This window comes from Haplochromis burtoni, unplaced genomic scaffold, assembly GCF_018398535.1.
Source record: "Haplochromis burtoni strain Fernald_Lab_line unplaced genomic scaffold, NCSU_Asbu1 Contig_64, whole genome shotgun sequence".
NCBI lineage: Eukaryota > Metazoa > Chordata > Actinopteri > Cichliformes > Cichlidae > Haplochromis > Haplochromis burtoni.
This window is the reverse complement of record NW_024582425.1, coordinates 827416-899504: the sequence shown is the minus strand read 5'-3', so window position 1 is coordinate 899504 and position 72089 is coordinate 827416. Positions and strand designations below refer to the sequence as shown.

General features: G+C 40.2%; 1 protein-coding gene across 1 annotated transcript; it reads left to right on the top strand.

The window, feature by feature from the left end:
- The first annotated feature begins 33774 nt into the window (after window positions 1-33774).
- Window positions 33775-58613, top strand: nr2f5 (nuclear receptor subfamily 2, group F, member 5). Its single transcript, XM_005923680.3, has 4 exons — window positions 33775-34997; window positions 50053-50333; window positions 52242-52488; window positions 56085-58613. Exons 1-4 carry the CDS (start codon window positions 34631-34633, stop codon window positions 56402-56404), a joined length of 1215 nt encoding a protein of 404 aa, XP_005923742.1. The 5' UTR covers window positions 33775-34630; the 3' UTR covers window positions 56405-58613.
- The last annotated feature ends 13476 nt before the right edge of the window (window positions 58614-72089 follow it).

The following is a 72089-nucleotide window of genomic DNA, read 5'->3' as shown; positions in this document are numbered from 1 at the left end:
TCATCTGAGTAGAAAATGCTTTCCAACTATTGGTGCGGCTGCAGTGTGAGACAGAAGGCCTTAAGTGGTGCTCGCCAGGGGGGAAATCGGGGGCTCTGGATGCTGCTGAGTGCTAAGACACTCCATCCACCTCCTCCAAGGGTGTGCAGGGGGTGAGGGAGGGTGAGAAAGGATGATGCAGAGGAGGGGAATCCCCAGAGCTTGGCACAAAGAGAGCCTGCACTGTGATCAGTGAAGTCTTAACACCATATCATCAGAGGCAGACAAAGAACATGATGAATATATTGCAAAACTTTGTTTGTTTTTCAAACCATGGCTTCTTGCCACTGTTTCACAGATGAAACAGTCTAAACATTTCTAAGGTAAGAAATGGATCTGTATGAGTTTTATATATGTATATATATATCTATATATACATATAGATATTGGTATATCAATCTTTATGCTTTTTGCCAGTAGTGGTGTGTTTTTAAAGGAAGCATTCTGTATCTAATTTTATGTGAGCTTTATAGCTTGTCCCCACATGTGAAATCATATGACAAATCCCTAGAGATTTGGATTAAAAAGGAAACAATGCATTTCCCAGAATTCTGTAAGCGGTACAATATTCGGCACAAAGGGATTAAACCTTTATCTCTAAACTTTTGCATCAGTCACAGTCAGATGTCGCTGCCAAAGAGCCCTGCAGATGGGATGATGAGCGTGCTGCTCGGTGAGATGTAGGTATTATAAGTGGCTTGCTCCAGGATGACCAAGTAGGTCAAGAGAATCAAGGCGGGAGTGAAGGGGCTCACAAAGCTGTGAGGGGAAGGTCAAGCGTGAAATCCCTCCCTCCTTGCCGCTGTGACCCCCCAGGGAGGATCTGTGGACAAGCAGTGAGGTTTGTGCGTTTGTAGCTGTACTGATGTGGCAGTAGTGCCAGTCAAGCAGAGTCCTGCAAAATCCATGTTACATAAGTTAAACTACCTGAAGGACCTATTTAGTGGTACAAAACAACCTTGACAAGGTTGTTTTTAATAAAGTCCTTTCCTTCTTTCACAGTTTAAAGTGCTTTGCTGTATCAGCGGCAGCTATTTTCAGGACATAGAACAAAGGAGTATCTCATGAGAAGGCTGTCCAGCTGACCTTTAATGCAGAAATGCCTTTAAGTGTAGCAGGTGCATCTATTGGAGCACAGATACTCCAGGTAGGCAGTCCTGGAATGTAGTCTAAAGTAAAGTGAAAAATTCAGCTTTATACAAGTATGTGGGTGTTGGCCCCGTGGTTATGTGTGAAGTTGAAGAAAGTGTTTGAAGAAGCAAATGTTGAATTTACTTACTGTCTGTTAATAAAGGTGATATATTGATATACTTATATTTCAACTAATAAAAAGACAGTCACAGCCCTACATTTATCACAGCTTTAAATCAATTTAATTAGAATCACCCGTTTCAACTCAAGTGCCAATGACTCGGATATTCTTTGTGATTGACAGGTGGTATCTGTTTTATTTAAACCTGTGACATGTTTAGTCTGGCCTCATCTTAGTTATTGGACTGTGATCTAAAGGCCAAAGCCTCAGAAAAATTCAAATGAGCCTGACAGGGTATTTAAAAAGATTTTCAATTATTTATTTTAATAAATAATTCCACTGTTATAGAGCTAAAATACATGTGGCAGAGATTTCAAGCAACGTGTCAGTTCAACATGACCAGCAATTTCAACCTTAGAGTAAATAAAATGTTCAAGAACCCCAACAGTCTCATCACAGCATCTTTGCAGCTACTGGTGCATCCATATGCAATCAGAACGAGTTTTACAAATTTGATTTTCATTTAATAAATTACTGATAAGATCATGTTCCTTTTGGTTGTATTCAGTTTTCTTTATCTGGCAAGACAACTGCTTCTTGTTCAAATATATGTAGCTTCTTTTTCATATATCTGTATATATAAGATACTCATGCATGCAGGCTTCATCTAGGGGCTCATCTTCCTCCAGCCAGATTGTGTTAGCATGCACTGCCGCCTCCATTTTTGTCCATATTTCATAAATGTTTTACAGGTGAAACTGTGAGTTTACTGGCATTAATTAAGAATTTATTTATCCTTCAAAGAGTCACTAAAGTTGCAAACACTGGGCTCATTGTGTTGTAATTAACACTGTTAAGGCTTTGCAATGTCATATTGTCTGCAGTAACACCGGTACATTAAAGTGCCTTATCAGGATGTCAGTTATATAGGGGTACCATGTCTTGATGATCCCTAATACCACGACAAAAGCAACAAACCCAGGCATGTCCGACAGCGAGAGCTGTATCAGGTCCGGATGGTAAAAAAAAATGGGAGCAGCTTCAACAACTTCCAAACCAGCACAATGCTACTGCTGCACATTCACCTAATGTATATAATATATAATGTTTTTCCTCTCTCCCCCCTTTTGCACAAGTCGAGGAGGGTGTCAGGTTACATTTCACTGCGTGTTATACTTGTATAACTATGCATGTGACGAATAAAGAATCTTGAATCTTGAATGTTTTCAAATTATGCAAGAAAACTGTCTCCGCTAAACGTGGAGACAACATACTTGTTTCATGCATGCAGTGGGAGATATGAGCAGCTGGTGATGGTCTGAAAGCAAACAAATGACTCACCCGAGGAGGAAGCTTTTGGTGGAGCCTGTGATATTTGTGCTCGACAAGCAGAGCCCTAGAAAAAAAATCCCAATTTCAGTATTATTATTTTATTATTATTAATTATAGTTTTATTATTTATGTGACAATATTGTGCAGGGTCCTGAAGAATTGCATGGTTAAGTCACTTTTATGTTAGACTGAAGGCTTAAGCAGTTATTTTGTACTTTTACTTGAAATTTACAAGGAAAACACTACAAAGATTTGGCTTCTGCTGTGTCACTATGATTGCACCACAATGCTACTGCACTTTGTGGCAAGTGAGGCCACAATCTGAAATAGTTAGTCTGTCAACAATGACAGAAGCTCATTGGAAAAGAAGGATAGAAAGTCCCTTTCATTTTGTTTTCACTAATAAAAGCTGTTGCTGCAATATCAAATACAGCAAATTTCCTTGAAATTGTTATATTGTTATATAATTTGGAGGCTATATTATCCAACCCTACAGGCCCCTTGGAGTGGCTGACGAGCTGGACAAGTACACACTGAAAGCATGATTGATTAATGGATTACATACATTCATAACTATACTAGAAACAATAAATACTAAATAATTTTCCCACAGTGTTTCATGGTTGATACCTGATCTGTAAAGAATGAGTAAATTAGGTTATCTTATTACAAAGTGGTGCCTTTGATGTACATGTTGAGTATGTGTGTGTAGGTGTGTCATTGTGTGAGGAAGATTCCTTCTTGTGTGCCCTGCAGTCGGATTGCTTATCCTGTCACACCCTGTTGCCTTCATGTCACTCCTGCACAGTGCCTGCTTTTCTCACTCTCTCTCCACCTCAACGACCAGCAGAAGAGAGACCCCCCCACCCCCCAGTCTTCAGACTTCTATTTGTCTGAAGACTGAAAAATACAATAACTTCTTAATGAGTTGTTTAGATTAAGTGTGCACAACTTTTACATTTCACTTAACATTGGAATGATAAAATATGATTACATGCTGCAGTTTCCATTAATGAAGCAGAGTTGTTGCTTTGTGATGTAACTGTTGAACTTTAAATGGATCCATAAAACAGAAAGGCTTTTAGATTCTTATGAGACGAGGCTCTGTGGTAAACATTATTAAATTAAATGAGTATAAACTGAAGAACTGCTGCTAGCTTTGATAATTAAATATGTGTTTATGTGAACTAAATATGAATTTCCATGACAGTGTAGACAAGCCTCTAGGTGGAACGACCAACTTTTCTGGGCTCCTGGTGTCAGCATGTTGTCTGGATAACAGGTAATGGCTGTTATTTTTCTTCTTTTTATGTTCCAGGGGCTGGTTGTTAATTACAGATGCATTTTACAAAGTGTAATTAATATTAGATTACTCCACGAAAATCACTCCACAAGTGGAATAGAAACAGAAGGTAGAAAACTCCCACTATCACAACCCTGTCCTTTGCCATAGCTGTTTACAGAGGGCAGCTCGGTCATTGGTCGGTTTCCAGGTCCTCCAGCTTCCTCCCACAGTCCAAAGACATGCATTTAGTGGGGTTAGGTTAGCTGGCGATTCTTAATTGCCCATAGGTGTGAACATGAGTGTGAATGGTTGTCTGTGTCTATGTGGTAGCCCTGCGAAGATCGGTGACCTGTCCAGGGTTTACCCTGCGTCTCACTGTATGATAGCTGAGATAGGCTCCAGCCCCTCTGCAACCCTGTTAATGATGAGTGGAAGAGGATGGAAGCTTACAGAGGTTTTGACCATTACAAACCAAACCACCTTACTCTGAGAAATCTCTGTTGAGATAAAGTACAAATTCATTAAGGACATTAAGGCATAAAGACAGCCTCACCGATTTTGCAGTTTCAGATTCAAAGACTATAGGTGTCATTTGTCTAAAGAATATAATGCAAACATTTACACATGTAGAGCTCACCAGTCTCTTCAAATCTCTACAATACTCAGGAAAGGAAATAATTACTCAGGATTAAAATGGAAACATGACTTAAAGCCCTGAGACCAGGCTTCCCAGGAAGTATACACCGGGACTGGGAAGGAAGGAGGGGAAGTTTCCCTCTTGAGACCTCTAAAGTAACTGCGTCAAAAAAACAAAACAACTTTCTCTACCATTAATTTACTTGGAAAAGCTCCTTTCACTGGCTTTAAGTAATTGAGAATTTAAAAACTTAATTGGTAAACTAACCAATATGCTTTTGTTTCTATGGCAGCAATACATCATCATCACAATGACAGCAGAAAGCCTGATTTCCCTTGTGAGGAAAGATGTGCAATGCATCAGGCTTAGATAATGAATGGCAAGTAACTTAACTGAGGCTGAGTGACTATTGGCAAGTGATGACTTAAAGGTTTCCTTTAACATGCTGTCACCGAGAATAATGCAGCTGCCACAGAAGAATGTCCAGCTGAACGCTGGTGTTTTCGTTTGCCTGAATTTTAGGTTGGAAGACTGTTATTATGTTGAGTACTTTTCATGACCCCTTAGGCACCGAATCCTTTCCAAAACAGGTAAAGGTGGTGAGGTTTGTTTCATCTGTCAGCAGCCCTCAGCACCATGTGTGAGGTGAGAGGGAATGAAGTGCGCTCCCAAGTGCTCCCTAGCACATCAGCATTACAGTTGTTATAATCTCTGGTGCATGTTTCATGCAGACGTGAATGTGATTGTGTGTGAAGAATGATTGATAAATTTTACATACGTTAGGTCCCTGGGGACCCCAAGAATAACTTATTGCAAGAAGCAAATATAACTATAAATATAACATTACAGTTAATTTCCATGTCTTGTAAAATTAAAAATCTTCACTTTTCTTTACTAAAACTACAACTTTAATCCCAAGTACAATACATATGATTTCTTAAAAGGTTATTTACCATCCTTTGATTTTTGTATCACTTACTTTCAGCAAAACGGTGTGTGCTGTATTTATATGAAAAAATCAATCTGGGTCATTTTGACCCCAGTATAAAAGTAAATGAAATAAAGACAAGCAGACCACCAGCCAAAGACATAACTTCTCCAGCAGGTCCCAGGCCTGCCCCAGGGCCTCCATTACATGCTAGAAACACCTCAGCTTATCAAACAGGTACATCCTGCTCAGGTGCTCCAACTATGGCTCCTTTCGATGTGGAGCTATAGTGACTTTACTCCAAGACCCTCACACATGATTAAGCTCTTTACCCTCTCCCTAAGGCTTAGCATAGGAATGTAGCTCAGCTGGTAAATCGACAGCTTCACTTTCACACTCAGCTCTCTCTTCACTACAGGCCAGCACAGAGTTTGACTGCACCAATCTGTCTGTCAGCTTCCTGCTCCACTCTCACCTCACTCATGAACAAACCTACAGACACTTAAACTTCATCACTTGAGGCAGCAACGTGTTCCTGACCCAGAAAAAGCACTCCACCCTTTTTGGGTTAAGAACTGTGGTCTCAGACTTGAAGGTGCTAATTCTCTTCCCAGCTGCTTCACACTCAACTGCAGACAGTCCCAGCACATGCTGGAGATCGTGACCTGATGAAGCTAACAATACCACATCATCTGCAACAAGCTGAGATGAGATCCTGATATCACTGAACCCTCCACTAATTGGCTCTGACTAGAAATTCTGCAGCAAATCTGACTTATTGCTGGCAATGTGAACCACCGCTAACTGTGGTTGTACATGGACCAAAAACAACAAATTTGAACACACACTAGAGGCAGTTATAGCACTCAGTTTGCTGCATGCTATGTCCAGGGCATGCTTGCATATGACAGGAGAAGCAAACAGCTGTTTGTCTATCTTTCAGGACAAAAGACATCACCTTTTTCAAATACATTTTCAGGTGAACATTCCACACATCAGCAGGTAGAGTTTTCCTCACTCTTAGGAGGATCATTGCTGTGCAGGTTCGGGTTTGCACCATAGCAGCATCAGCTCTCTTTTTCATGTGGCACAAAACAGTACTCTCAGATAGATCAAGTTGATTGTAAGCCCAACAAGGGACAATTGTTGAAAATTAGCAATAGCTATAAACCTATGTGCGCTACATCAGTTTCATGTTTTGTACTTGAACTATTTTAAACTGCACTGTCCCTTTTAAATAAATAAATTCAAATTACATCTCCACCATTCTTATAATGTCCAGTTTACAAAGCTTCCCAAAAGATGCACGCAGTGAGGGCATCTCAGCTTTTCTTCTGAGTGCCAGCACAAGGTTATCTATGGACATAACAATTTTACAGTGAAAAGTTTGGACAAAATTGCTGTGAAATTTATCTTCATATATCAAATACTTTTTAAGATATATATATATTTTTTGAAAAATGGTTCATCTACCCACTTTTAAGGTAACTTTTTTGCTACATTGAAATCCTAGAAAGTATTTAAACACGAATTTCTCAAACATTTGAATCCTGAAATTTTCACTGATCTTCAACATCAAAATGAATCAGGATCTTTAATTTGGGAGAGATACATCAAAACATGTCTGAATACTGGCTTGGTAAAATATGAAAAAAAAACCCTGTCCTTTGAATTCAAATATTTTAGCTCGTGCTAAAGAAAAACTTTACAAAAGAAAATTGGCAACAATGTCTGAATGTTATATAGTTACAGTTCACAAAAGTAGAAAACCAAAACAAAAAACCCCAGAATACGTTTTTACATGAAATTCTCAAGAAAATTAAGAAAATGCTATGAAAAAATAATAATAATATGGCAAATCAATTAAGGGGAATAAAAAAAGGATCATCTAATGTGAGTAGTTTTGCATAACCGGACTGCTGTGTCCACATGGTGCAACTGATAGTCTGATTCAAGATGCTAACCTTAAACCCCTAATCCTAACACCTAACCCTCTAACACAACCAGAGCCAAGCAGGGATCAGGCAGTGAGTATGCTAACTGTCTGAATGACTGCTGCAAGATTTTGAATATTTTAAACTCCAGTCTTTCATCATTTTTCAAAAAGATGCATTTTGAAATATATTTGACGTGTGAAGTTAAAATTTCACAGGACTCAGTCTATATTTTCAAGCCTTTTACCATAAACTTTTTATTCAAGTCAGAGAAAATGTTCTAAAAAATGGCTGATTTGAGATGGAGCGAACCTTTGGACAAAGTAACTAAAAGTGTTAAATAAATCTAGTCAAAATCATTTCCCCTCTGAAATATGGTTACTGTAATACTGCTCCATGCATGCAAACAGTGAATGCATAAGAGTGAAAGTTTGTATGTGTGTATTACTGAGTAGGAGGCGGGCCTGTTGGCGGATTGGGTCAGCAGGTAGAAAGGCAGTGGGCTGAGCCGGGAGCCACAGCCCCTCCCACGGGTCAGTGCAAAAGAGGATGAAACCTGTCATTAGGGAGGTGTGGGGAAGAAAGCTCTCAGCAGGGAGGGCATTGTCCTGGGGGCGGGCTGGTGGGATGGCTCTTTAGTGCCTCAAATAACACGGCCCCTGGCAGCCATTGTTACTGAGTGAAAGGGCCCAATGGGGGGGTCACAGGGGTGAGGGGGCAATTCTCAACACTGGTCAGTGGGAGAAAGGACTCCGTGGGTGAGGTGGCGGAGAGGGGTGGGGAGTGAGTGGGGGTCGGGGGCTTTTATACAGTTGTTTTCCTCTTCTTTGTTGACAGCTCATCCAGAACAAGGTTCCTGTGGTTGTCTCTAGCTGCAGGAGATTCATCAAGTGTGTGCACTACAGAGTCAAATATCAGTGTATAAAACAATAACTTGCATGTGCAGTTTCCTCTTTTCTTATTTATCAGATTTTTAGATTTCACATGTATTTCTGTTTATTTCTGCATGCACGTGCTTGTGCTTCCTCTTCCTGCAGTGAGGGTGCATCAGCGTGCCTGCTGAATAGCAAAGGTTGACATCTATGCTAGAGCTCAGTGCAGAGTCAGGACCTTTCACTCTTTCAGAGTGTTTTAAGGGGATGGGTCACACAGATAATGGTGAACCCGAGAAAAAGACCAAAGCTTTCCTCTTTACTGGAGGTCGTGGACAGCCTGTCACTCCTCTGCACACCAGACAACAAATAGGACACAATATATCTAGATGACAGCTTAAGTTGTGAATTCATTTGCCGGCAATTCTCTTTCACGTTTGGAAAGAGTTATAAAGATTATATTAGCGTGGAATCATCAGAGAGACAAATAAATTAGCCAATAAGATAAGCAGATGTTTGTGGAGGTGAGAAAAAAACTCAAACTGTTTATTTTTGGCTGATTTATTTCTAACTGTTAAACTAAGGAATCCAATATAGACAATTTACAGAAGCCGGCAGTCTTAGCTGACATTGCTTTTGAAAAGACAGGAAACTATATACATGCATTAGTTTTTATAGTGGCAACAAACCTGAAAATATTTCTTTTAAGATTTTTTTTCTGAACAAGGTGAACTTTTTGCACTTTAACCCATGGGGCCACTTCTTTGCTAATGATGTATACTTTACCTTATATGTCAAAGCTGTTTCCACAGCCAGAGTACCTAATAAACCGATAAACTGGACCAATTACCAACTTCATTAGTGGGCTTTCATCCAATCACAAAGCACTGATGACTTTAGAGGGCCAATAAATCTGCTAGGTTGTGACCTTAACATTAAGGGACCTAAACAGAACGAGAGGGGACAGATGGGGGTCAACAACATCTCACACTTGTCACACCCTGGTGTGAAAGTGTGTTTACATCTCACTTTTGTATGAGCTTTGCTCACTTTTTTTTTTTTTAAAAAGAGAGGCTAATTGGTCAAAAGGAAGAAAAGTTAATGGAAAGACTCAGTTTTATTTTTATATTAATTCATTTAGATTAATTTGTTCTTGGAATAAAAGAGATTTAAAGATTTACTCTGCAGGAAGCAACATAAATAACAGGATATGTTTGTTAATTAATAAGATTAATATATAAATACATTTGTTAAGCTGTTTGGATTTCTGGAGTAAAACAAAAATATTTAATTAGACTGTTTTTTAATTTTTTTTTTTTTAAATCTTGCTCCTGTAATTATTTTACCAAGACCTTGAATGTTTTGAGAAAAGAAACAATGCTCTGTTAATGGTAATAATTGCTGTTTAAGTAGTGGCGAAATTTACCTTTTAAATTGAGTTTGTTCACGGTGTTTCATTTACCAGCTTTAAGAAAATTTGCTTCAGTCGTACATTAGGGAAGTGAAGAAGTTAGCAGCAGGCCCCACTAAAACTGTTACAACCTGTTTTTTCAGGGGAAATGGAGGAGAGGTGGAGGAGGAGGAGAGAGGCAAAGCTAATCACTTTCCCTGCTGACTTCACATGATGGAGGGAGGTAAAGATCACAGCTCTACGAGCACATTGCAGCCGTCCTCCTCTCCTCCCTCCGCTCCTCCCGGCCTTTTGAAGGAAGGTCTGGGGTGCCTGCTTCGCTCCCTCTGCCCACTGGGCTATTGAAGGGAGTGATGGATGGCTTCATAAGGAGGCTAGATCCATCTTTCATTCACAAGCCTTCTCCTTCTTAGAAAGACTCTTTCATTTTCCGTTCATCACTCCGTCTCCTTGCAGTTACTCTGTGTGGTCAGTGATAACAGTCCTCACTTTTTTTTCATCAGGTCCAGTTTCTTTTTCTTTTTTTCTTTCTTTAATCCATCCATCCTTCCTATGTATGAAGGAATGTTTCCCTGTCCATCATATTCCTTCTGTCGTCCTGGTGCTGGGGACAGATGTAGAGGCCTTCTTTTCCCAGCATTCCCTGGGGAGAGTAGGGACAGGTCTTAACACCCTTCTGGTGAAGGGAGGGGGGAAAGGCAAGACGCCAGGGCAGTTTGTTGTTCAAAGGGTCATGTAGTGGGAGTCAAGTGATGCATAAGTAATGCTTTGTTTGGACTGAACATGGGGAAGGAATTTTCTTAATTTAGTTTTAATTTGGTTATTTTTCTTTGAAATGCCTTTTGAAACAAAGACTGGGGAGGTGAAAACGCTCTGAAGGTTCACCAAACTCTGAACGGTGTCAAAAACATCATTTTTCAATACAATTACTCAACCAGCACAAAACTGTGAAATTCTGCAAAACTCCCACACTTGTAAGTCATAAAGAGGAAAACAAATATCTATGTGGTGTTATTTCTACATCATTTCAGGGCAATATCCATCCATCCTCTTATCCATTTTTTAAAAATTATCAACTACAATTCAATTCAATTTAATTTAAACACACACAGTCACAATAATTGTCAGGTAGAACCTACAGTAACAGATAGAGGTCGCGGGGGAAACCCCCCCCCCCCCGAACAATCATATGACCCTTTATGAGCAAGCACTTTGGCGACAGTGGGAAGGAAAAACTCCTTTTTAATAGGAAGAGGTCTCCGGTAGAACCAGACTCAGGGAGGGGCGTCCATCTGCTGATCAAAGTATCTGTTTAGGAGCAATCTGACAGTGTTGACCACTGAGCTGCCCAGTCTGACTACATCACGGATACAGCCCTGGTAGGACGTACAACCCACTCTGTGATGCTACAATTGCAAATCTGGCCTGATAATAATAATTTTTCTAAAAAGAAAAAGGTTTGCCAAAGTTAGGAGGTTTCATCTTATGCTCAGCTTGATTTCATGTCACTCCATTCATTAGTTGTTTGGGCCACTGTGTTTGTGGTGCAAATTCTTAGTATGGCTTGCCCAGTTTATAATTTAAAACTACAAAGAGGAACTTTTCGTACATTCTTTTAATGATATTTCATCTTATCTTGACAAGAAGGGGAAAATTAAATAACCCCAGGTGACATGCCTCAATCCCATGCACATTTTGGACAGAAGTTGCCAGGGCTATGATTTTTTTTTAGACATTTACCTCCCCAGTGCTGAGCACTAAGCAGCATGCTACTTATCGGCTCTTTGCTCCACAAACCAGCAGTGTGGTCAGTCTGTGAGGATCCATTCAGACCTTTCAGGCTTCCTCAGTCCAGGCGTGAAAATCGGCTACATTTAATCAGCCACGGTGGAGAATTTAAAGAAAGGGATCAAGAGAGCTTTGTCTTAATGGATTGGCTACAGTTTAGGGGTCTGGGAGACTGAGTTATACCTAGTTAAAAAAGCACATCACTTTCTAACAATATAATTCATACCACATGATGTGTCCCTGCAAGATTCTCGCATTCAGAATGATATAGAAAAAAAAAGTATGGTTTTAATATTTTTCTTTGTTATTTGACATTCAAGGGCCAAGTGAATTTGTGCAGTTTAACTCCAAAGATGATTTTTGATTGATTGTTCATTCAATTATTCCATCAATGTTCAAAAAACAAAAAATTAAAGAATAAACCAGCTTTTGTGTGCTGGAAGTACATCAGCTGAGTCGCTCATATAGTGGGTCAGTTCTTTCGGTCTGTCTGTACATTAGAATTTCAAGCTTACGGCCATGGCAATTCTTACCAATACAGTAAGGCCATACAAGACGGAGGCGACATTCAGAAAAGGGCCAGTGCAGTCAAACAAAGCAGTAAATCAAGTGGCTTGACACATGCTCACCAGACAGTTTGCCATTTGTCACAGTGCCTGAATGGAACTAAAAGCAAAGTTGTGGACGCATCGGGGTGATCGGCATTGCTCAGATACTGCACAAGAGCCCTTTTCAGACAGCTGCAACACTGATTACATTGTGTGAAGGCCAATCAAAGGGGAAAATGACGAGAGCAGTCACGCCGGACACACACAATGCACAAATGGCAGCGGTCAGATGGTGGAGGAGAGAGGTGGTGCTCCAGAGATTTTAAAGGCGGATTTTGGGATACAAGGCCAGCAATATTGAAAAGTCTCTCACAGCCAACATGCAGTATAAACAACTTCATAATATCTGAGTTAGACTAATTCAACAAGTGGAAGTAAATGTTTTAACCATTCTTCTTGTTCATGTGTGATCAGTCCAGCTCAGTAATGAGTTCATCACTAAAGGTAACAAAATAACATCAAACCCATTGGAGCAGCGTCCGTTCTTTCTTTGTTCTGTGATTTGTGTTTACTTGTTTTTGTCAGTTGTATGTATGTCAGTAACAATTATGTCTCCATTTTAAGTGGAAAGTTCAGTAAAATTACAAGAAAGAAAGTACCTTTGCAATATTTCATACAAGCATTGCAATAAAGACATTAATTTATTATAACTACTTGCTTAATTATTCGACAGCAACATGTTTTAATCTCATCTGCTATCAAGTGCTTCTTTAAACACTCGGGCACCTTGTAGCACACTCACATTGACCATTTCATCATATTTTACCATATCAACTTCACCTTGTTGGTGATCGTTAATCCGAACATTAACTAAACGTTAAATGCGATGTAATAAAAGACAGCAAACTAGAACCAACTGAGTTTATGGACAGACTGCCAGAGCTGCAAACAAGCGATGCCACAGTGGCAGATTACTGGTTACTGTGTCAGCATTATGAGGCCGCCGGATACAGTTACAGCTCGGTGCATATTGCATTTTGTTTCACGGAAGGAATCTTTGTGCAAATCAATCGGCTGTGTTCATATTGATTTGTGTGGAACACTTGTGAACGTTACAGTGTCCGGTGCAAATGGAAGAGAGCTTTGATAGTACATTCCTCTACGGAACTATGTAGTTGTACTAATGCAGCTGCACTTTATTTAAGTATTTCTTTGTTATTCCACTTTCTTTTTTTTCTCCACTATATTTTGGATGCAAGTTTGACCACGCAGCTTTAGTGCTCAACTATTTTAAAGTTTTTTTTTTATTTTATTTAAATCTACCAGTAAATAATTATTTTTATGGATAAAGCTACTAAGTAGCATACAAGTCATTGAAAATGTCTTAAGTATATTCTGATGCTAAAACATTTGTACTGTAGGATTAGGACTTAAATATTCTAAATATTTACTTCACCACTTTGGAAAACAGTTATTGAGTACACAAAATTCATGCTTTCTATTCCTTTTTACAAAATGTAAATACTTCTAATCAAATATTCTGATTACCCATAAATCACACTGCCTTGTGCTCCTTGTGCAATTTTTAAAACTCTCAAAATCAGATGTAGCCAAAGTCGATGGGTTAGCTGAAAACCATGTGATTTCTGTCACTGTGAGTGAGCAGCAGGGCTGTAAAACTTTTTAACTAATCCAGTTGTGTCACCTTTGCTCAACACACCTGGAGGCAGTGATACTGTTTCTTTATAGAGATGTAAGTGTGAATCATATTTAAAGCCAGAGGGAGCCTGTACAACAAGACACACAACATACCGTTTCCTTATCTGACTTACTCTAACATTGCCAATTTAACCATTGAGTACTTACACGTGTATATTTGTATATAGCCAATGCTAATTTCCTACACTTGCCCACTTATTGCCATTAATTGACTGAACTGTTAATAGGAATGTTGTGTAATACCAAGTAAAATGAGTATATAAAACAACTGAAATAAATCAAAACGAATCAAAACTACATTTATAGCATGACTTTATGTAACTAGTTAATGTTAGGATTGTATGTCTGGACTAAACTGTTTTACAGAGAATCTGCTTTAAACTGGCAGGTAGAGAATTCCAGCAAGCTGTGTCTTTAATTGAGACCACAGTTTGTGCAAAGGAAGGCTCTACAGTTTCCTTCTGATATATTATCCCAGAGAGCAGTCACACAAAAGCGGTTATAAGCTTGTTAAGTAAACCCAGGGTTTCCCACTCTAACTATGAATGCATTTACGTAAAACAGGCTGTTGGCAGCGTTTGATCAAATGCAAACATTTGTGAGTCTTACAGCAGAAAAGTATAACTTGGAGAAAATATGAAATGGTCAAACATATAATCTGATCTGCGTCCAGCGCAGCAGTGTGTGAGCGGAGTGTGTTAGAGTCAAGGTGGCAATTAAATCAATTAATTGACTTAACAGCACAATGACTACACCTGTAAGACGTTTTTAGCCTTATTTTGTTTCAATAGTAAAAAACACATAGATGAAAACAAACAAACAGCATTCAATGCAAAATTTTCAAAAGGATTCAAGGAAACAATTCAAAAGGCCCTCTTTTGAATTGTTTCCTTGAATCCTTTTTGAAAATTTCAACAAGTATGAAGGGTTAGGATCCCTGTTTAAGGATGACACTGCCTTTTTACGGCTAGTTGCTTAAAAAAAATATATCAAAGACAGTATCTATAAACCATTGATCTTATCTGCACACTCAAGTCCACGGGATCTTCCAGGAACGGTGACGTGATGTTTCAAGGAATTGACTGATGAATAGGCAGCAGTTTTGTACTTGTTGATCTCTTATCTTGCTGCAGAGCAGGTTATGTTACCTTGCTAAGCCCCAAATCCTACCCCATAGTACAGACCGCATAAATGTTATTTGCAGATATGCAAAACACACACTCAGAGATACAGGAGCCAAATAACAGAAACATATGGCTGTGCCACTCTCTCTTTCAGTCTCTTGTTCTCAGCTGAGAACAATGATAAAAAAAAGTATGATGAAGACGATGATAGTAATAACAACAACTGTCTGTTTGCTTTGAGCTCCTTTACAAAACCCTCAAAGCTTTAACAGCTTTAATAGCTCAGTGGTGTCTTTGCAATGTGAAACATGAAGGGGTTTAAAAGTCAAAGTTTCTCTCACTGACCTGTTCTTTCTGTTTGTTTCATGACACACACACACACACACACACACACACACACACACACACACACACACACGTATTTGCTACCTACGTATCAAGAATCATTTTGATCATGTGCCTCACGGGAACCAGAGAGAGTGTTTAGCCTCAAGGCATCCCAAATGGGAATCCGTGTGTGTGCGCGTTTACTGTTTGTGTGTGTGTGCCCGTTCATGCGTGGGAGGGCTGCTAGAACAGGAGATTTTTTGTGCTGGGGAAGAGAGAGGCTTGGGCACTTCATCTTCTCTTCTGTGCACTGCCAAAAAGGGCAGAGGTCAAAAGTCAGGGCGATTGGAGAATTCCGCGCTGCATGCCGACAGATCGGGTTTCAGGGGTGGGGGAGGGTCACGGATCAGCCTGGAGGGATAGGTGCTTGTGTGCGAGCATTTGTGAGCGCGTTTGCATGTGTTCATATATGCATGTATCTGTTGTGAGGGTGCACATGTACATATTTATGACAGGGCTTGTTCAGGCAGCACTTTTTAAAAAGACATCTCACCAGAGCTTTAATGCTCAGAGAATCCGGAAGTTGCTCTTGATGTTCGTTGCTTTGCAGGAGTCACTGGAGGAGACTCACCCATCATAAGACAACACCTAAACTCAGAAGTCAGTTTTAAAACATCTATTGAAAATATGCTTTAGATCCATTTTGGTGTATTTGTTCATTTGTTTGTCACCCAGGAAAAAATCTGAAACCTGTTCTGATTGGTGGAAGCAGAACTGCTATTAGTTAAATTTAAATAATCATTTAGTAATATTTGTTTAAAGTAATAGGTCCTTATTGTTATCATAAGGCACTTTCACTGCTCAGACAGAACTGATTTGTGACTGTTTTGGGTAAATCCATTTTTAATTGACTTGAATCAAAGATTTAAGGCCTAAACACTAGAAATATTGTAGTCACATCCTGCTGTTGATTTTGGTCTTATGGTTCTGCTTCATAGAACATAAAAATAAAATTGTGTTAAATAATAGTTTATGTTAAAGTTAATATAAAAAAAGCTTTAAAGAAATCATTGATTGTTGTGATTCTCAAGTGGCATTATGACTAACACGAGTTAGTCTGAGTCAGACTAGAACTGTCGACTCAACCTCCATCAATCCTTAGGGACGTGTCTTGGGTTTAAACATTTAGCAGAAGGTGGAGTCATTTAAATGGTTTGATATGTAAAGGGAGTACAGACCTCAGCAACTAGCAGCTCCAACTGTGGCCTTTGTATGTGATCATTAACGAACATGTGCTCTGGGTATTCGCTGGCTCCTGGGGAGCCCGGACTGATCATCACAGCTGTGTTTCTATTGTGCTTACCCGCCATGCTGAAAAATAACACAACACCGCAGCTCTGGCTATGTGCTGGAATTTATTGTATTTACTTTCCAAGGCGTAAAAGAAGCAAAGGTTGAAAACAACCCTGCAGTGGCCCAGCACTCAGGAAACATTAAGACGGATAATGGGAGCAATTTTATGAAACTGAATGACGGAGTGATTTATGCTGGTGTGTGCTGGGGAAAGATTATCTTACATGAAATACTGACAAGGAGGTGTAAAGAAAAGTGGGGTGTAAGCTCTCTCTGTAGTTCTTGTAATGTTTCAGTAGCTAGGTTTAAAAGCCTGAGTGGAATAAACATCCTGTGTGAACACCTCACTCAGAATAAAATCGCCCAAAATGGTGAAACTGTCTGGAGTAAACTAAAGAGAAATTGCACCATATAAACAATTCAGTGGTTATTGCATACTTCCTGCACATGCCCTTTGCTATGTGTGCATGTGTGCTGTGTTACCAAAAGTACACAAGGATGTAAATGTATGTCCTTTCAAAAAATTGTGACTTCAGAATTGAATTGCTGTGTTGAATGAATAATAGATATCTGTCCTCGAGGAACTGATCAGACGTGCTAGAAAAAGGATAGTATTCACCATCCATGCAAACAGCCAGGAATTTTCAACTAGAATGAAAAAAAAAAGTGTTTAAACCACTTACTGCACTGCATGTGTCCCATCCCAGCACATTCTTGTAGAGAACTGGTTCCCAGTAGTCGTTCCTCAGAATTGTTAGTCCTCCTGCCTATCGATCCCACTTATTGTTTCCACTTGCACTCGTGCTTCAGTCACCTGATTTCAGTTGATGTGCCAGAGGAGGAAATGGAGGCACAGTCTACAGCGTGATATGGACATTTTATTTAGATTTTGTTGCACAAAAGGATGAGAGCGTGATGTAACTTTGGCTCTTTACAAGCATCCACACAGACAGCATGCTAATGCTAAGGTAGCCAACAATCCAGAGTGATTTAAAGCTGAGTGAACAGTTAACAGGTAACAAGGTGATGAGCAGTCAGGCTCCAGCCTCCGTTTCTTCCTGTTCGTGTTTCTAAAGAAGAATCATTGTTTTAAAGTTTCTTTGTGGTGGTTTTATCTTTGCCTTGTGTTGCCGGCTTTGTGTTCGTGCCTTTATTTTGTAAAATGGTAATTATGTGACATTTTTCTGAGAAACATGAAAGTAATGTAACAAGTAGTGTAACAAATTACTTTCTCCTGGAAGTAGCTAATTAGCAGCATTACTTTTAGGAAAAGTGTTTTGTGTTATATGTGTAATAATTACTTTTTGAGTAATGATCCAAACGTTGATCAGAACTAAGAGGCGAAATACCTGCAATATGCATGAACATTTGACCAGACAGCATGCAGTCAGTTTGCACAGATGTGATGTCTTTGACATGCTGCTTAGCGATGATGGTGACTGTCAAAGAGGAGCCAATGAGAACCCGATGAGAACTGATAAGGAATCAACTCAATAAGTGATACTGATAATGGAATCAGAACTGCTTAATTCATATCAATTTCCATCCCTAGTTCTGGGACGTTGACACCTACGCATAACACTTGCAGCAGCTGCTCAGCCATAGAAATCCATGCCATGAAGCTCCTGGCAGTTTCTGTGCTGATGGTAGCACCAAAGGAAGTTTGGAAGTAATCAGTCACTGAGTCAGCCGAGCATTGGCAACTTTCACCTCAGTACTCAGTGATCTCGTTCTGTAATTTTGCCACTTCATGGCTGAGTTGCTGTGCTTCCTAAACGTGTTCACTTTATAATAATACCAATTTGTTTACATATATGAAGGATTAAAGCAGTGCTGCAGGTTTTTTACAAAACAGACAGATTTCTTAAATTGAATGAGACTTTTATGCTTTTGAGTTTCATGAATGTGGTTTGCTTTTCACTTTCAGTGTGCATTCGCAACTGTCTGTCTAACTTTTTAGAAACCGTCAAAATATGTCAAGCAAGGTTAAAATCACAAACTGTGTAGCTAATGACATAAACACCAGCAAAATGAGAAAAAAAAGGAAAATTAAAAAAAATATACGGTGCCAGTTTTGTTGTTTCCAAGGAAACTCAAATAACTATTTGCCGAAAACTAGGCATATTTAGGCAGGGTTTGCAGTGTGCCCTTAAAATATTTGAGGTGAGCAAGGTGAGCAAGTGAGCAAATGAAAAGTATCTAACAGCCATCTTAGTAAAAGGCAACAACCTGACCAAGACCTTAGAGCTGGATTAGAAATTTTGATTCAAACCATCATTAATATATACAGAGGAGGTCAGAAGACAGTTACAGCAGCAAGTGTCTATAGTGATCTGTAAAGCAGAGTGGAGGCTCTGTCATGATTTCAGTCAGCGGTCTTGGGGATCTTATCACAACTGATACAAATATGAATGAACAAAAGTATCCCAAAATGAAACCACTGCCAGCATCTGGCTTACACTAGCTATATTTTACAGCATGACATGGATCCCAAACACACTGTCAGTGCAGTAAAAGCATACCTGGATTGGACCCAAGACCTCAAGGAGTGCAGATCATCTCGACAGAAAACAGAACAAAAAGCAAAAAGCATCCAAAGGACTTTGAATGTCATTCATGAAGCCTGGAGAACTATTCCTGAAAATTACCTAAGAAATTACAAGTGAGCTTGTCTAAGAGAGTTAAAGCTATGTTAAAGAATAAAGGTCGTCATACCAAATGTTGACATTAATGCTCATTAAAATTGTACAAACTCTGTTTTTGTCTTATATTCTGTATTTCCATGTCTGTTTTTACACACCTCAAAAAACTACTGCACCTATTTCCAAATTTCCTTGCAAAAATATAAAGAAATTAAAAAAAGAAAGATAAGAAAATGAGGTCTTGCTCAAGACTCAAGACTTGAAAGTATTTAAAAAAAAACCTGGATACTGGTATCTAAGTTGGGAAGCAAAAGATGTGGAGCTCCATCTTCTATCAGTCATTCATTGTTATGATGCAATATAAATTTTAAGACCATATTGCAGCACACTTATTTTACTTTATATTCGATTTTGCTTCACTACATTTGCAGAGCTGTGCCTTTGGCTGTTGTTGTGGTGGACACAGGAAGTTTTTTTTCCACCAGTGAATTCTGAACAAAAGGGCCTCTCTCTGTGGTTTCCACGCAAGACACCGGGGCCAAAGGATCAGCTCAGTCACAAAAAACAGATATTGTACGACAGTACTGTATGCAAATTCGTTTAACCCCTCGCTGGTTTGGACACCGGTTTATAGAGATTGACAGACCACGTGACTTTCGTGCGTTGCATTGTGGGTATGAGTGGCAACAAAATCAAAACACTGCATCAAGCGCTAGCATTTCCAGCACAGGTAATCATTAATTCAGCGGTTTTAATCCCTACTTGCATTTTATTTGCCCCAAAACAGTTATGTGCAAAACGACAGAGAACACGGCAGGTCCGCACAAAGACAGACGTGACGAAAAGGCAAAAAAAATAAATAAGTACGAGTAAAAAATCAAAGGAGTGAAAGGGTGAGACCCATACGAGCATACAGAGTGGAGTAAGGACGTTAGCGTGCTGCCCAACTTTTATCACGCACACATTTATTATTATATGATCCTAAGTGTGAGTGCATACACTCACAAAATGTTTAGTAACTTCAGATCCCTGCAACAAGCCCAGGTCCAGTTTACTTTGGTGATTTGGACTATTCCACTTCACAGCTGTTGTTAATTTTTTCCTTTATCTCCTGTACAGGCAAACACATCTATTTGTTGTTTCAGGTTATAGTATTACACAACATTTTCAGATCTAATAGAAATAAAATAAGTGTTTCATAATTCACTCAATTTATTGTCTTTATTTATAACTGGCATTATTGTTTCATTCTATTATAGAGTCTTACAAGATAGAGGCAAATTTGTATTCTATTGTGCTTTATTAGCTGCTTTGGTGAAAAACAAATCAACAATGCAAAAAAACAAAACAAAAAAACATTTCAGAACAACATACTGGAAAACAATTATTCATCACTTGCTTGCTTCAATACAACACTTGGGCACGTATATGTGTGACTTTTCGTGGCTGTTTTGATCTCGCTCTTTCTCTTAACGGATCAAATCTGGCTGTGGTAGCAGCTTTAAACTCGGTCTGACCCAGGTTGATAGAGGGCGCCAGTCTGGATCGCATTCCAGCATTTTGTAGGCTGGTTTTCCTACAAAACACAACAAACATTAGCCCGCAAAGCCACAGTGAACAAAGCAGCATAGCGCAACGAATTCAATTCAAATCAATATAAGACTTATTTGTAACCTACATCAACAATTATGTTATGATAAATTACGTAATAACTACAACAGAAGACTTACCTTTGTGGAAATGCTTGGAGCAGACTAACATGTGAGCTGGAGTGTTCTGGGACGTTATATTTGGTCTTCGAATGGCTGCAATCCAGGCCATCCGTCGGCTCTTTGTTACTTCGGAAACATGGCTTGAACAATTTCTCTTCCACGACGTAATCCGATAAAACCGATCTCTTTACCCGTCGGCTTCCCGTGGCTGTCATGCGACCGGCTATTGCAGTTAATAATACAACAGCTTCTTGCCATTTTTGTGTTTCTTTTTATCGTTGTGTGACTGTTTTCATGTGAAAGCCTGCGTGTGCTAGAAAACATTATTTAAAATTTCTGTTAAACTTTCCAAAGAGTTTATATTTGTTTGAATGTAACAGCCAAGGAATACTAATGGTGATTGTGTGATTATTTTTGCTGAGATTAACCATAAAAAATTATCATTAAATTACTGAACAATGATTAATAATGAATCTTCTTTTATTACTTACCACAACCCAGTCAGGTGATTTTAAATAATTAAAATTTTTATTTTAACAGATGAGAAATTAAAAGTTTGGAAAATAATATATTATAACATTATTTTATTATTATTATTATTATTCTTTCATTTAATATATAATAACGAGTGAGTAGATTTAGCTGAACAAGGACTTGTTAGCTGCTTATTCCTATTTCCAGTTCCAGGCCTGGATTTTAGCTTATAGCTAACACTGATCTTCATTGTCCAAGTCCACATGCATTTACTTAAAGTCATGATTTCTCTTTATCAGTCTCTCACATAGTTGTGGAGAAATTTTAGCCTGCTCTTCTTTACAGTATTACTTCAGTTCATTGAGGTTTGCCAGCATTTGTTTGTGCACAACTCTTTTAAGCTCCTGCTTAAACCATTTCATTTGATGACCATGATTTGACCGTGATGTTTCAGACAAGCTTTAGCTGTCAGATGGATGGTCTCATATTTGACACTAGAATACTTTGGTATTCAGAGGAGTTCATAGTGACTACAAGGTGCTCAAGTCATTAAAGTTAAATCATCATCCCCTTCACAGCTGTACTTGAATTTGAGTTGGTATGAGATTTTTGTGCTAACATGCTACATTTGTTTTTTTTGTCAAACCTGGCACTGTGCATATCGGCCAAACATTTCTATTTGGTCGCCCCTATCCAAAGAACATTGTTCCAGACGTCTGCTGATTTCTTCAGATGGGCCTCTGCAAATCTAAGCTGTGCTGCCACATACTCTGAAGATGGTATCCCCTTGCAAACAAGCCAGACCTGTTTAATCTCTTTTAAATGTACTATCACAACATTTAATATTAAGCATGCTAACTGAGGCCAGCAGAGTCTTAGACGAAGCTACTGGTTTCTGTAAGCATTCCACAGTTAGTTTAACCTCGGAGTGAATTTGCTGGGACGTTCACTCCTGGAAAGATTTGCATCTGTCTTCGATGTGAAGATTCTTTCTCATAGTTGAATGATGGACTTTAAATTGACCTTATAACCCTTCCTAGGTTGATGGGCAGTGTTAATATCTTTCCCCTTTGAGACAGCGTTAAGGCACAGTTGAGTTTTGGCAGTTTGCTTCAGAAATGGACCTGCCAAAATTTGCACTTTCATAGAGTTACTCATACTTGCTGATGACTAAGTTATCAGGTACATTTGATTAGCAACCTCTGAATGTTATTTACCCCCCATGGAAACAGTAATCTTTCATATACTGCTGCATTTAATCTTTCACACATTGCTTCTGCCTTTTGGCTGAGCTTGTGTTAAATAAAAATTACACAGATTTGTTTTGTTGTTGATCTGAGGCTTTAATTTTGTAAGATTTTGTAAAAAAACAACCAAAAAACCCCCCAAAAAGCTGGTTTCAAACTCTAGAGTCTGACAAGAGTATTACACCACAGCCACTACCTGCTGCCCCTAATGCAGATTTAGTAGCTACTCTGTCAATTTGGACAATTAGTCTGAGCACTTTTTGTATCTTTTACAGATATTTTGCCACTGTTTTCATGCTTTGCTGTGGTTTATTTTTCCTTTTTGACACGGCTGGGGTTCATGAAAGAGTGCAAATGAGTCAATGATGAATTGGATAGAGCAGTCTAAATGTGGGGTTGATCTCCCTGCCCCTCTCTTTTTCCACTCCCCGGGCTGTTTGAGCAGAGTGTTCGGATCAGGGCCGGCTCTCGGGCCCTAATGGAGGCAACTCATTTCAAGAGGGCTTGTATCTTTGATGTGGAGCTGGTTAACAATGCATCCTTTCTTTCACTGAGTTAGAACTCTCCAGCAGGGTTCCAGAGAGAGGGGAAAATGTAAACTGGGGATTAGCTGGACTAATGGCCCCAACTTGTCGTTGATGTTAATTAGTGTTAATTAGGACTCTCTTCATTTAGCAGGTGGGACTGAAAGTCCAGGGCAAACTTTTGGTGTTTTTGCAAATGTCCTGGCACATTTTTATGCATGTATGGTCAAATCCTCGACACACACACATTTTCACACTTGCACACAAGCCAGAGCCCCTTCTTGTTAATTTCAGCATCCCGTCAGCGCTAGCACTTGTACACTGACGGCTTTCTTCTGTTTGTTCTTTCCTAGTTGTCAGAGGCCATTTGCTTTCGGCACAATGACTCCCTTTTACTGGGTTTGATCTTCACAGCTATTCAACCTCCTCTTTTCTAGTGGTCAAGATAAGACTCCACCATTTCATCTCTACTCTTTGCACAGCCTAAAATCTTACCATATCCCCTCCCCCTTCTGTATGTTTGTGTGCCCAGTGATCCAAGAGAAAGACATTGGTTGGATTTGGAATCTTTTCTGCTTCCAATGTCCTGCTACTGACACATAAATGACCACTTTGTTTGGTCAGTTAACCCTTTATTGTTCCAGAGGCCCTTTGGAGCCATTGAGGTTGCTAGTAGTGGACCGTTGTGCATCATATGCATGTGCAAACACATCTACATACATTCAGGATATGGGTGACCCTCTCTCTCTCTCACTCACACACACACACACACACAAACACACACACACACACACCACACACACACAGGGCATGTCCCAAACTCTACTTGAGGGGTGTTTTTACTTTGACATGCACGGCCACCCCTTCTAACAGGCTCACTCTCAGGCTTGATGTCCCAGCAGGATTTCGTGGTGTGAAACGGGGGGCCCAAAGTTTGTTGCTGGTGGGAGTTCAGAGAGAAGAAGGGGGAAATGTTTCTCTCTGGCCAACACCTGGTATCACTTTATTAACCCTTGGCTGCCTTGACCCCTATGAGCCAAGAAACTGCAGGGCCAAAGGGGGCCACAAGGGAGTAAGAGGCAGGGGGTGGAAGAGGAGAAGGGGTGCAAGGGGTGTATGGACGTCACTGCGCACCCTTTGAAGGCAGAAGCGATGCCCCTGCATCGGAGGCATGGCGATGACTTTACCACTACTGTGACCCCCCTTGACCCTGCCCCCTCCCCACCCCCCACCCAGTGTACACCCCAAACCCCACCCCCTCTGATTGCAGCTGCTGGATCCCATTGGACTGCCATAGACTGCCGTGGCAGCGGGAAGAAGAGAAGGAGAGATGGAAGGAAAGAAGGGAGTGGAGAGATAGACGGGGAACAGCAAGATGGGCCTATGGAAAAGGTCAACTGTTGGTCAGAGGTTTTTATTGGGATTGCAAGAGGGAGGGAGTGGGAGAATGTGTTAAAGACCACCGTCTGAGATTTTAACAACAGGGAGGGGAATTTGGCCTTTTTCCACCCCTACACACGTTTAACTGTTAGATGATGGCCTCTCAGTAGATCTGTGTGCAAGTGGCCTAATGGTTAAGTATGCAGAAGTTGGGTGCACCCCTGGACACTGCTGGGTCACTTTCAGCTTTCAGCTTGGGATATCCTGCGTCTTGACTGGTACTGTACAGCAGCCAGACAGAAAACTTCAGTACCAGCACAGAGGATGTCCTCACACCATTTCCATTGCTTATTAAGAGTTATCCAAGATCTCCTGGGTCAAGTAATTATAAAGGGTCTAGTAGGCCGGTGGAAATTCCATCAAAGAGACATCATACTGGAGGATTTAAACTTATCCAATCAAAAGTTATGATCAGTCCGAGCTGAGACAGAAAACCCTAAATGAGCCCCTGATTAGTTACTGGCAGAGTCAACAGGGAGTGATGATCCACAAATAGAACCTGTAGGAACAAGTTAGCTCGTCTGACCTTTCACAAAAGTTCCATCAAGTTGCTAACTTGCTGTTTGTCTTACCTGTATTCTAACCAGCTGCTGCACATTTATAAGCAAAAATACATTTTGAACTCTTAAACTTGTAACTTAGAGGCAAATTATTTTATCAGAACATTTCATAGATTTCAAGGTGACCAAGTTACTTCATTTCCCAAAGAAATAAAACACAATCTCCCCTCTGCTCAGGAATATTTTTTTGGATTGTAGTATTACTTGTTTGACTGGCACCATTTTCAGAATAATGTGTACTAATGTAGAATTTTAACCTTTCAGAATGGGTATACTTTTACTTTATACTTTTAGTAACTGGACAGCTTATGTTGTGAGCCATTTACTGTACAGTATGGAAACACTTAAGGCCTGTTTGTAGACAGTCTGCTGTCACAAGTCTTGACATTGCATAAAGAATGGTGGTCAAAATGCTTCGATATTCTGTCACAACTGCCTCTGCTTACATGATCACTTACATCTTTGTATGCATTGTGAGGAGAGAGATATTTTTCCTCCAGTGGTGATGCAGTGCAGTAAACTACAGTAAACAGAAAAATCCTGGAAATTTGCAAAGCGTTACACAAAACAAAGCAAAAGAAAAATGTATATACGAGCAAATAAAGCATTGGCGCTATTACAGTAACAACAGTGCTAGGAATCACTGGACTTCCTGACGTTCTTCCACTTTTGGACACAGATTCTCATCCCCCTTAAAGCTGACCTTCTACATCTTCCTATGTCTTCTCTATGCTATACATGCTTACAGCTCTTCTTCCATTGGAAGGTGTTTCTGGCCTTAAAATGTTTATTTGAACAGGGTCTCAGTGACAACTATATCTCAGTTTTCTATTTGTTTAACAACTTCTTATGTTAGCAAGTTAAATTGTAACCTACACATTTATACTCCACTAAGTTAACCCTTTCTTGGGCGAGGAACCATGTTTGCTCACTTCACTGACCTTGATTTGCAACAGAAAAATAAAAAATGTTGAAAAAAATCAAAAAAAGTGCTGTGATATAATTCAATAATAATTTCCATTCACTCAGTAAGTGCCCTATAAACTGTTAAACCTGTTATACATCATCTTATTATACCTTGTCCTTGCCTCTAAATTCATACTGGCTCTCCAAAAACCTCTGAATGGTGTAAGGCAATATGTTTTTATCTTTATTTGTGGAGTGGTGAGTTCAATTAAGTCATGACATTGTATTCTTCTAAACACGTCTGAAGTTGATCTTTAATTTAGGATAAAAATAGTGGAAAGGTTAAACCAACGTGGCTTTTTTTGCTCAACATAGACAAATATTCAGTCATTAAAATAAATTGGTATTTATAATTCTATCTACAAAAAGAAAATCACTTTTTTTGTGATCAAAGCACTTTTTTGGTTCCAGATACATTCATTCATGAAACTGCAGACAGATTTCCCCACTCTAGGAGCCACAAGATGATTCCAAACTGACCTCACTATCTCCAGCCTCTTTGCTGTGAGCAGACATATTGCCTAATTTTTACTGCTCCCCCTATCACCTCCTGAGCTGAACACAAATATGACATCTGTCCAAAGACACAAGTCCTCAGTGAGCCTCTTTCTGTGGAGGGGGCAGATTAGATGCTTTCTCCATGGTCTAGTTGGGCCTGTGTCCTGGCTCTAGTGCATGATCAGGAGGTTGTCTCCTGACTCAACCTCTGCAGTGTCAACACTGTTCTGTTGCAGCTCACCTCGACCGGGGAGTCACAAGGGCTCCGGCTTCAGCCAGGGTCCAGAGATTAATTTATGGCCTGACTGCAAGACCACTGTTTGAGAGCCAAAATGGCCACAAACACTGCATGAGGAAGGTGGAATAGATAGATCGATAGATAGATAGATCTATCTCTCCTTTTTTCTCTCTCTTCCTTTTCTTTCTTTCCCTCTTTCTCTCTGTGGGCATCTTTTTATGGAACTGACATTCCTGGAGTGATCGAAACAGAAGCCCTTGTTTAGAGGCGAATCCCTCCCACCCTAACCCCCTTTTTCATCTTCCTAGTTTTGGAGCCCTGGGTCAGAGGTCAAGACCCCCTCCAGCTTCAGAGACATGCCAGGTCATGCAAGCCACATAGCATTCCCTGTATAGTCCCCCCCCACACACCAGCCCACCACACCACCCTGCCTTCCCTTCACCTCAGCAAAAAGGCCTGATGCCTCTTAACACTGACTAACACGCTTACACAAGAGGTGTGACACTATGTTTGACTGAGTAAGTGCACGCGTGACATTTTGAGAGATGCCGAGTACTACAGATAGTGAGTACATGGGATCACTTGTGGATTTTACATTGGTGAAGATGAGTTTGGGATGTCGTGTGATAACGTTTTAAGCTTTCAAATATGACGCGTTTCAAGACAAAAAGCTGTCTAGTTAGGCAAGTCAGTAAAAAATGTATTAACGAAGCAGGGAAATTCTACTTTAGATCTGACCTACTGTGAGTAGAAAGGGAAACATCCCTCTATAGAATTTTGTTTGCCCCCGATAATAAGATAAATGTAAAAACCAAAGTAAATAAACACAAGATGTCATGTCACAAAACAAATTGGCGATGTGAATAAATGTGCTTAAAACAAATCCTTTCCTGAAAAGATAAGCTAATGCTTCATCTGCCAGAATTTTAAACTCTCTTTCACCGTGTCTGTGAAAAGACGCAAGCACTTTAATGAAATAATACAAAAATAGGAAATAAAGGGTAATAAATTAAAGCCCAGCTGAATTAGAACTGTCAGGAAGCAATTAGGAAAACACCATAATTCCTCTAAATGGGGCCAAAGTTGAACAGATAGCAAAATGTGTTAAATGAAAATAACCAATTTTGGGAGCGTATCGCTGCCAAATGTTAAAGGTCACGAGACTCGGTGGGGCCTTCACTCGTGTCCTCTTCGCTTAGTCAGCAAATGGAACCAACGTTGAATCCCACAAGAAACAAGATGAAAAATGGGTTTGAGATGCACAAACAGGGCAGAGATGTAGTGCAGAAAAGGGTGACCCCTTCCAACAGATAAACAAATAACTAAATAAATCCTGGGGACACTGGGGGTGAGGGAAGCTACCCCCGAGGGGTCAGAGCAGGAACAGATAAATCTCCCTTAAAGACGCCATGACTCTCCACAGTTAACCTCTTAATCAACCCCAATCGCCCAAAGGAAACAGCAGTGACTTTCAAAAACTCAGCCCAGTGTCTTTGCAGTGAGTAAACACACTTGTGTATTTGTGTTCCCTAATAAATGTATAGAAATAAGGACTCATTCGCTTCAGTTTGATGACAATTTAATCATAAAGAGCTGTAGGAAAGAGGAAGTTCTGTGGAGTTCATTTCCAGCATCTGAAGGAAATTTAGATTGCCCATACCTTTTTAGTCAACGTGATCGTTTTTTCATGCACAGAAATACATGTTCAGGCAAACACACTCATTTCCCAGTGAATCTAAATTTCACTTCTTCCTTGTCTGTCTGTCAATACTCTTTTCTGAAGCACCACACAAGCAATTAATAAATTGTGCCTCTGAGCACAAAACACTCAGATACTATCTTTTCGAGGGTCATGCAAGGCACAAGACGTCATAACAAACATGTCATTCTTTCCTTTGAATTTCTATTTCAGTCATGTGCTCAGGTTGCATACCTGCTCACTTGATGGCTTCTTTCCTCAACGGGACACATTTAGCATCAGCTGAAGTGCAGTTGCATTGTTGGCACTGGTGTTGTCAGGTTGTCCATAAATTAACAACTAAACCAGTGGCCCTTGCATTTCCTAGGCCATCCGGTGCGGTCATGTTTACCACCCCTTGCCCTCAGCCTGACATCCTCATGTGTCAAAGCCTCCTGAACCAGTTGGTCCAGCAGTCCTTCATGAGCATCAAACAGAAGAGGCAAACTGTCATATGTGCTGGTTTTGAGATATATCTGGGTATGAAAGGGGAAAGGTTACCCTGATGAGGGCAGATATCCTGATACTTAATTTATTAAACACTACTTTTTTATGGTGTTTGAACACCATGACCCTGCTATATGGCCTTTTGCACCACTACAAACTTTCAACTAGTGGCTCCGTAGTGGTGTGCTTTACTCATTCACCTAACAAGTGAGAGATCTCCGGTTATGGAGTTGTGTCATGAAGGGCATCCAGTGTAAAAATGTGCCAAATCAAACATGCAAAATGACCCCTTGTGAATAAGAGAACAGCTGAAAGTAGCTTCTTCTACAGTTCTGAAACAGGATGAATCAAAGACATGTAACAGGACGAAAACAAACATTTTCAAGCCAATCACTAAGACAGAGTTTGATCACACATGGCTTCTTTTGTACAAGCGCGTAAGAAAGAGACATTTTTTTCTAATCTACTTCAACTGAATGGAGACAAAATTAAGAATCTTTAAAAGTATGTTCAGATCAAGTTTGTATGGTAGCTCAGAAAGCCAAAATCTTGATGTTCTTATTATTAATTTTTGACCTGTGACACTTTTACTGTCATTTCAGCACAAAGATGATACTATGACCCAAATGACTAACCTGGGAAATTTTGTGGATATGTGAGTGTTGCATTATAACATTGCTATGTCCTTGTTTCTTCAGATATTTTTGTCTTTACATCCAATATATAACTGGTGACCCACTTAGGATTAATGTTAGGGGTAGGATTTGGTTAACACCCTCTTATATTGAATTTTCACCTTTCTGGATCACCCAGATGGATATGATTTTATCATATAAGTTTGAATACTCAAATATAACATCTGCTTTGTGAAAAGCAGGACACGTGTATTTGTCTCCTCCAAACTGAGAAATCACTAAGAAAAAAACATTACTCAGTGCTCAGTACAATAACTCTGACAGGGACGGGACTTTATTCATCAACAATGGGCCTTTTCTTTAATTTACAGAGTTCATACCACCACTAAATCTTTGGGAGTAAATTATAATTATCTTTGACAAACGCATGCACATACACACACAGAACTGTGATCTCAGTCATCAGCTGCATTATTATATTCCAGATAGTTCTGCCATAAATGGATGCAGAAAAGCTACGTACTGACCCAGAAACATTAATCAGAGTGCAGGAAATGAAGTTTAAGATTTCCTGGGGAAGGAACTACTTTCAATTAATGCCCAAGCCCAATGCAGAAACAAAACCTACGCCCATGAATTTACAGTAACTACCCGTGATGACCGGCTTCTGCTTGTGAAAGCATCACAGGATGTAAAGATCAACGACACTGCTCAGCTGAGCTGCAGTGTTAGCTAGCTCCAAGTTCATTTGGTTAGGACCAACAGAAGGTTGAAAAAATAGGTCCTAAATTAAACTGATTCAAAAATTATTGATTTTACTTATTTACTGTATTTTGAATAAACTGATCACAGTTCTTTTCTAATATATTCTTTTGGAGCTTTGAGCACCGAGATATAATATAATATCAGTTATATCAGTTTATCAATAAAAGTTAGCGATCTCTACGTCTTATATCCAACAAACTGGGCAACTTATGCTAAAAACAGTTTAGACAGATGTATACATCCTCTGGTCTATAATCCTTTGATATTACAGCCCAGATATAAAATGTGCAAATATAATTACAAGTCATAATTTTATCTCATTTTCTTGATTTTTAAACTTTCCCTATAGACATTAATCTGTTTGTGAAGGTCTAAATCAGGAGTGTCCAACTTGTTATAGTTCATGGATCACAATCTGATTATAATAACCTGTGTGGAAAAAACAAAAAAACATATAAAAAAGTAAATGTACATTTGGTAAACTGTGACATTTTCACAGTTCATAAACCATCAGTTTAAGAAGAGATCCTAAGATTTTTTTTAAAAGAAAAATAGACATGTAGAGTCGTAGTTTGTGTCTTTTGTTTCACATCAGTCTTAAAACACTTGTATACACATATTTTCACCACACCGGAAATTGTAGCACATTGAACTGAAAATCACCTAAGGAATTAATGACGTCACTATAATTTTTAACACTCTCCACACCAGTGGACGGACCATGCAGTGGGCCAGTTCTGGCCCCTGGGCCCTATGTTTGACACCCTTGGTCAACATAAGAATTAAACCACGGTTCACAAAACACATCTTTGTTTTCATTTGGTACAATGTTATTACTCAAAGAAGGCATGTAACAATTGCCTTTTCTCGTCTTAATGAAAGACTTAAAGAAGAGTCTCTGCACTGATGTGGTCTTAATTGAGGGATTAATGAATGGATATTACGTACATTACCAAACCATATGCTGATCCTCGTTTAATTAGACTCTTTTCGTGAAATCTTGGTCAAATTGATCGTAAGCCGAGTCGAGTCGAGTTACACTCTAATTATTAGGCCCCAAACCCTGAGGTGCCCTTGGTCACTGGCTCTACAGCTCATGGGATCTCCTAATGGAGAGTCGCGGGGCTAATTGGGACACAGGTAAGGTTACATGTGACAGCAATTAAGCCGAGCAAAGGGCCAACTGTGTGGCCTCCGGCGATCCCGCGCAGCACTCGCGATCCCTGAGTGCTGTTTTTGTCTTTTTAGCGCTTTTTTCTTTTTTGGGAGAAGCAAAGCTGAGAAGTTTCCCCCCTTTAGTCTATAGCAGAGATCAGATTATGTAGAGAGCCTAAATCCCATATCGTCTTCAGCTACTCTGGGCATATAAATTGCTAAAACGTTTGCGTTTTACTTTGTTTTTAGTTCACTTTTCCATTTTAATAATATATATGTCCATTTTGTATATATATATATATATATATGTATGTATGTATGTATGTATATATATATATATATATATATGTATGTATGTATGTTATGTATATATAGAGAGAGAGAGAGAGAGAGAGAGAATTTTTATTTAACGCACACATGTTACGACGTTTATTTAAAGACTTATATGTAACAAGAAACCTGGTTTATTCAATTTCATCGTTTCCATTAGATAAACAATTATTTTCCCAGAAATCAGAGACAACTATCATGTAAACTGACAGTAAGAAAACCAGAGACTCTAGTTATTGAAAGAAAAAACAAAAGCCAAAACCAAAAAGCAGCCTGCGTGTTGTCCAGAGGGGAAGTGCGAGAGCGTGTCTAAACGCATTATCACTTTTCAAACCTCGGTCTCATGCAGCACGGGGCGGTGGGACACTCGACCCCCTGGCAGCGGTGTTGCTGGAATTACCTACACATGACAAATCAAGACCATATCTGGGAAAATAATCGGGTCCCCGCTGCGTGAAAACTCCCATTAGGGAACAACACTGCCACTGTTAATTACCGAAATGGGCTTTTGTTCGCTGGCAGAGACTATAACTACAACACAACAAACCCGAAAAATCAACACTTTCTCCATTGCTGGCCGATTTAGCTTGGTGAGACCTTTGGCACCTTTTGCTCTTGTTGACTTTGTGGAGGACACGGGGGCTGTTTGCAAACACCGCCAGCATTTAAGATATTCAGTTATTATTCTGCAAGTTTGCCCGCGGCGCTGTTTTTACAGTATTTAATTGGTGGATAGGAAACTGCACGATTTCAGTGATGACCAGTTTATCAGGAACCATCTGGAGTGTTTCGTCCACGCCGACAGTTGGTCTGAGATTGGTCACAAGGCTGTGGCGTATAGATAAAACAGTTGGCAAACCATGACCTCTAGTCGTTCATTAGTGGGAAAAACATTTCCAGAAAAATACCAGAAATATGTTCTAACTTATGATAAGAAATAACTTATGATTTCAAGAAACACACAATTTCCTGATTCTTAAAGATGCTCCTTTAATATGGCAAAAAGCTTTAACGAGTCGAATAGTTTTTTAAACCCAAAACTTTCATTTTAATAAAAAAAAAATCGAAACTTCACTTTAGTTTTAAGTCGTAGGCAACTGTAAATACTGAAATATTGTTCATTCCAAAAGTTTAGTAGGCGATATTTCTTCCGCCTCCGTAAACTACATCGTTGTGCATTTGCGCTGTGGGATTCAAACCTTTGTAAGACTCATATGCATTAAGATTAGTTTCCAAAGTAGATGCAATGCCATAGACGTCTGCTCATTTGTGCACTTCTTAAACTGGGAGTTAAGTTGAACACGGGGCTTTGAGCCCCGCCGGAGTGGAATGTGAAAACTGCCCTCTCGCCTTCAAGCATCTAAATAATGACAACTAATGCGCTTTTATGCGGGTAAGCCACTTAAAATGTCTCTCACTCCCATCACTAAGGTTTAACCTTTAAAAGACGTAAAGTCTTTTTAAAGAACAAAACTATTTGAAATTATTAGAGAAATCTACAAAGCTACCACACGTGTTCAGCAGCTTCTATTTTATTAACTTCTTAAAATTGCTTATTGGTCATTGGTTATAATGCACAAAATGCACAGTAAGCTTATAATTTCTATTGGACATTGATGGAGCCCACTTAAAAGTACTTGTATCGCAACAAGCGCCCCTGTCTGTCAAACCCATCCAGTCATACGCTGTCCAATCAGGTTGTCCCTTTTTCCTTTTTTCTTTTTTTAACCACACTTTTGGGGCCTATCACGCCGGGCCCTCAAGCTCTCACTTCTCCAGCTGAGGGGAGGGGATACGACCTTATTTGGGATTTATGACCTTATATGGAGCGCCGCCAGTGGAGGGCAGCCGTAGGAGGCAGCCTTGCCAGTGACACTTTGCCGAAATTGTAGCTTTGACTCTCAGACAGTCGAAGGGTAAAGCGATAGTACAGTCGAGCGGCAAAGCTTGTTCAGCGAGGTGTTTCTGTTTAGACTCTTCCACACTGACGATCATCCAGAAGACACTGGAGATATTTCGCCCGTGTAGTTGGTAAATAAATGTCAGAGCGCCCACTGACGTCGCTTTCCAAATCGTCACCTCGGCGCGCAAGAAAAAGAGGAACAAGGATTGCGTGCTCCCCGGGACTTGCGCTCCATGGGCTGCGTTATCCAGAAGCTTGCTGGGACTAAATACATCGAATGATATGAGCATGTAGTCAGTGTTAATTCTGCTTTGCATTCAATTTAGACGTAGTGTTGAGCTTGTGGCTGAAGAAAGGCGCATGAGGCAACACGTTTTCTTCTATATTCAGTTTCATTTGTCCAACTTTAAATTCTAGAGGCAAGCAAATAATCAGACGGCTTTTAATTTTGACAGCAGAGACTCTGACTTACTGGACTGACTTTCCCGAGAGGTTACGCTCTGAAGAACAACGTGTTTATGGATATCTGCGCAGCAAGGAACATCGGGAGTTGTAGGCTTTGCACTTCTGAGTCGATCATGTTGATACCTTGCTTTTACTGTAAACTTTTATAGATGTTTACAGGAAGATTTCGGCGACAATAAGAAATCACAGTTCTGATACGCTCAGACTGACCTCTGGGGAAAGTGGGACGCGCTTTTTCGCCCTCCCTCGTTTTTTTTCTCCCGAGACGTCAGGACGGATCTGTATCACGCAATCTGACTCTGCTTCTGTGGTTTAAACAAAGACCAAGTGTTTTGGGATAGCATGGCAATGGTAGTAAATCAATGGCCAGAGAACATTTCTGCAGATCCGGGGTCTCAACTCCAGATATGCGGCCAGGAGCCCGGCGGGGCACCTGGAACACCAAACGGTTCTACCCCAGGGAACGACGCGCTTTCCGGGGACAAGATCCCCAACGTGGACTGCATGGTGTGTGGGGACAAGTCCAGTGGGAAGCATTACGGTCAGTTCACCTGCGAGGGATGCAAAAGCTTCTTTAAGCGTTCTGTGAGGCGGAACCTCACTTACACCTGCCGGGGGAACCGAGACTGCCCCATCGACCAGCACCACCGGAACCAGTGTCAGTACTGCCGGCTGAAGAAGTGCCTCAAAGTCGGCATGAGGAGAGAAGGTAAGGCTGGCTGCTCTCTCTCTCTGCGTGTGTGTGTGTGTGTGTGTGTGTGTGTGTGTGTGTGTGTGTGTGTGTGTCGGATGTCAGACTGTATTTGTAACACTGGAGACATTTATTTACAAAACGTATTTATGTGCGTAAAGTTGTGCGCAGTATTCTCAGTTTTTAAAACAAGAGTGCCATTAAGTCTGGAATTCAGTCGTAAAAGATGTAAATGTTTCTCTGGTTTCACTTGTTTCATTACTTCTTAAAAACACATTTGAAACAAGAAAACACGAGTGCAGACGAACCCCTATCAAAAGCAGGCGAAAGAAATCAATAGACAAACCGAAGGCAGTCTTCACTTTGACAGATTTGCTCTGACTGCAAGAAAACAATGCATTCAAACCTAAATTCATGTGACGCTCACACAAAAAGATATGTGTGTAAAAGAGAACCTCGTGCCATCTTTTGTTTTGCATGCACCCTGACTGGTTTACGCGTCTTCACTTTTTAGTTATTATTATAATCAGCATGCTTAGACCTTCTCACACTTCACTTTTTTTTTACTGAATCTGAACCATTCATCCCAGCGCTCTCTGTTCCGTGAAATCCTCCCTTTGTCTCGCAGTTTTAATTATGCTGTTTGCACACCGACACCCCGAGCCGCTATAAGAGGATGCCGCTACATTTGTTGCATTGTGTTGGATTAACAACGGGTCAGTTAGTGCCAAAGAGGAGCGGAGCAAACGTGCTGGAGAAGAGCTTTCCCTTATGTATTGTCATTCAGTAGCGCTGCATCGAATCAGGAGGCATGAGATTGTGCATATTTAAAATAAGAACCAGCATCTCTTCTGGTTGAGTTATAGATTCATTAAAGTAGTTTCTGCATTTTGGAAAGAAAATAAAGAGGAACGGAGTACTTTTAATTTGACCGATCACTATAATGGAAATGTCATATTACTATTACGCACGATGTTACACAAACTGTGCACATAAGCCATATGCGAACAGGTGAGATATGAACAGTTAGGTTTTAATTATACCGAGTGAAAAAGTGGCGTGACTTCAGCGGTCCTCAAGAGACTTTAATGAAGATGTCACACTTCGCCGTTTTTTATTTTCCCTCTCAGAGGACAGAATAAGGTCAGCAGCTGCGTCACCGTGAGCAGTCCTCCAAAGGCACTAGGCAGTGGAAGTTGAAGGACAGACCCCGCCGCCTTTTGCCACAGCCAAAATGTAAATAGCAGACAAAGACGTTGGAAATAACCCGCTCTCCTTAGAGACGAGCTGAGAGGAGATGATCCCTCAAGGGTTAGTGTGATTGAAGTCTGTGCCTCTGGCAGTGTATGTGTGTGTTCACTGTACACACAGTATTACCTCATGTTAAGTACCCGCAAGCCACACCAACTCAGTCATGCTCCATTCCGACTGAATGAACCCGAGGAAATCTCCTGACGCGCCGCTGCGTGGAGAATAGCCAGTCCTTCTGATTCAGTCTGTAAGAAGGAAAATGTTAAAGAGCTGAAAAGACATCAGTGAAAGGGAGTTTTGGTCACAGTTTGCACGAAAATATAGTGAAATAAATACGTTACAAGAAAGCAAAATATTAATAATTTAAGCGTAACATCTTAGAAGGCGTTTATGGGAAATGAACTGTTTTACAGCCATTTTTTTAAGAATATTTCTTGGCGAGGCTGAGACATTAAAATTAAGCATTTTCTCATCATCTGTAGAAATCACAGTTTTTTTTTTTGTCTTTTGGCACAAATAGATTCTTCTAATTCAGTCGGGCAAAAACCAAAAGTTAAAAAAATGTTTCTCATTTAAATAAAACCTGAAAATATCAGCCGACTGAAGAAAGAGTGTGAAAAAAATCACGAAAGGTCTCATTTTGAAGGCAGTCGCTCATTTACTTGTTTATATTGACCATTTCTGCAGTGTTGGTTTTTAGTTGTGTGCAAAAGGCTTAAATGTGGAGTAGGTCAACTTACACTGGATGAGCTCATCTGTTGGTCCATTTGGGGTCAGTTGGATTAATCGCTGTCTTTAAATCCTCTTTGTCGACAGAGTTCTGTTTATCAGCGATCATTTGTCTAGTTAGGACCATATTTGCTAAAGCATATTCATTGTCGGGGAATTTTTTACTGTGATTTTAATGGCAGGACGATTTCCAAATACAGAAGGAAATAGAAGTGAATTAGAGTTTCAGGGGCGTTAAAAACAGCTTAACTGCGTAAACACGATTTTTCATAAACATTAAAAAATAAAAAAAAATCCTGACGTCTAATTTTATTATTCAATCGCGCATTGACCAGCCTAGAAGTTAAAGATGATGGGTGTTAAAGAAAAAGTTTAACGACTTTTAAATCATATGTTCTCTCTCACCGTAGAGAACATATATAAATATTGTTTTCTTCATATTTTTTCAACAGGCTAAAGTTTTCAAACAGATGCACATTTTTAAATCACGATTTACACAAGACATCTGCTAAATTCCAAAGTTTGACGATACTTTTAAAATAAAGCAGCAGATGTGCATGAAGATGTAGTTTGTTGAGCTGATTTGTCATTCTGTTAATTATTTAGAAGCCTTTTCACTTCCCTTCAAATGTGCTCGGTGATAGCATGTAGGTCATATGTGGGTGCAGTTGGCTAGGACATGTTATGCAATTATTATATAACATGGTTCACCGGTTTCATCCACAGATGGAGTATTAGGATATGGGAAGATTATGTTTTTGGATAGCAGAGGAGAGTTGGTGATTAACCTAGTTTGCATCTTCTCGTCATTCCGCCTCATGTAGAAGCAAGAGAATGCATGCTTCAAGTTCATCAATGACAGCGCTTCATGATATTTCTGCTACAATAAATAAATATTGATCTGCCTGAGAAGTCATGCTAAACTTTTTATGAGTGGATTGTGGCAGATTCTGAAATTCTTTGCTTTCAAGTGAGTGGTATTTGTTTCCCAAAGGGGACATTTGACCTCTTTCTGTAGACTGCTGTGTTGAACATAATATCATTTGTTGGAGACTCTTAACCAGGGCACCTTTCAGCAGCATGACAGCAAACATTTCACTGCTGGCTTCAGTAGGAGTCAAGCCCCTAAAACCTTGGCAGCGTTAGTGTCATTGTCTCACCAGGCAGCTACACAGAACCTCCACTTGTTCCTCTGTCAGTGCAGTTTCTAGGATGACTAGGAAGCAGAGAGGCAAAAAGAATCAGCCTGACAGTTCCTTTGAACCAGAGTGAATGTTTTAATTTTGAAACACGCTGCAAGGACGAGCCACTGACTTTAGTGAGGACGGAAAAGACACGTGGGAGTTTACTGCTCTGATTAATTCATTCATACACAGTGATAAGGTCATCTTGTCTCTTGTATGTGTCTTGAATCAGCTGTATGCACGCAACATTTGTGGACACACGCACAGCTTTTGGAGTCTAGTGATAGTAAATAGTCTCAACATCCATTTGTAGCACAAGAATCTGTAATACCCAAACTGAACATGCTCAGTGGGGAGACTGCTGCCTCCTCTGACCCACAAAATGCCAACAGCAGTGAAAAATATAGGTCAACCAAATCTAAAACATTAATAACACACAGGCTGAAGTCAAAGTCCAAAAGTGTGAACCGTCAGGGGCCTCTACGGTGAATAAATACCCTGCTGGAGTGCTAAAGTCTAACACGGTATTAACTAATCCATCCTCCACAGCGAGGAGGCAATTTAACACCAAAACACTGCAGTTTGGCCTAATTTTGGCACTAAAAATCTTTACGTATCCCAGTCGTTTGGCTATCGACAAATTTAAACACTTAACCCCTGTAACTAGACTCATGAGCTAAGTCATTACCAGAGAGCTCTCAGAGGAAAATGACTACCAGTCAAATGGCAAAACCACACAGTTTTCTCCAGGGTTGAAAAATGAAGCAAATGCAAAAGTGCCAAATACTGCAGTTCCTCAGTTAGCCAGTTGAGACCGGTAACAAAAAGAAAGTAATTTCCCATAGATTCCTATTCTACGCCATGAATTTTAGTTGTACAGAGAAAAAAAACACGTCACCCTACTTTTGGGGAACTTGGTGCTCCTTGTTTATATATGTTTAAAAAAATGTTGGGAACTCTATGAAACAGAGGTGGATGTCACGTTTCTGTCATTTGACATTTGTACATCCTGGTACCTTACATCTCCCTTCATAAAATCTTGATTCTGATTCTGCGATCCTCTCGTACCTGCTGTCACTCTCATCCAGTTTCCTGTCCTCACAGAGGGAGTGACCCTTACTGTCCAATCAAATTCTTTCCTGTTCCTTTCCTCATTTCCTGCAACTTTTTACATGCTCATTTTAGTGCATGATTTGATCGCTTACACATCCCATCACGTCCCAATCCCTGCTCCAACACACTTGATTCAAATAACCAACTGGGTATTATGTGCTACAGCTGTCTAAATCCGGTGTTTTGCAGTACTGAAACACCTAAAAACCTAAAACAAGCTGTCCCGAGGACCAAAATATAGAACCACTGCTTTACTATTATTGCCCAAAGAAAACTGTCCTAACTAACTAAAAATACTTCTTCACATTTTCTTGAACTTGCATGTGTTTTTTAAAATATGCTTAGCTCAAGTTAAACATACAAAAAAAAGAAAAGATTTTGTTCTTAGCAGTCGCTAGCATTCTGTCACATGCACATTTGACTCCTGAAATAATTGCTCCACCCCAATGTCAAAGGTCAAACCGTCTCCTACTCATCATTTTACTGAACACTAAAGTGTTTTGTGTCACAAAATAAATAAATACACGGGGATAGTGTAATCACCAAAAATTTGGTTTGCTGCCTCAGGGCAACACCATGGCATAGAAGGTTATAAAGTCCAGGTTATGAAGCGCCTTGAGGCGACTTTTGTTGTGATTTGGCGCTATATAAATAAAATTGAATTGAATTGAATTGAAATTGAATTGAATTCAAAGCAGAAAAAGGATGTTTACAGCTGTTTTTCGGTACTATAGCTAATTTCCCCTCTCAGAAATATTGTAAGGGGATATTTTTTAATAGCTCACCCTTTTAAACTCCAGTTAAGTTTGAATATTAGGAGTGCGTCTGATTTGACTGATGGTTGAGTGACGACATATGCAGATGCCTGTCATGGTTCGACTGCTAATTTGAGTCGCCTCTCTACTGTGTGTGAGTCATTTCTCTACTTGGTGCCTTTTGAAGCATTTTTAATGCAATGAACTCATATGACTGCTGTGTAGTAATTATATTAAAAGCTTAAGGATAAATCCGTGTTCCACTTTTGGTGAGTGGAACACAGATTCTAGGATTTTCTTTAAAATCTAATGTGGTCCTGACCAAAATCTGAGTGTTAAGGCTTCAAAAGTTAGCTTCATAAACCAATGGGTGATGCACGGCGGCTACATTCTAGTGATGGGTCGGTCGCGAACGAAATGGCTCTTAGAGCCGGGTCTTTGACGTGAACGACGCGAGCCGGCTCCTTATCGCAAGCTGTGGTTTTTTTTTTTTCTTTCTCTCACCCTCTCTCTCGCAATTATTTCCGCTTCACTCAGCATGAGCCTTGTGCTTTACGCTGGGAAGAGGGGGGAGGGGCGGTAGTTACACTCAGTGCACAGGAACAGAGCGGGAGGGAGAGAGAGAGAAAGCGAGCCAGGGACACAACTCAATGAGGTCATCCACAACTATTTTCAGTTGCAGATGATAAAGGATTCAGAAAGTTTATTCATGCAGGTCCATATGACAGAGAATATGCATCTTCTTTTTGTTTTCATATTTTAATTTATATTTAATTGTGTTGTGGTTTGCAGTGTTTTGTGTTGTTTCACTTTAAATTTGTAAAAGGAAAAAGCTGAAAATTTAAATAGTTAAAAGTTGAAATGTGAATAGTTGTTTTTGTATTATATGATTTATTTATTACATTTTATGTGGAGTGAATAAATAAAAGTATATTTACGGTGGCCCCTACAGACAAAGCACATACAAACTTCAAATCACGTACGAACCCTGATAGCATGTACAAACTCCAAAAACGTAAAAACTCAGAAGCACATAAAAACTCAAAACACGTACAAAAGACAACAGAAGTGCTCCAGGATGCTAGGGGCAGTGTTGACTTTTGTTACCTAGTGGCTACACAAGCCAGCAAGTACCAACGACCGGATTTGGTGTGTGGTAATAACAGGTAAATGAACTTTTTTAAATTATTTGACTATATATGAATGCTTGTGTATAAATACACAAACAATACACATATGCTTTCAATTGTGTAATTTAAGTGATCTAGGTAGCTCTGTTTTGGAAGTTCAGAGCTACCTATACTTGCTAGAAATGCTAGAATGTTTTGGAGTTTGTACACAGCAAAATCTCCAGTGTTAAATTAACACTGTCTATATGGGTCCACACCTCTGAGTGTTAAATACAACACTGTTGAGTGTTAAATTAACACTTTTGACAGTGTTATATGTTTAAAAGTAACCTAGTCAGTTTTGAAGATTAACAATGGCTAACACTGAGCAGTGCTGATTTTCTAACACTGGAATATTTCTAACATTTTGAGTTATTTTCCAGTGTTAGAAAATCAGCACTGCTCAGTGTTAGCCATTGTTAATCTTCAAAACTGACTAGGTTACTTTTAAACATATAACACTGTCAAAAGTGTTAATTTAACACTCAACAGTGTTGTATTTAACACTCAGAGGTGTGGACCCATATAGACAGTGTTAATTTAACACTGGAGATTTTGCTGTGTACGTGTTTTGTCTCTAGGGGCCACCGCATATATTTATATATAAACATATATAAATAAAACCACTTTTTTTTTACATTAGTAATTCCTTTTGTGCATAATTTTATATTATTGTTAATAATAAATTAATTAAAGCAACAAAACAACCTGAAGAGCCGGTTCGGAGCCGAAAGAGCCGGCTCTTTTTAGTGAGCCGAACCGAAAGAGCCGGTTCTCTAAAAAGAGACGGAAATCCCATCACTACTACATTCATATTTTATAGACAGTTTATGAGCAAAATATATTATAAGGTGTTACAATTGTGCGTATAGTATTATCTCCAGTGCTAAGGCGTTGTATTGCTGTGCACTACTGATGGAAAGGTATTCGTATGCCATTTCTTGCTCATCCCACAGAATCACCAATGCAACAACAGCAAACGTAATGTGACCTTTCTGGTCCATTCACTCAGTCACTCCAGCAAACTGACTCTGAACTGTTTTGCTTGCAACTGAAGTAGCTCAACCTGTTTTCATGTGTCACTCAGGTCACTAGTACTATTGCACAGTTGAGAAAGAGTCATTAAATATGTCAGTCTGTGCGATGTGAACACCCCAACAGCCTTCTCCTTTAATCTGCCACACATGTGTTCCCTAACATAGCACTACTGGGAAGCCAATAACATTTATATTTTAGGGGCTTAGCCGATGATCTTATTCATGCCCGCTGGGTAGAAGTGTAGTAGAAGTATTTATAGCCGTACCAATAAAAGTTGGAGATGAAGCTCTAATGCGCCATAAACAAATGCACCTTTACATGATAATAATTCAAGAGGGACATCTTAGTCCTGCTGTGGCTTGCTGTGTGGTAAATAAAGTCAAGAGGAGGGGCGTGTGGAAGTGTAAATAAGTGTAACATGAATCAGACCCACTGGGCTGAATTCACTTTGCTAATTAATTTAGGAACTGCCTCATCAAAGTCTGAGAGAAAGAATGAGGCAACCTCGGCGATGCAGCAAAGCTACCAAACTTCCTCACGCAAAGCTCCTCTCATCCCTCCACGTCTCTTGTCTCTCTCTGTCTGTGTCACCTCACTTCTCTGCCGCTCCTGCACTGCCTCCGGTTTTTCTGCACTCCCGTTCTGTTGTGTCTCTCACGTTCGCTGCATACCTCAGCTCCTTCATGATGTTTGACAGACAACTGGGGACACAGCCAGTCCTCCTACAGCGTGCAGGTGGTTTGTTCTCAAAACATTTCTCTTAAGATGGAACCCAAAAAAAGGGTAGTGAAGTTGAGTGAAGAAATACTATTATCGACCAACTTTTCATTTGTCTACATTTTATTTCTCTCTGAAGTGTTGCATTCATTTATATACAGCTTTGTAAAACCAAACAGTGAAGTGCAGGAGGCTTAAGATCGCTTTCAAGTGTTGCAGTCAGCCATGACTGCACTGCAGGGTACAGACACCTGCATTTAGTTTGCATACTACCCTGGCAATTAGTAACTGATATTTTTACAACCTGAGCCAGCTTAAACGTGTTGCAATCCCGAGACTAACATATCTATTTCACGAGGAAGGAACAGGCCTCCTAACACGTGCATTTTGATAGTGAATATTGGATTGGTGAGGATCAGTGACATGAGTGCTGCAGTTTCTTCGAAGATCAACAATACGATTTTGGAAGCCTCGTCCCCGAGAGAGAGGGAGGGGGCATGGAAATGAAAAAAAAAAAAGGTGTGTACAACAGGTAGGCATTTATAGACGCATGGCAGGAAGGCTTGTGTTTGAGGCGTGGTCCTGCTCCTGAACCTTAGATAAAGTTACTTCCAGCTTATGGAATTTAGCAACGTTAGCATTCATGTTTGTTTCTTATGAATAAAAGTCTCTCCTTTTAACTCTGCCCTTCACCAGCTCCTGAGAGTAAAATCTGTCTTTAACTACCAAATGCTCCACTGTATTTCTTTGCTGTCTGCTAACTTTTTCATGCCTGACAGGGTGCATGCACTGTTATCAAAGGTTAACATCATTATGTATACAAAATGGAAGATAGAGGAGTACAAGCAAACCAAAATAGTAAAGCTGTGGGCTGACACATTAAAACAACGACCCGTAAAAGTCACACAGCTCATCGGAGCTGAGGGAAGCTGCTCTTTAGGTCCAATAAATGTAAATAGGTTCACTGACAGCTGTGAAATCCACTGTTGTTCTAAAATTTTGTGTCACGGTCATTTTAATAAAGAACTGTTCTGTGATTTCCTGAAGTGCTGGATAAAGTGCTTCATGGTGTTTGTGGTAGCTAAAATATTTCTGTGAGATAAACAGAAGGAATAAAAAAAATAAGAGCCTGCTATTGAACAATACCACTCCATGGGCTAGGTGAGTGAACCATGGACCACACAGCACAATATTTGTAGATACCACATAAAGGTCATTCTTTGGAAGAATTAGCACAAAACCCCGAGCTACAGTGTAATCATTATAGAAATAGCTGACTCAAGTTTTTCTTAAAAAATATGAAAAAAAAAAAAAAGCCAAAAGATTAATAGCAGTGCTTACAAGCTCCAAGACTGAGAACTGAGAATGAATTCCACATGAAAGTTGAAAAAACCCCCTGTCTTCGCTTCACTGACCTCAGGTCAAATTTGGGCGAAAAAAATAAAACATTCCTTTTTCTGCTCGGTCACACATGTTCATGTGCTGAAGCATATAAAATCCTTATTTTAAACTGCCCAGATGCATTTCTGTCAGATGAGATTTGGCGTCACAGCTAAACATTTAATTATTTCTTTTTTTTTTAACTTTGCTTTAATTGCAGGAGTTTCGAACGCCTCACGGACACAAACACACACGTGACCTCTCTCTGTGACATGACTCAGGGACGCAGTTTCATTTTGGGAAACGTGTTTATTGTTTGCTTGCCAGTGGAAGTTTTGGAAATGGAAAAGCTACTTATTAAATGCAGCTATTAGACTGAGACAAATCTATAATGCGTCTGTGTTGCCCCGGCACTGTGACCTTTTAGTCCAAATGTTGATAGGCCTTAATTGTATTTAGCTGCTGTAATTCCACTAACAGTCTGACCCAGAGGCTAATCCAGGGCAGCCAGGCAGCGAACTGTGCTCTCTGCCAGCTGCCATTTGCTGAAGTGGCATTTTGAAAGTCGCAGCTGAAATGTCCCATGGTACCTCTGTTTGCATGCACTTTCCTCCTCTCCCTCATTCTTTTGCCCTCATTTCATGGCCTACCTACACAGGATGCTGTTTTGTTTGGGGTTTTAGGCATGTATTTGCCTTTTTAACTGCTTTCTCTGCCCTCAATTTGCTTTCAGATTAATTTTATTTAAGAGAAAAAAACAAAAAGTGTTTATCTTTTTAAAGTTACTATCTGACAAGCTCAGTCAATTGCATTAAGGCCAAGCACAGTCCACCAATTAAAAAGCCGGAAACGGATTATGGCACAAACTCAAATCTGACCTTATACTCCCATCCCCCTTTTAATTCTCTGTTTCCTTTTTTTTTTTGTCCCCGGGCATCTGTTTCTATCTAATGTCATTTCTGTCTCTTTTGCTCTCCCTTGGCCCATCTCCGTGTAAATATATCACATCTCTTTGTCTCTGCACTGGCCTTTCTACCTCTCCATTTCTTTGGACCTTACTCCAATCACCCTTCTGCCCTTTCCTTTTTATCTGTTCCAGAGTCTTGTACAGCAGCTGTAGGCGAGTAAAAACAGAGAGCGATGTGTTTTAGTCAGGCGTACTCAAGTGCTCTGCCTCTCAGGCACGAGTGACCCCCACAATGAGGCTTTTGAAAAGTCAAGTGGATCAAGTAGATTCACCAACATCTGCGGGATTAACCACTAATCAATATGAGAACATATCAATAGCTGTGAATTCACAAATAAGGGACATAAGGAGCAGGGGCGGATCTAAAGAAATTTTCTTAGGGTGGCATAGAAATCAAATGGGGTGGCAAAATCGAAGCCCTTTTTTTCATACACTTATGCAGGTGGTTATATATGGTTAAAATAATCCAAATGCAGTAAGCATACACGTTTTTCATATAAATAAAGTCTATAACTTAATTATTGTCTGTAGCCCACATAATTAAACACTTTAGCTACATAAAACATGTGAGTTTTGATGCTATGTACTGTACAGCCTGTGTGATAAATAAATATGTAGCCCAATAAGTATAAAATCCAGAGAGCTACACAACATGGGGCAGTTCATTTACAAATGCAAGTCTAACTTAGGTTTACACTGTTTTTTGTCAGAAAAAAGTCACATTATTACACAAAATGTCAGAAATCTGCAATGTCATGAACAAAAATTGAAACCTAATTTTTTCATGATTTGTTGGATTAATCCACTGAGGTCTGAAATACAACTGGCCATTTTTGACTCCTTTTGAGTTTACGTTTGTATTTCACCCTCAAATTGTTTATTTTTTATTCTTTTCCCTTGCCTTGTTTGGTATCTTTTCAGCTCAACTGAATTTAGTTGTTTTGACTGACATACTGCATCAGTATTACTGACCTGAAATGAAATCACACAAATAACTTCAAATCCTAGTAGTATTTTTTTACTGCAAAAAAAAAAAAAAAATCCACACAGACATGTTGAGTAAATTTTTATAACTTGAAATGCAAATATAAAATGTACATTTTGTAAACATATACAACTATTTATCTAAAAATGCAGCCAATACACCTGCCGTTGTTTTTACATTTTGTATAAGAATTTAAAAATATTACTAAAACTAAAATGAGAGAACAATCAGGTGTCGCAATAAGATGCCCCACAAATGATGTGTGCCAGTAAAAAATAAGTTTGTCCACCAAAAGACAGAACAGCACAGGGATAAACCTGCAGCCCTGACAACAGGAGGTGTATCACTCAGCTGGTTTACTAGTGACAGTGTTTACATTGCAAAAGTGCCTTTGTGACATTCGTTAGTGCCCTCACCGACACACAAAACAAAACAACGACTACACAACACAACAACTACACAACACAACACACTAAGTATGCACTCCACACTAAACGTTGCAAATCTGCCACATCTAAAAACTCTCTCTCTCACTCGCTCTGTCTCATAAACATGGCTTGCTATGGGCTGAACCATTTGTTAATGGTGCAGGGGGGGAACACTATGCAATATATTCAGTTTTAGCATTTATATTCACTGTTGACTGTAATTACGCTCAAACTGTTAATGCTATCTTATTTTAATAAACAACACTGTCATATGCAAAACTGGGGTGACACTTGGGGTGGCAAGGGATCATTTTAGGGTGGCACTTGCCACCCCATGCCACCCTTCTAGATCCGCCCCTGATAAGGAGCAGTGGGGTCTAAAAAAACTGTTTCCTTCAATTTAAATTGTGATGAATTTAATAAATTCCTCTTGGAGTTCAGGCGCACTGTTTTACAATTTACTCGGTGCATAAAGGGGAAAGTCAAAAGTAGTTAAAACCAGGTTGTTCGCAGTAGAAGATTTTTTTTACATGAAACCAGGACAGAGTGACAGATTCAGGTCACAGAAGTGCTCTGACTTAGATATGGACCAAAGCGCCTTTTGAGTCTGTCTCCCTAAAGAAGTTACCAGACAGAGTCTTTTTAAAAGTGCCCTTTTTGGGATCTGCTACAGCATTTTTATACTATAAGCTAAATAAAGGATGCATGTCACCTGCTGTTTTGTAAAAGGCCATTGTGTTTTATTTTATTTTATCCTATTTTTTATGCTGCAAAAGACACGAAAACCATCAAGAGGTCCAAATTCAGTGCTTAGAATTAGCTGTAGTAAAGGTTAGCTACCAGCAGCAGCTGCCTGTGTTGGCAACTGCCAGTCAGTTAATGCATACATTTAAGCCTTTAGAAAATGTATACAGTACATTAAAAAAATCACCTACTGTGCATTGGAATGAAGGAGGAAGTTAGCCACATGTTAGTTTCATCTCTGAAGTTCATTATAGGATTCTGTGGGGTTGACTCACTTAACCCCATGTGGTCACTGGAGAAAGTGCAGTTTTTAGCATTTCTTTTTAGCCTTTTTAGCTGTATTTGGCTTTTAGAGAAAGCAACTTTATTCACCTTAATTTAACACAGTTCTTGGTGAACAAATTAGGAAGTCAGCTGATGTTTTCACAGAGAAAAAGTTTGCAAAAGACAAGTTCAGGAAAGCCTCCCAGTAAACTGCAAATATGAACATATTTCTCAGATCCATTCTCCTTTACCATCATCAGAGTCACCCTTTAACCATGTTGTTATTGATTCAATCGCAAAGTTAAAGATTTCATAATCTTTGAGAAGTACATATTCCAACCTGAACCCCAATGTTTCCTGTGTCTCTCTAAGATGTCTCTGTGCAAAAACCTCACTGTCAGATTTATATACATACATATATACACAGATATATTTTTCATTAAGGGATTTTGAATGGTTTTAAAAAGGCAAATAAAAAAATCTTTGTGTAAGGAGGAGTTATAAGCAACATTTTCTCTAATCTGGAAAATCATTCACAAGCCTGTATTACAATAAAATGTCTGACTGAAAGGATCAGCAGTGTATGATTTAGCAGTCTTTCACTTCACACTTAAAGCACCTCAGAGTGACAAAAAACATATTTGGCCAGGTAATCTCTGTGGAAATTGCAACGACTTGCTCTCGGAGCACTTTCACTCCTGCTGCTCAGAGTGCAGTTTTATTTTCCCTTGTTTGTGAAATCCTGCAAAGACAGATGCATGTGGCTAATCTGACAGCCATCTTTTGCAAAGCGAGACAGGAGCCGCTGGAGTGCAAGCGACGAGGAATGTCCCGTTGTGCAACATTGTCTTTGAGACAGGCAAAACCTCTTCATAGCTCAGCAAAGTGAGACTGCGCTGTTTGCCAGAAGAGATCACATTCTTTTTTCGGGCACACAGGTTGACACAAGTTCACAAGGAAAACGAGTACTTTGAGGTCAACACCTTTTGTGCAGAGGTATTTTTTTCTGTTAAAAGGACAGGCTAGAATTAAAGGCATTTTTATAACTTATGAGTGATTTGACCTCTCGTTTTTCAGACGTGCCATGGTGCGTTCAATTGGCACAGCTGCTGTGTGTGAGGTGACAGGTGATGGAGAGTTAAAAAGCATTTTCCAAGCCCTTCCGCCTCCCTTTTCTTTCACCCCCTCCCTCCACCTGTCTCTTTATGTAAACCACAGCTTTCTATCTGAAGCCCCATCTCGGGCTATATTCAAGCACATTGAACTCTGCACCTTCTCTCTCTTTCCATCGCTCCACTCTTCCCCAGACCTCGCATCGCCCCCATCTCCCTTTTCTCAACTTATCACCTTCCACTCACTCTTTCTCCTCCTTATCTCACCATTTCAGCCTTTTGCCTCATTTTTTCAACCCCTCTTTGCATTTTCATTGCGTCTCTCCTCTCGCTTGCCTTTCTCGCTGGCTCTGTGTAACTGTAGATGGAGTTATTAGTCAGACAGTGGATGACTGAACAGGTGTTTTCCAAATGGGCCTTTGAGCACTCGCCGCATCATCATTGCTCCACACCAGAGGGGGGTGGGGGTGGAGGTTAGGGCTTTGTGTGTATGTGTGTGTGCAAGAGCTTGGCCTCTGCGTGCCCCTTTCACCTCAGGCTGGGCCATTTGCCAGTGCAGGGACTGAGGGCGGGGGTGTTACCGTACGTATCCATGAGTGTGTATGCATGTGTGGGTGCATAACATATGTAGGTGTGAAGAAGTGTTATATTTTTACCAGCTGCTGCTTGTCGTTACTCATTGAGGCACAACAGCACTGTAGAATAGCCTTGGCCTGGCCACTTTCCATCCCTTCGCTGAAAAGACGAGCGCTGACACTTTTAGGGGTACGAGAAATGTTGTGTTGCTACACTTTTCAACCCTTAACCCCCATCCTGCCCCCCCGATCACCCGGCACATTTGACATGCTCAATTTGCTTCTTTCTTCTCTGTCTTCGTCGCGTCTCCCTTCTGTTACTCCTGCAGGTTTTTAGGACCCTGACCGTGCAGCGCCCCTTTGGATGTAGTAATTCTGTAAACTACTATAACAAGCTTGCTAAATGATAAAAGTTTCATAACAAACTGATGGAAGATTGCAAAAAACACAGTTCTTGGCCTGTCTTCCAGAAACATGCAGCGGCCTGCTTCCAGAGGAAACAGTGGATCTGGAACACAGATATGAGTTTATATTAGTGTGCTCCAGTCCCATTTAGTCCTTAATGACTTGTGTAATTAAATAAAAATGCTGAAGCACTGTTAAAAAGTCTCAGGTTCCCCCAGATAAAAGTTCAACTCATCCTCTTCTTTGTTTTCAAACAGCAGTACAACGAGGACGTACATCAAACTCCCAGAGCAGTCCAGGGCAGTACCTGACCAATGGCACCGACCCGTACAACGGCCAACCCTACCTGTCGGGCTTCATCTCTCTGCTGCTTCGCGCTGAGCCGTACCCAACGTCTCGCTACGGGGCTCAGTGCATGCAGGGGAACAACCTCATGGGTATCGAGAACATCTGCGAGCTGGCGGCCAGGCTGCTGTTCAGCGCTGTGGAGTGGGCCAAGAACATCCCCTTCTTTCCCGATCTGCAGCTCATGGATCAGGTGAGTGTGAAGAATGACCAGAGTAGACCAAACCTAATGAGAATGAGACCAGGCCAGGCTAACTGCTTTCTACTGTTTTCAGTCTTTATACTGGGTTAAGTCACACAAACATGAGAGCGGTATCTGTATTTCTTTTCATCTAACTCGCAATAAGAAAATAATTTTATATCTATATATCTATATATCTATATAGATATATATATATAGTTCTACAATGGTAAATTGTTCCTTAATAGATCATGCACAGAGAAATGCCAGAAAACAAAAAAAGTAAAGTAATAACTCATAGTTCAAAACACTATTTTCAAGCTACTGGCTAAAAATTCATAAAATGTCATCCCCACTTACATTTTGAACAGAACTAAGCTAATAAATATTTGAAAAACACATTAATATTTTTATTCCTCTTTTGTTAACCATCATGTCGCAGCACATCTGTTTTGGCACAAACCTCAACTCCCAACATTTGGTTCAGATCGACCTGACATCAATCATGCATATATAGATTTATATCAGCTATAAAGTCTTGGCACAGAGTAATCCCCTGACCTATAAATATTCACATGCACCTCTGACAGACATAGTCATCACAAATATGTCCGCTGTATCCGCACCAAATCATTAACATATCATTAATGTCAAGTTCACATGTCGAATATTTCTGACCTGTAATGTCAGCATGCACTCAGGTGTTTTCTGCAAACCCCACTCTTTTTAGACATGTTATCAAAATCCATGTAGGTTTTCTCTTTTCAATATCAAAGCGCTGATATTGTGTCAAACACTGTCTCAGAGATACACAGCGGGTGCCCTTTGGCATCTGTGTGTGCAGGTCTGTCACTGTTAATTCCACATGTGTAAAGGACCCCTTTGGATCACATTTAAAACTATATGTGTAACTTTTCCAGCATCCAAAGTTAGTGGTGGGAAACATGCAAAGTAGAACTTCAAGTCTAAACCTAACCAGTAAAAAAGAAGTAAAAATAGAAATCCCCAAATGGGACACAAACTCTGTTCTCCTGGCAGACAAACTTGTGACTTACTCCACCGCCCCTTTAACCTCCTACTTTGTGGACTTTGTAGCTTTTGCAAGGAGAACTCTTGACACTCGCCATTCAGTGTTACTGCGGCTGGTGCAGAGGGCACAGATGCTAAAGGACACTCTGTGCTTATCTCGGTTATACCGGCCAAATCTGATAGAGCAGCAGTATTTGATGCCCTAGGATGACAACTTGTTGGGTCACCTCAATAAATTCTAATTATTTTTTTAATGTTTAACCACATCTCCAAACATGTTTCTGTTACATAAGAAAAGTTTAATCCTCTTCTAACTGTCACAGTGCATGCTTTCTCACCCTCTTGTATTCTTTCCAATCTTTTAAAAGTAACAATAAACACCTCATCAGACTAGCTGTCTAATTTCTGACGGGTAGGCGTGTCAGGAATGTTCTGTCATTCCACCGTTTCTGTGTGCTTCCCTATTCTGTAGTGAATGGGTACCTGTTTGAATGAATGAAGCTCTTGTATGTAATTTGCATTAAGTATTGGATAATGTTACCAAATTCATATCATCTCCAGGTGATATGTGGTGGTTTAAATGACCGAATGTTAAATATACCCTGTGTCCTTCTTTGCTCAGGATTAATGTGTATGTGTTGCTCTCTGGTTACATGTCAGTGATGGGTGTAAATGCTGTCTGAAGCCTGCTGAACTCTAACTGGAGGGCACTCAAAGTGCTCAAACTCTGAGCAATTCTCAAAAGGGCTGTCACAGTTTTAGGCTTCAGACACATTTTGCCTTTATTCATTTTATATTTGCAACTAAAAGCAGAAAGGCCAAAGCCAAATTAGTCATCCACATGGGTAATCTGAACGAAAGTAATAATCACCCTATACCGCTTGTTTCTAGGTGGCTCTGCTGCGAATGTCATGGAGCGAACTCTTTGTTCTAAATGCTGCCCAGTGCTCCATGCCGCTTCATGTGGCTCCTCTGTTGGCAGCGGCCGGCCTGCACGCATCACCTATGTCAGCAGAGCGTGTTGTGGCCTTCATGGACCACATCCGAGTCTTCCAAGAGCAGGTGGAGAAGCTGAAGGCCCTGCAGGTCGACACAGCTGAATATTCTTGTCTCAAGTCCATTGTGCTCTTTACATCTGGTGAGTTTAAGTGAAAAAATGGGAAATAAGTAGACTTAAGTAAAGTAATATATGGAAATGGTTTGCACATTCTCTAGAAATGTAAAATCAGCTGGATTACCAAGTTGCCACTATTTCATATCATTGTGTGAGCTTTGAACCGTTGAAAGCACCTCTGATCGTCCTTTAGATCAGCTGAGAGGGTATAAGACCGATGCCATCTGTGTCCTGTGAGTATGTTTTGCTCAGGGAGGAAGGGAGGAATTAGCATCCTGCTAATCTGATTTCTACTGGCACGATAGCATTGTGTTTACTGAACATGTAAGCTTACAGTATCATGTTAACAACATAACCTGAATTAGATGGCCAGTAGCAGGGTTATTACACACATTTAAACACAGCCAAGGCAAACATTTGATCACGATGTTCTTAAGCAGCGAGAAAAACGACCAGTGAAGAGAATAAAACAGCACATAAGGATTCCATTATATTTTTGTCATGACAACATAATAGTGGTGTAGATTAATTTAAATGACAACTATAAATCATTAAAATGCTGTGCAAAGGTGCTACCTATACCTGCTACCCATAGGTGATATAAAAAAAATGCTCAGATTCATCCTAAAAGTTGCAAATACAAGCTTTAAGAAAGAAACAAAAGGTTTGTTAACACAAACCCCTGTACGACATACACCTTGTCTGAGGTGCATTTGAATGGAAACCAGTACTATGGCTGACTGAGAGGTGACCTCTAATGCTGCAGTAGATTGTGTCTCATTGGCTCCATATGTAAATGCTGCTGCTAGTCAGTCATGGTCTCTGCCCTCCATGAATTTGACTGTAATTTGATCACTTTGTCATACTGTAAAAGGCAGCTCTTGACCCCTGTGAGCTGCTCGTGCGTCACTTGAACCTCTTTGTTTTGCTGAACAGAAGAATAAGCTTTCACTACGCACTATAAACTTTGCATTTGTATTTTGAATTCTGTCCATTTGTGGGAACGACTCTTTGAAAAGCAATTTATTTCTTAATTTACAGTAGCAAAAAGAATCTGTTTATATAAAGTTCAAGAAACAACAGATTCGTTATATTGTATTGTTGCATGCCTACTATTTGGACCCAAAAATCCAGTGTTATAAACCCCTTATTATACACAGTACAGTACTCGACAACAAAGAAAATGCCTTTATGCTAGAATAGATTTGTCGGTTTGCATCCAAAGCTTAGAAAAACAGGGCTCTTGAGCCTCACAACCTTACATTATGTGGCAATATGTCCTCCCCACTGAGTGACAGAGAGAATTAAATCAAAATATAATAGTTTTACTTCTTGACAAAACCCCTGGCATCTGCATTGTTTTGATCCTGCTTATACACAAAGCCTGTTGAGGTTTATCCCAGCAGTCACTGGGCTCCAGTGTCAGCCAAAATACTGTCACATCTGGGATATTTCAGAGAGAGATCATGCTTTGTGACCCAGGGGGAAATGGATGGTGAAGAAGCCAACACTGAGATGTCTATCGTCTGTGTTATTTTACTGCTTTTCCCCCCTTTCCCATCTTGCATGGCTTGTCAGATTCACTCTCTGCCTACTGAGCATCTTCACCAAGCTCTCTGTATGTAGGTAGCCAAGGATCCTCCTCTCCCTTCTTTTGCCTGTTTTCATCAGCCATCTCGCCTTCATGATCCCATCTATTATTAAAACCAGTCATCCACCCCTCCTCCCAACGCTCCCCAAACCCTAAACTCCAAGACCAGCACAACCCAAGCCCCAGGACCCCTGCCCCCACCACAGGAGTTGAATTATGTATGGTGCATTTCAGTGAGAAGGAGGATTCGCCATGACCTACATAACCCCTATAGCCCTAAGCATCCCATGTGACCTCCCTATATGCGCAGAAGCACATGTATACACATTAAAAAGCTGCACATCTTGGCAAGACCCTCGAACAGGATATTTTATGTCTTTGTGAAATATTCACACTTTAATGATCAAATCCTGAATTTGATTTAAACATGCACACAGCGTAAATAGACCTGTTAATAAATCTGACACTTGCAGACCTGGTAGGATGACCTAACAAGCTCAGACAAACACCAATTGTCTCCCACCTCCCTCTGAGTCCCCTCCCACCACTCGCCCTGTGAAGCCCAGTCCGATCAAGCTACATCAGAGAGCGGGCATCTCAGTCCTGCCACCCTGATCCTTCACCCCCAATGACCCGGTGAGTGCCCAAGGATCAGACAAAAGAACACGGCACTTGGCGTAGAAGGGCACCCACAGAGCTGTCGCTTCAGCACACGAAGTGGTTTCAGTCACACAGACAGCTTCGCTAATCCTGACCGGGCAGTGACTGCCTTGTCACGAAGGACTCCAAAATGGTCGGGCTGACAAAAACGCAGTCCATCTGCCTCCCGAGTGGATGGAAATACAACCAAAGTGGGAACAATTATTCACCCGGAAGGATGAAAATAGCGGCTGCTAGGTGGGTGGGGAGGGATTGACATGCTTGATTAAAATATGAGGTGAATTAATTATTTTTTTGTGGAACTGAGGCAGGGTTTTACACAGGGGACAGATCAAAGTGTGAGAAGACAAAGGAGACCTGTGATGCAGGGTGACGGGTTAAAACTCACGGGCCAACGCCTTTTAACCGAAAGACTAAGCTTGAGCATAAATAACCCTCATCGAATACCTGCCTTCAATATGTGGGTTCACGCAGGGGGCAGGGTCAAAGAGCACTCCCACTTCTCGTACAGTATGTGGCAGAGTACAGTAGAATGCGTCTTTGTTTTGAGTTCACACATCTCTGACCTGCTTTGCAAAATCCCCTGTGATCTCCGCTCCACACACAGGGTGTGAAAAGCACCGCGTGCTGCGTTACACACTCTTGGTTGTGCGAGACTCTTGCCCAAGGTGGGGGCCGGTGAGACGAGAGGTAGGAGTTGGAAGGCAGAAAGTGTCTCCCCAGCTGAGGAGAAAGTGAACACAGACCACAGGGGTGGAAGTAGATATTCGGTGTGACAACCTTGATTTTGTCAAGTTGTAGCCAGATTTCTCTGAAAGGAAAATGCCCTGTTACATCCTGGTTCTTTCTGGCAATGAATAAGTATTAGGTGAAGACACCACTCTGCCACATACTAAAAGGTTTTGTTAAAATCACAATTGAAGCTTCTTTCACTAAGAACAAACTTCATCCTATACCAAACAGTATTAGCCTAACATAACATTAATCCAGAACATTAGTAACCAAAATATGTTATGAGAAGTCATTTTTCTTATGCAGTTATTCCTCGTCCTGCAATTCTGACTTACGTTTGACACATGACCCGCAGAACACTGGTTATTATTCCATGGCTAACACCTCATTTATCCTTCAACAGAAAATCCACACAGTAAGCTATAATGTAGCCGCAAACCCCTCTGACCCATCAGTCTAACCTAGCAAATGCAAAGCAGCCCACAAACACTCTGATTGGCCTAAAATTAAATGAAAGTCAGTGTGTCACAAAACTCACCTTAATGTCATACAGTCATTCTCACAAAAAGACTAATGCTTAAGTTGGATAAATGCTTATATCAGTTCTAAATCTTCACTTTGTATTCCTTTCTACTAGACGCCATGGGCTTGTCAGACGTCGCCCACGTGGAGAGCATCCAGGAGAAGTCTCAGTGTGCTCTGGAGGAGTATGTAAGAAACCAGTACCCCAGCCAGCCGAACCGCTTTGGACGCCTCCTCCTCCGCCTGCCGTCCCTGCGCATTGTCTCCTCTCCAGTCATCGAACAGCTGTTTTTTGTGCGCCTCGTCGGCAAGACTCCAATTGAGACGCTCCTCCGTGACATGCTGCTCTCAGGCTCCAGCTACAACTGGCCCTACATGCCCACAGTACAGCGAGAGCGACCGATCTCTCTCCACTACAATGAGAATGGGCCCTGAAGTGGAAGGACAGACCAAGGAGAAGCTACGGGGGAAATTACGGTTGAAGGCTGACCTGACTGCTCATCAATCCATCTCTCTTTCCCTTCATTGTCTGCGTTCAACTTCTCAGCTTCCCAAGAAGAAGTATCTCCCTCACCATTCCGCTTTAAACACCGACATTGATACACCATCATCCCAGTTACACAAGCCAGGCTAGCTTTCACTATTGCTAATACAGAGACTTTGTGGCCCGTTGCAGCTCCTCAGCCGAGTCTACATTTGAGATGTGGCGTGAGATGGACAGGTTGGTAGAATGGGTTATTGCGCAGTTCACCAGCAGGTCTGTTGGACTCACTTCAGATGTCATTCTCAAAAACCATGCAAACAATTTCAGCGAGCATTTGCTTCATTTTCGGTGATAAACCTACACATACGGAAACTGTGTGCTAGCATCTGCGTACGAGCATGGAGAATACTGAGCAAGGGCTTTACCAATGGGACAGCCAAGAGCACAAAGCCTGTTGTAAATATACCAATTTTTAAAAAGAGAAAACCAGAAGCCATTAAAAAAAGACAAATGCCAAAATGTCTTGAACTTTTGCAGAGGATGTTTTATTGTGTGTTTGTATTAGCACTGTTTATATGGAGAGAAAACCCATGATTGTGTCCATATGTACAGTATATCATCGATTCATAGACATCTAAGGCATATTAGGGTTCAATTGGGGAAGCTCAGGTTCAGAGGGTGGGCAGACGGGCATGTCAATATCAGAACAAAAAAGACAAACCCAGCAAATTTTACACTTATCAGCAGCCTGTGCCAAAGCTGACAAATCATACGGTTTGGAGTATTTTTGTGATAGTGTTGGCTATTAAAAGAAAAGTTTGGTTTGTCTATAATTTGACTTGTTGTGGGGTCTCAGGGGCGAGAAAGAGTTTGTAATGAATACAAATAAAAGCGTAGGCACTTGCATTGAAAAGTAGTCAGTTTGAATCTGCAGAATCACAGCACTGGTAGATTGTTTCTACCCTTACCCTATTTGACTGAAGTATATTTTTTCTTACTCTAAAGACCCATGGTGTTAACATCGGGGTGGCAAAGCTCATCCTCCTTATTGTTATTACTTTTTTTTTTTTTGTCAGTATTGGACCCTTTAGACAGGGGAGTGGGAGGGTGGTATGGGCTTTTACAAAAGTAGCTGTACTTGCCTTAGAACAAAGATTTTGTCACTGAGCATTTATCTTATGACTGTGCCATAATCTCTCGTTACCTGTTATAACAGGTATTATGTCCTGTCAGGATTGGAAATGAGTTTGCATGAAGTTAAAATGTGATGTGCAACATGTCATTGAAGAGTCATGCACAATCCAAATATTTTAATTGAGTTAATGCAGAATCCTTTCTGCTTTTTCTTATTATACACACACACACACACACACACACACACACACACACACACACACACACACACATATATATATATATAATTTGAATTTGTATATGTACTTCCTGTGAGCCAAAAGCCCGGGCTTCAGACAGCTCAAATCAGAAAGTCTTTTCCTCCTCTTCACTCTGTTTAATCAGTATATTTCTAATATGGTTATCTCAGACAGAGCTCTGGCTGTGAGAACACAAGTCCTACACACCTGCTGTTCAAACCTCTGTTTATGAGGGTCAGCCAATCAAAAGACTAAGGATTAACTGAGCGGCTGCACTGAGGCCCAATATAAGATGAATAAAGATTGCTCTTATTTCCCTTTGCTGGGAGAAGGCACAACTGAACCATTTTGACATCTTTCGCACTTTCTGTTTTTAGACCTCATGCAAGCTCTTTCGATATCCTGGTGATATTGTTGTGTAGGGAAACCCCCTCGATTCATGTCATTTGAGCTTATCGTACCGATACCATAAAGTAATGTATCACTAACCTCTGAAAACCTCAGTCTATGTTACAATATTATCCCCAATGGACTTATGACTGTGACTTAGCTTAGGACTATTTTAAGTTGGTTTTTATTGTTTGACAACTTGTCTTGCATGTCCAGCACGGCACCCTAGTGTCAACCACCAGTGTTGATACTGAAAAAGCCACCTTGGACTGTAGAAAGCTGTTTGTTGGTGAATAAATTGACAGAAAGTTTCTATGAATTGTTTTTATCCCCTCTACTTTTGTTTGGAAATATGGATTATCCGTTAATTAAAATAAAATTGTTTTGTTCACACTAACTTTTCTAATGTCTTTTACTATCATCTTAAAGTAAATGCATAAGAAAAAATGCAAGCCATTCCGCATTAAGCTTTTTTTGTCCCCTGAGCTCTTTAAGTTTGAGGAACACTAGCTCCTAATAATGCAATTTAACAGAAAATCTTACAAAGAAGTAAATATTAAAATATTTTAAACATTTCTTTAATTCCTTTGGGTCCTTTGGTGACCCTTCAGATATCATTTCAATGCAAAAAATAGACTCAGAGGCACAGATTTAATCTGTCATAATTCAGAACATTTTGTTTGTTTGTAATTTTCTAGTTGTCAAGTGAAAAGAAATCTTAATGTGAGTAGACAAAAGCTTTAGAATATATCATAATTATCTTAGCACTGTGGCTCTTAGGTGGAGACCTGCAGAAAATAAATCTTAGCTTATTAGTGATTGGATATTTCTTGCTTAAACCTTACATCTTCATTGTTTCAGGGTAAAATAAGTCACTTGATTGAGCAGATGACCCATGAGCTGTAAAGCTGCAGGTCATTCTGCCTTGTGCATCCATCTCTGCTCTCCAATGCCCCTGCCAAATAGAGGCTGAAAATAGCTTTTATCTATCCATATCTTATCAAAGCAGCAGGACATTACCACTCCTATGAAAAAAAAACAAAGAATTAATTGTTCACATTGTCTATGCATAGACAATGCAACATGGGAAAGCCTTTTATTTGCATGTAATCAACTAGGTTTCACCTGTTTTACAAAGCTGTAAGACCATCATATATCTGCCTCATATAACTGAGCTGACAGAGACTGTCTTAAAGATGGGAAATTGTCAGTTTTATGCATCTGATGTATCTAAACTGACCATTTTAATGTTTGATCTTACTTAACTGATTTTTTGGCGCTAAAAGCAACAAGAAGATGAATACCAAATAATCAATTATGCTAGTAAGCCTGACATAATTACCTGCTAATTAGTGCTAAGAACAAAATAATAAAATCCTAGAATTTCACCAAAGCAGAAGAGCGAGGTTATTAGATGGGTTGCTGTACAGGTAAGTGTGCAGCGAGTCATTATTTGTTAAAAACTCAGCTAAGAAGTCCAGGACCAATTAGCACAGGTAAAGCCATCAGAGAGCTACCAGCTTCAATCACCTGTCAGTCAAATCAGTCAAACCTTTGGTAAAGCAACTTTTATAAAACATAAAATATTTTAAGCACACAAAGATTTAATTCACCAGTTGTTATGAAATGTACACTAGAAAGAAAATTTATTTCTGATGTAACAGAATGAGCATTTCAACATGGGAGTCCATGAAAAGAACCTCTTTTTAAGCCATCTGCTAGCAGACATTTGAGTCAACTTCAGGTTTTGGAATTTCCAGGTGGTTTCATTTTTTTCATAAACAGATGAACTGATGCTTTAAAAGCTTGGGGTCTGTTCTTTATTTTATTTATAATGCTTGGCCCATGTCTTGTACAATCCAGACACAAATGGTAATCTTTTGATTCTAATACATCCATATGCTGACTTTGCAATATATCCTACCATAGCAAAAGATCAGATGTTTAAGTTTTGACAACACACACAAATAAAACATTATCTGTCACCTCAAAGAATTTAGGGTAAATCCATTAACTGGTCAATTATACATAAAATACTTTGATTCAAGGAGGGAAAGAGACACCAATCAATACTGTGGATCAATCAGTGATTTTAAAATAAATAGGGGATTTTGTGTGCTTGCGTTAGGAAGCAGCTCAAATGTTGATAGAGGCCTGGTTGATGCATGACAGAAAGTAAACAAAAACTGTGACCCAGAGCACACATGGTCTTTGACCTTTGGGTTCAAGGTGTGTCACCAGGTGTATGCACGTGTGTGGCTGCACATGTGCTCAGGTTTGAGCACATATAGCTGCTGGTCAGCTCTCAGTGTTCACATCAGACAAAGAGGAGAGAAAAGAAAAATAGAGCAAAAACGGCTTGTAACTTTAACATGTCAAGTTCTCTTCTTCCCACCGCAAAAACATAAGGGCTCACACAAAACACACTCCCCCACATGGTAACCTTGTGCCCTTTACACCCAACCTCCCCTCCTCCACCTCCCTCTTCAATCCTTCAATCTCCGCCCTCTACCCTAACCACCCGCCGCCATCTCACCTCCCACCCCAACCCGTGTGTGTGTGCGTTTGTGTGTGTGTATGGAGAGTAGCCGATTGACTTATGCCTTCATTTCAGAGCTGTCACTCCTGGCCAAACACCATGACCCTTCAACCTCCATTTTGGAGCTGCACATTTTTTTCGTTCCCTCACCATATGAATATAAAAAACACATGTGGCCAAAAGGTGTGTGTGTATGTGTGAATGTTTATGTGCACAGGTAAATCAAACTGACAGAGCTCCTTTGAATGGCAGGAGCTGAATTACTTTTGCACTTCAATTTTGCACACCTGCCATTTATGGCAAACACTAGGCCCAGCATAAACCATAAAAGCAAATACGTTGCTTCAAGATACAAATCAGAGCCAATAAATATCACAACCTCCAGAGCCAGCTGCAGCAATTACAGTCCTTTTTTTTTTTTACTCTGAAGTTAAATTACTTGGGATATTAGAAATTTCTGAATACTACAGTTGGTCTACTTCATAGGCTAATATGTAAAGACTTAGTTTTTCCTTTGAACAGAACAGCTGAAAATATTCTATAAACAGTTTGTGTCCCTTTTAGCACAGTACATTCATGTAGTGCACTACGTGTAGTAGTGACTAATGTGTGAATTTTTGGAAAGAAAGCGTTGCTCAGTTTTAATCCTACCAGATACAACAGTTGCAGTGTTAGATTGCAGCTGCTGAACATTTGCAACTTCTATCAACTTGCCTTTGTAGTACTAAACTCTAGCTAACATCATCACTGGTGGTGATGATATACCCTACTTCTACTAGGTTAAAATTGGTTAGTGGTCCCTTCTTTTGCACTGCAAAGCCCAGATGGAACTCAGTGAGGGTAACAACGTTATACTATGAGTGCACATGCAGGTACTTATAGCGCACTTTATGTACAGTAGCCTTGGTTGGCAGCACGAAAAAAACTACATTAAAAATTGATGAAGCTTCTGCGTGTAGAATTAAAACGCCTTCAAATGACTGTTGTGAAAAGTTTTTCACAGAACTCTTCTGCAGCCCTGTGAAAAGCTAAGTACCCTCACTGTTGCCACAATGAGGGTAAGTAGCAGCCAGGCACTGACAATCAAAGCATTTGATTAACTGATCATCAGCAAGTTATAAGAATAGAATTTTGTGAGTGCACTCGTCTGGAGCATTTACATGGGTGTTAACACAATACCACAAAAACCTAAGAGCTGTATCTCAGACTCTACTTGAGTTCAATTTTAAAGTTCATGACTGAACAATCAGGAAAGGACGGAACAAGAAGAATTCTCCTTGTAAGTAAGAAGGCTGACCAGGAGGACGCCTCTTCTCTTGAACATGGCTGCATGGTGTAGATTTGCGAATTAACCACAAGACCTGTAGAGTAATGTCTTTTGGACAGATGAGACAAAAGTGGTGATGTTTGGTCATAATGCACAGTGCCATTGTTGGCAAAAATCAATCACAACACATCAGCACCTCTAGCAAAAACACCTCACACAACCTTCAAGCACGGAGGTGGAATGGTTTTGATTTTGGCTTGTTTTGCAGCCACAAGTCCTGGGCACCTTACAGCCATTGAGTCAACCACAAATTCATCTGTATACCAAAGTTTTCTGGATTCAAATGTTAGGCCATAGGTCCAACAGTTAAAGTTGACCCAAATATTAGAAACAACAGCTTAGACAACAGAATTGCTGAAAATGCACAGAATCAAGGTGTTGTTATGATGCAGTGAAGGTCCAGACCAAATTGCTTGAAATGTTGTGATGGCACATCATTGGAGCAGTGCATACAGAAAATGAATAGTTCAACTTATTGCTGCTGAAGCTGGCTCTAAAGAGTCCTGTAAAAACATTATTTTTAATGTGACTGGTTTAAATTTGCAAGATAAACATAAACTAGTGGTCATCTCATCGTGTTTACATCCATCTTTCATGTGCAGTCTATAACACACACATGGCTATGGATGCAAGAATGCATTTTGAGACACGGCTAGTCACTAATTGACTAATTTAAACAGTTTTTTAGGGGGACTATTCAGCGTTAATCTGGTATTTGTTTCACTTATTTTCTGTGGTTTCTCTTTTCAAAACATCTTTATTATATCAACCAATTATTTAATTGTATAACCTTTTAACTTCACTTCAAGATTTTTTTCACCTAAAACCAAGTGAGAGTCAATTCAGTGTCAGTGTAGTGCCACACTATATTTACATTCACACATACACAGAAACAATGTATCCATCTGACTTGTCTGTAGGTAAGTGGCCATACCAATCAGGTCCCAGCCAGAGGTCGACATGACAAACACAATAAGGCAGCAGATTCATCACCCTGTGCGCTCTGACAGTAATTGTCCTGTGTCCATGTCACGGTTCCACCTTGTTAAAAATACTAGGGATGCTCCTTTGACAGAGATGACATCGGCCCCAGTCACATACATTTAAGCCAGACACCTTCGCCATTTGTTATGACACACTTTCAATTTAACAAAAGGGCCCCACTGAAGATGAACAGTGCCCTACGTGGGAGGAGAAAGGCCGATGAATATAGGGCAGTGTGTGTGTGTGTGTAATTTAGTCTTTGGTAGATGAGGTGAGACATCTGGAGGGATTTTGTTTAATAAAAAGGCACATTTCGTCTTGTTGCTAAATGTGAATGTTAGCAGCACAAGAGCAAGCCAGACGTCCATCTCTGGAGAATACGGCAGTGCAGATCGATAGGTGGGATGTCAGATTGAATTGAGGTCACTCTTTGTCTCCCCAAAGAGGTGCCACTTACTGGCAAAATAAAGCGGGTATTAAGTTAAGAGTGTGGGGGGCGGTGGGAGTGGTCGACTCATATCTGTGACCCCTCTCTTGTCGGCGTGGTGAGGCTTTTTGTGCTGCAACATGTTCATTCTCTGTTGTCTGGAGGGAAGGTGAACATTTGACACCGAGAGAGTCTATTCTTTGAGGGATCAATAACCTGATGGATGTGGTGAGACTGCTGTTTCTCAGTTAGACCCGCCACCATAGTCGACCTTAAAATGTTGACTCTTTTATTTTGCACATTTTTAGATTGAGTAATGTGGTGGACTGGTGGTGTGAGGCAAATGGAGTCACTGCAGTCTGGGGCTTTATTGATTAGTCAGTGGAGCAATCATTTGTTTGTCTGAAACCATTTCTAATATGTGTTTTAGTTATGTTAAGACGCCTACAATTAAAATACTAAAAGTTTGTTGTTTTCTTCTGCTACTCATTGCTACAATAGCTATGGGTTTTTATGACTGCCCAGACAGTATAAATCAGTGTAAGGACTGGCTGAGTGGTGGAGGACACACACTTGGAGGCAGAAATGATCTTCGACTTGATTTATTTACAACTCTTACCAGACAAACAAAGCCATTCGGGGTGATTTTAAGAGAAAAAAAAAACTAGAAAAGCTGAAAAGAACAGAAGAAAACGAGCAGTCAGACAAAAGAAAATCTAGACTTTGCCCATTGGATCTATCTTAAACTGTGTAGAAAATTGAATATAGACCCCATGAATCCAACTATTTTATGCTGAAGTCCCTTTGTAAAGAATGCTAATATTGGAAACCTGGCATGTTGAAAGAGAAGTGACACTTCCTGGGAAACCAGAGGACACTACACACTCATATGGATGTGACCTGTTAGCTCAATCATGTTATATTCAGTAATACTTTAAACTGGTAACTGATCCCACAAATTCATCAGTAAACTCTCAGTTGCGGAGGCCTAGAGACCAGTCAGTGACACCCCGGGCAACCTTTGGTGAGATGTTGCAAAGGTTTCTGTATATTTGTGAGGGAAATCGGGTGCAAATAGGGTGCTGCACTAAATAACTTGTTGTGATTGTTTGATTACTAGCAGATTGTTGTGGTCACTGAACGTAATCCTTGTGTACCTTGTAGTTCTGGGGTGGTTAAGGGAAGATAGCATCTGGGAAGGTATCTGGCAGAAAATGTTTGCCAAAGCAAATATATGAATTACCACAAAAGTTCATACCATCGGTCAGGGTTTCAGGTTAACAACAACAGCCTCAGGTGTTGTTCGCCAACAGGGTGCTGGTGGAAACTGTGCTACTGTTGGCCAAAAAGGGGGAGGGATATGAGGAGGCAGTGAGAAAGCAGAAAAGGAAGAAATGCGTTGATTAGAGGAGGGAATTAAAATGTAGGAACCATGACTGCCATAGTGAGAGAGATGACTAATATAGTGGAATGTGGGGCAGGTATGGTGTTAAGGAAGGAAATGTGGACGAACAGTCAGTGGTGGAGTTTGCTAAAAGAATGGAAATGGCTGTGGTAAACACATAATTCAAGAAGAGGAAGAAACATAGAGTAACGTGTAAGAGTGAAGAAAGGTAATCACAGCTGGGACTACCTACTATGCAGAAGGTGCAATCTGAAAAAGATTGCAAGGTGGTGTCAGGGGAGAGTGTAGCTATGCACCATCACATGGTAGGCTGTAGGATGGCTTTTGAAATAAAGACGAGGAAGCGAATGAAGCAATAAGCAAGGATAAAATGGTGGAAGTTGAAGACAGATGAATGTTGTTCAAATTTCAGGGAGGAATTGAGACAGGCTTTAGGTGTTAGGCAAGTGTTACCAGATGACTGAGAAAGTACACCTGTGTTGCTGAGGGAACCTGCCCACAAGGTATTTGGTGCATCCTCTGGACAAAGGAAAGAAGACAAGGTGACATGGTGATGGAATGATGAAGTACAAGAAAGTATTCAAAGGAAGAAGTAAGAAATTTAAAAAGTGGTATAGTCAGGGAGAAGAAGAAAGTAGACAGGATTACTGGGACACCAGGCATATAGCAAAAAAGAGAAAGGTGGTATATGTGACACTGGCCACTATGTATCAATTGGCTAGACAGACGGAGAGATTGAGTTGGAAAGGATGTTAGAGTGATTAAGGATAGATATGGAAATGTACGAGCAAGTGAGGAGAGTGTGCTGAGAATGGGGAAGGAATACCTCGAGGAGCTCATCAATGAAAAAAAAATGACAGCACAAGGAGGACGTGTGGAGGACACTCACTGAATAAGGAAATGCAGACGATAAGTAAGGAGGAAGTGAGGACGGCTCTGAACCAGCTATGACATACCTGTGCAGGTATGGGGATGCCTAGTCGAGAGCGGTGGATGTTTTAACCAGGTTGGTTAATACAATCATGGATCGTGAATAGAGAACATGCGAACTGGATTTTCAAGAATGAGTGTGACGTGCAGAGCTGTAGTAACTATACAGGGATAAAGTTAATGAGCCGTACCATGACGATGTGCGAAAGAGTTGTTGAGTATTTTGGAGAGAAAGTTAGAAAGATGAAGCTGGGATGGTTTGGAAATGTGCAGAGGAGAGACAGTGGATATATTGGATGAAGGATGTGGAACTTGGAGCCGTCAGGCAGGAGGAAAAAAGAGAAAGAAAGGTTTCATTGATGTAGTGAAGCAGCAAAAGCAGAAAGTTGGTATGATAGAGACTCCCTAAAGGGACCAGCTGAAAGAGCAAAAAGAAAATCTGTTAAGCCCTTTAATGACTTTCTTATTGTCTGCTTTTATGTCCCCCCAACTATAGTATTTTGTTCAGTCGCATCAGTCTCATTGTGGCGTCATCTGTAGCTAAAAGCTCTAAACACCTAAATGACAACACGAGGGATAAGTGACAATCAAAGCAGTTAGCGTCTAAAGAGCTAGACATTTCCCTGAGGAGGTACTTTAAGCTACATGATAATTAAATATACTGGACTAAAATTGTAAAAAAAAAAAAAAAAGTTAAAGAAAAACAACCAAAATTAAAGCTAACATTGTTTTATACATAACTTGACCTAATAAGGCGGTAATACAGTAGGGCTGTCTTGTATCTAATCATGAGTTACATGTTCATTTTTACTTGTTCGGCTGCTATGTCACTACAAAAAAGCTTTGACTTTTGTAACCTGTATTTTCACGGAGCTCGACAAATGCAGCTGAAAATCTCAACCACCAGTGTATGCTGTGTAAATGGTTTATGAGAACAAGACAAAGTCAAAGTTCATTTTTACTTTCATTAATTTCCTCACTTGTTCTGTCTTTCTGTGATTTATATCTGCATGCATGAAAAGGGCCAGGCCTGAAACTCTTTACTGAGCACACCCTCCGGACACTTGATATACCGTGTAGAGCAATGCATCTCCAAAACTAATATTGTAATAAATTGGATCTGTGTCTACGTGTGTGGCCCAACAGTGGACTGTTTGTGAAGATGTCCCAAAAGCAATACCTCCATTTCCAGAATCAACAGACCCCAATTTAGCATTCCCAGATCCCCTGAAATGAAACTTTCATTTTTTTCCCCCACAACCATCATCTCCGGCAAAGCATTGCGAGGGAATTGGATCTGTCTCAGCACAACCCCTCTCCACTCAGATCTCATCAAGCGTGGGTTGGAGTCACCCCTCTCCCACGGAAATTGCTCTGAACGGCAGGAAAATGTACATCATTGAGGTGCCGACCAAAAACGGCTTCGCTCCCCTTCTCACACAGACAGCAGCCCCCCACTCAGCATTCGTCTTATAAATCCTTAAAAAGGGCCCTGACTCCAATGTATGGCAACACCATCAATATTGATGTGGGAGAAAGTTCTTCCAAAGCCGCCTCAGTCACAGAACATTAATATTGATAGTGTTGTGCACCAGCCCGGACGCTCGGTGTGACTCTAAAATGGTAATGGCATCTGGACCGAGGGTTAGAGGCCAATATCGTTGCTGAATATGGACATAGCTGTTTAGCTGCAAGCAGGACAGGAGGCCATGCCAATCACTGCGTCCTCTTCGTCAGCCTGACCAACCCAAGAAAGCTATGTCGGGGTTGCTGACAAACTTTGACTTTGACTTCATTTGATTTTATTCTTCCAGCGAACTTTCACATCGTGGACAGGCCCTGTGGGATTACAGATGTTTTTTCATAAGGGGGATTCAATTAAGGTGTTGCATTATGGCACAGGCATTGACTGTGTCAGTGATTAATTTACCTTTTTTCTCTTGTGGAGTGCTTCTAAAGCACACATGTTACTATGCACATGGAGTGTTTAAAAGGAAACCAGTGCAAAGGTACTAATGGGCAGTTGAGGCTGGGTGTAAAACTGAATTAAGTGTCACAGAGACCAACATACGATAGAATAGCTTCATATTGTCATTGTACATGTACAGTAAAACAGTGGGTGCTTCAGACTAGCTGTGCAGGAAATTTAGATTTAAAGCATTAAAATCGGCCTAGTATAAAAACGGTTTTCGGTTTTATGGATAGTTTCATCCTTCATAACAACTGCACAGTAGTTACATTTTTATATCATTTTATTTTTTTACACTAGACTGTACCCGTTATCCTTGTATGCGCTGGCTGTCCGCTAGGTCGTACCTTTTCTAATCCAGTTCCAGCTCCAAGCTGTTACTCCATTCATTAAAGCTGCTGTCCCTAAAATAATCAGGGGTCACTGTCAGCCTCCCTGGCTTTTTATTAGCACTTCATGTGCAGCACGTCTTTAAGCTCAGTTTTTAAAACCATATGATGCAACTGCAGCTTGAACACTCACAGTTTGCCACCAAATATTTGAAAAGTTCAAAAAAGCTAAGTGTGATTTCAATGCGTACATGAATTTTTCATATGAATCATTCAAACCACACAGCAGCATATTAATGACTAACCTTATGTTAAGGATGAATCACTTCAGATGTTCTCGTGTCTGAAGTTTGGTCCATTTTCAGCATCTAGTTCAACTTCAATAACCCTACAAACATTGCCGCTGCTTATTTTTCTGTCTTCATTTATGTCAGTTAAATCTCGTAAATTCTCTATTACATGGATGCCTGGATGTTAAACTTTATTGTAAGAGCTGGGAGAGCAGCCACACTGAACATTTTAACAGAGATGAAAGAATTGGAGCCATTTTAACTCTCAGTGATACCACAGTTTTTGTTTAAGTTTGAGAAATAAAAGAAATTTGAACCCCAAAACTACTACTAATGAACTAATACTAATAAAATGCTAATAACTACTAATGAGATAAGACTCAAGACGCTGGCTGAAGTCATTGAATTGGACTGCTCCAATCTCTCTTTGGTGTTTTTACATAATTATTTGACAAATAGTAAGACTAAGGGCAGCACAGTGGCATGGTGACTACCACTGTTACCTCACAGCAAGAAGGTCCTGAGTTCGACTTTACCATCTCAGCAGGGCCTTTCTGTGTGGAGTTTGCGTGGGTTCTCTCTGGGTACTTTAACTTCCTCCCAAGTATTTGATTAGTCTGTTACCTAGCACTAATTAGAAGACATACTTAACCTACATAACCATGCACCTGCACAGTCTCTAGGTGCAGGTTGCTAATCCAACTCATTAACATTAGCAAACTTAGAACTGCAACTCCAGTCTAACGCGTCTAGCTCCAAATACAGCTTCAGTCAGAACACTAATGTTAAGACTTTAAAATGCACAATACAGAAACTAGTGGGCAAGTTTATGGATTTTATGCCGCTGTATCCTTTTTTTTAGCATTTGAAGATGTAGACTGAATCATGATAAATGTAGAGTGCATTTTCTTCAGGTTGAGCCGTTCTAGGGGTGTAAAGTCATAACACTATGCCCTGATTTTGGCAATTTGTACTTTATTCTATTCTCCTTTATTTCAAGAATGTAGGAGTAGTTATGGCTTGGGAGAGCGGTCATCCTCAAGTCAGAAGTTTGGTAGTTCTATTTCTAGCTCATTCAGTCCTCATGTCGATGTGTCTTCGGGCAAAATACTGAAATTCCTAAAGTTTACTCCGTGTGTCAGTGCATGTGTGTTGTATATATAAAAAGTGCTTTATGAATAGTTGAATGTGACTTTGTAGGGATTCAATATCCTTTAATGTTAATCACTAGACGACCCTCTGAAGAACATTTTACAGCAAATACCTGATTTAATCATTCACTGCATGATTTTATCAAACTTAAATAATTGATAGACATGCTTTGTTTGCATGTGACTTCAGTGCGTTTACCTGTGATGCATACTATTAAATATACTGTGCTTTTCATAATAAGAAATAGCCCACTGGCCCCAATGATATCATGGCTCCATGTTGTGTCCTCTGCTTGTGCAAACATTAGGTTATGCTGAGGTTGTTTTCTGGGTCAGTAAGTTAAATATTTCAGATGGTTTATTTTTAGCGCCGTCTGTTTCCACTTTGTGCATGCTCTGCACGTTTGCGTGTTTGTGTGTATGCGTTGGTGCATCTCTTGCTCTGTCTGCAGGCTGCATTTGACCCAGTAAGTCATCTTCACGTGCCCCTGGGGTTTATCAATTGAGTGTTGTATGCAGAAACAGGCCATCACAATTAGTGGCCAAATAACTGTTAACACCTCTGATAGGGTACAGTGGGGTAACAGAACTCTTGAAACATCACATAGATCTGTACAAAGCTACTTGTATTTATTGTTGTTCTGTTGCTTTCACCAAAATAGTGCAATCACAACGCACCTCGGTATAAAATATCCAGTGTGCTTAAAGCAGTGGGGAAACCAAATCCCATTAGATCACTTGTACATGGCATTGAACTGTCACGGTGCAAAGAGGGCACTGTAATTGCTGCACAGACGAGTGGTCATTGAACTGTAAAAAGCAGGGAGGGTTTTCCACAGATTATGAAAAACAGAATGATTGGAAACTGCCCAGAGGCAGAGCTCCCATGATAATTTCTGACCCTACCATGTATGTGGAATCAATGCAGGGCTCTGTTGTTGACCTTTGCTGTTCTCTGCAACAAATACCGTTGCTATGTTCTGTAAAGACAGCCCTCCTACAGTATCTCTCCTACTCCTTTCTTTTCTCTTCTTCAGCTAACCTTTCTCTGACTTTCTTTGTTTGTAGTTGCTTTGATGCTTTGATCTGTCTCACTTGAAACTTTGTGGAAATCAGGTTTTGTATCTCTCTGAAGTACACCTCTCTTATCTCTGTTCATTCTATTGTTTTTTTGGTTTGTTGGGTTTTATGTGTATTTGCAGTGAAGGAAACAGTATTGTTTCTGTGGCTTAAAGTTCAGAACAATGTATTGATTGTGTTGGAATATTACTTAACAATTAGATTCTGCTATTGTATTTTTTATTACTGAACAATCTGAAAGAAAACACATAAATAAAAAGGAAAAAATGCTTTGGAGCAAATTTAAATGCAGGAGAATGACTTGATTTAAGGGCTTTTAAAAACACTATGGAGTTAAGTATGACAACACTGTATATTTGCAAAAAATGTTTTAGCAGAAATGAGCATATATATGTTTTTAAAGGGCAACAGAAAAAGGTTGTTTGTCCCACATTTATTCTGGCATTCTCAGCACAGGTAATCCCTGAAGTCTACATCATAATTTGTTACTGTGACTTTATAACACTAACTGTGCATGATTCAAAGGTGAAATAATCCTGGGTGTACATCTTAACCATTAACAATCTGAAATGAGTTCCTCCTGTTTTCAGGTCACCCTCCCTTTACACCAGCTTTCATCTCATTGGCTGTGCTTTAAAAACAGAAGGATGAACAGCAGTTAGGTTTCCTGCTGTACTCACAGAGAGATTTGTGAGATACCTGAGATAGCTATGTTAGCAATATATTTATTCGCTCTTATCTGAGTTCGTGCACATCTAAGAGTAGAAAGTAACTCTCTGAAACAAGCATTAAGAGCAGTCAAGCTTTTGGCTTCCAGGGATTGTTAGATACATAGACTTACCTCATTTTAAAGTTTAAATATCTTCCTTTGGCCATTTGTTACAAATGCAGTGAAATAAACTGATATCAAGAAACCTCGAATGAAGCTGTCTGTTCTTAAAAGCCCTGTTTCTAAAGTAGTTCTAGCTGAGCAGTTCTTCTGTGAATGGCCTTGCAGCCGTTCCAGGCGATGCCACAGGGCTCCATTGTGCCTCTGCCAAGCTGTGACAGAACCATGTCCAACTTCTCACCTGCAGCATTGTGCACCCGGAGAGCTCAGTGCAGAATAATTGGGAGCTGAGATTCCAGGACAAGTTTCTTTTTGTCCATTTTGTGGGAATTACTGACCCGGAAGTGTGAGGTCACAGCTGTGGTAATTGTTGTTGGGTGATGCAGCTGTGTGTATCTCTCCCAACATGTGTGTTTGTGTGTGTATACTTCCATCTGTGTACTATTTTTTCTACATTACACAGGGTGTGCATGGACAGTATTAGCAATGCAGACTTCTTTTTTAGATTGAGTTTTTCCCAGATTTGCTGCATCTGTCTTTAATCTGCAAAGATGGGAGCTGATTCTCTTTATGTGACATGCTACATTTTAAATTCAAGGAGAACCAGCAGCGA

Bases quoted from the DNA above. Each gene is read 5' to 3' on its own strand.
- nr2f5 (XM_005923680.3), top strand. From the start codon at position 34,631: ATGGCAATGGTAGTAAATCAATGGCCAGAGAACATTTCTGCAGATCCG. The intron at 50,334-52,241 runs GTGAGTGTGAAG...GCTTGTTTCTAG, and splicing joins ATCTGCAGCTCATGGATCAG to GTGGCTCTGCTGCGAATGTC. The intron at 52,489-56,084 runs GTGAGTTTAAGT...CCTTTCTACTAG, and splicing joins CATTGTGCTCTTTACATCTG to ACGCCATGGGCTTGTCAGAC.